Source organism: Stomoxys calcitrans, chromosome 4, assembly GCF_963082655.1.
Source record: "Stomoxys calcitrans chromosome 4, idStoCalc2.1, whole genome shotgun sequence".
Classification (NCBI taxonomy): domain Eukaryota; kingdom Metazoa; phylum Arthropoda; class Insecta; order Diptera; family Muscidae; genus Stomoxys; species Stomoxys calcitrans.
Genome location: NC_081555.1, coordinates 43,145,036 through 43,217,124, shown reverse-complemented (window position 1 = coordinate 43,217,124; position 72,089 = coordinate 43,145,036). Strand labels below are relative to the sequence as shown.

Sequence of the window (72,089 nt, the reverse complement as noted above, 5' to 3'; positions counted from 1 at the left end):
TGCTACCTGTTGGTGGTGCCTAAAAAAAATGTTATCGAGCTTGGCAAAGTTTTGAAGATATCAAAGAAAATCTAAAAGTTTTTTGAGCAAATGCCAGTGGATTTATCATATCGGCTTATCAGGTTTATTGATTTAGGCCAAGGATGAGCAACGCAGTGTTCAAAGTTTTGGAGTTTGAAAAACATAATTCAAAGTTATTACATAAATCATTTTTTTTTATTATTTATTAGATGGCAAGAGGCAGATAGGGAATTTAGAAACGAGTCATTACAAACTCAATAAAACATGTGGGTTACTGTAATTTGTTGTTGTAAATCCAAGTGTATGGAGGCTTTAAGGTGGAAGTGTGAGTTTTAGCGAGTTTTCCATTGAAAACATTAAACCAAAGAAAAAATTTAAAAAAACTCAGCATTTGACATTAGTGATAGGGAACCTTGTAGTTGGAATAACTTTCCCTTAATCACTTGTAATCCAACAGCTACTCACAATTCATCTTACCTCTATTAGAAACTACTGGTGATTATCGCATCCTTAATTAAAAATTGAGGAACAGTAGTATTATGGGTCCATTACTATTTGCTAATATCGCTAATGATAGTTGTCTAGCCAGATTGCAGCAGTTGTTCAACGCTCAATGTTTAGCTTGCAAATGCAAATTTTTTCCATCAACATTCCACTTAGGAACAGGGGCAAACTTCTCACATATCAATGAGTGCAGTCCGATTCAAGTTTAAAGCTCAATGATAGGGGGCCTCCTTTTTATAGCCGAGTCCTTATGGCGTGCGACACCTCTTCGGAGAGAAGTTTTACATGGCATAGTACCTCACAAATGTTGCCAGCATTAGGAGGGGAAAACCACCGCTAAAAAATTTTTTCAGTTGGTCTCGCCAGAATTTGAACCCAGGCGTTCAGCGTCATAGGCGGCTAACCTCTGCGCTACGATGGCCTCCTCAGTGTTAAGCTTAAAGATCCTAAATTCCTACTTAAAAGGTGCATTGAAAACAAGTAAAAGCATGCTAAGTTCGGCCGGGCCGAATTTTATATACCCTCCATCTTTTATACCATGTATCGTATTTTTCAAGTTCTTTGCCCGAGATCTCATTACAGACAAACAAAAGATAACAATTGTTGTGCTTTTGTAGTTATATCGGATTATGGAGGGATTCGGACCATGGGAAGTTTAAGTTAGGTTTAAGTAGCAGTCTGCCATCAGACTCACTTGGACGTTTTGGTCCATTGTGATACCACAGGAACAGAAGAAGGAAGATGCCTACTAGTTCCTACCATTGAACCATCCAGATTGCTTTAAAAAGCCCAACAACTTGCGAATATTCACATCCGGTAAATCAGCTAGGTTTTCGAAGAAATGAGAATCTGATGTGGAACTTCTTTTGACGGCCGATGCCTTCTCTCTTCTTCTTCGAGGTCCTCACAGCTTCAGCAAAAATCAAAACTGACAACCTTCAGTCTGTCAACATGTCTTCTGATTACACAGTGACCTGTCATAACGGACACAATGACTGAGACGTCTGTTCTAGCCAGTGACAGCAAATGGAACCTAATGTGGAACTCCTTCTGACTGCCGGTGGCTTCTCTTTTCTCCTTCGAGGTCCTCACAGCTTCAGCAAAAATCAAAACTGACAACGTTCAGTCTGTCAGCATGTCTTCCGAGTACACAGTGACCTGTCATGACGGACACCATGACTGAGACGTTTGTTATAGCCAGTGACAGCAAATTGAACCTAATGTTGAACTCCTTCTGACTGTCGATGCCTTCTCTCTTCTTCTTCGAGCTCCTCACAGCTTCAGCAAAAATCAAAACTGACAACCTTCAGTCTGTCAGCAGGTCTTCCGATTACACAGTGACCTGTCATGACGGACACCATGACTGAGACGTCTGTTCTAGCCAGTGACAGCAAATGGAACCTAATGTGGAACTCCTTCTGACTGCCGATGCCTTCTCTCTTCTTCTTCGAGGTCCTCACAGCTTCAGGAAAAATCAAAACGAACAACCTTCAGTCTGTCAGCATGTCTTCCGATTACATAGTGACCTGTCATGACGGACACCATGACTGAGACGTCTGTTCTAGCCAGTGACAGCAAAGAGGTAGACCACTTCAAGTCTTAATTAGGCCACATGGTTTTGGAATGCTCACAGCTGCCTCTTTGTGACCATCTATCATTCTTTTTTCTTAGGGCCTGGTCCTAAAAACTTAGCTTACATAACGCTAGAGGCATACCCACAGATTCCAGTAGCTCTGAAACGTGTAGGGTAGTTCGTAGTTTCACAAGCTCGTCCGCTTTACTATTCCCTGGAATATCTCTGTGGCCCAGCATCCAGAACAGATGAATTTTGAACTTTTTAGATATCTCTTTGAGAGATCTGCAACAGTCGAGACGGCGACTGAGAAGATCATTATGCCAATCGTCGTAATGACATTAGGTTAGGTTGAAAAGAGGGTGCTGATATTAATCCGCCCCTTATTACTATGGACATTCGCCTAAGCCAGTAATCGGCTTGTTGTGCGCTCTAAAAACTATACAGTAACCTCTAAAAAGAAAATTTAAAGTTAGGAATTCGATGCTATGGGTTGCCCAAAAAGTAATTGCGGATTTTTTAAAAGAAAGTAAATGCATTTTTAATAAAACTTAGAATGAACTTTAATCAAATATACTTTTTTTACACTTTTTTTCTAAAGCAAGCTAAAAGTAACAGCTGATAACTGACAGAAGAAAGAATACAATTACAGAGTCACAAGCTGTGAAAAAATTTGTCAACGCCGACTATATGAAAAATCCGCAATTACTTTTTGGGCAACCCAATACTAACAAAATCCTTAATACCACTTCCCTAAGTTGGTTCATGTCTGATATTGTGTCTCCACCTAAGTATCGATATCTGTTGGACGCGAAAGCCGGGCAATGATAAAAGAAATGCTCCAACATCTCATCATCTTCCCCGCATGCCCTACACATGCTATCACTTGCCGCACCGATTTTACCTAAATGAGCTCGTAGTCCTATGTGTCCCGTTATGATACCAATAGCCATACTGATCTCCTTCTTGTTTCCTTTCAGCCTCGGGTTCTCGAGATCTGAATCCCCCCCCTAAGATTTTCGCCATCCCACCGACCGTTTCGCTGTTCCACAATGTTGCATGCGCATTCGTCGCCCACTCCATTAACTCGGAATGCTTCGACCCGAAAGGTTTCGGGTTAACCAAGTTTATTGACGGCAGTCCACTGGCCTTCACCGCCAAATCATCTGCCCTTTCGTTTCCCCTTACTCCGTTATGGTTCGGCACCCAAACGATGAGGATTTACTCATCCTCAGAGAAGGCGTTAATCTCCTTCTAACACTGCAAGACTGTTCGTGACCTTACTGTCCTGGTCGTTATTGCCCTTATGGCAATTTTACTCTCGGTAAAGATGTTCACACTCGACGTCCTCGCGTTAGCACTACACCACTTCACGCATTCGGTGATCGCCCGGATCTCCGCCTGCAGGACCGCATTATGGTCAGGCAGTCTAAAACAGATCTCAGTCCCTGGGTTCTCAATGTAAACCCCCAGGACCACTCTATCCTCTACCTTTGATCCATCCGTGTAACATGATCTTCCAGATGGCAATACTAGGGTTCCGTCAATCCTAGACTGTGCCGATGGCAGCAGTGCCTCGCGCTCGACTTCAAGGTTCATCTCAGGTATCCGATGGGAAACCTCTTCCCTTCCTTCCAGGTTTCCTATCGTCGCCTCGATTATACCGCCATGGTATGAGCTGCTCACATCCTCAATTCATTCTCACATCGCCCTAAGTCTCATAGCCTTTGAACTTAACTAGGCCATAACTTAAACACTCTAACAAACTTTTTCCAAAATTTCTTAACATTTCGTTGGAATAGAATTTTGTGTGTAGTAATTTTTCTGGTAACATTTTTCAAACCATGGCAAAATGAAATTAGCATTACACTTGTAGTTGTTGTTTTGAAAAATAACTGGCTGAAACTGTAATCTTTTAAGATTAACATTTCATTGGAATTTGGTCATAGAAGCCCAAAATAAAGATGTCATCGCTTTGACGCTGCCACCAAAGATTGAGTTTTGCTTCAAAGTCTTGTTGTAATTGCTCAACTCAAAGTGACCACTCAATCAAAATTTAAAACCTTTCAGTTTGCTTCCGTTTCCTTAAATTCCATGGAAGGAATGTTTTTCGAAAAATTCCCTTTGAGACATGGAAATATGCGCTCTATTTATTCGCCTTGTTTAAACGAATTTAAGAGTATACTCGCATATTGGCTTACTATCTTTTGCATTGGAAATTTCCATCTAAAAGGATGAATGGGCGATGAGCAGCGTTCCACACGAATGGGAACGTAAACAATTTTACTATGCTTGATAGCTTATGATGATGTGACCCTATGATGATGATGATGATGATATCTCCTACTCACGGAGTCCTTGTGTTTAGGCATTCCCATATTTGGTTGGCCAAATCAGATTTTGAATTAGCTGTTAGTAACTGGGTTTTGGTAACTCTAACCAAAGTTGTGGATATGCGCTGCCATATTTACTTAGTGGTTCTTTTGACTTGATTTCAAGCATGCAGACATTTCGTAGTTGCCAAGAAATGCCATCAAATGTCAACACAACGTTTTTTGTTTTTTCTTACTGCTGCTTTTGATAGCCCTAGCAGTAAACAAATTCACATACAATCCATTTTATAGAGGCGAAAAAAAAAAAACATTCCTTTTCACTTTTTTCTTTCATACCCACCAATGTAGGATAGGGGGTATACTCATTTAGTCATTCCGTTTGCAACACCTCGAAATATGCGTCCAAGACCCCATAAAGTATATACATTCTTGATCGTCGTGACATTTTAAGTCGAACTAGCCATGATCATCCGTCTGTCTGTCCGTCCGTCCGTCTGTCTGTCGAAACACGCTAACTTCCGAAGGAGTAGGGCTAGCCGCTTGAAACTTTGCACAAATACTTCTTATTGGTGTAGGTCCGTTGGGATTGTAAATGGGCCAAGTCGGTCCATGTTTTGATATAGCTGCCATATAAACCAATCTTGGGTCTTGACTTATTGAGCCACTAGAGGGCGCAATTCTTATCCGGTTTGCCTGAAATTTTGCAAGATGTGTTTTGGTATCATTTCCAATAACTGCGCTAAGTATGGTTCAAATCGGCTCATGTTTTGATATAGCTGCTATATAAATCGATCTTGGGTCTTGACTTCTTGAGCCTCTAGAGGGCGCAGTTCCAATACGATTTGACTGGGATTTTGCACGTAGTGTTTTGGTATCACTTCCAACAACTGTGGTAAGTATTATTCAAATCGGTTCATAATCTGGTATAGCTGTCTTATAAACTGATCTTGGGTCTTGACTTCTTGAGCCTCTAGAGGGCGCAATTCTCATCCGATTTGCCTCAAAATTTTCCATGAGGTGTTTTGTTATGTCTTCCAACTACCGTGCTTAGTATGGCGCAAATCGGGATATAACCTGATATAGCTGCCATATAAATCGATTTGGGATTTTGACTTCTTGAGCCCCTAGAGGGCAAAATTTTCATCCGATTAGGCAGAAATTTTGTACAATGGCTTCTCTCATGACCTTCAACATACGTGTCTAATATGGCCAATATGATCAATAGCTTGATACAGCTTCCATAGAAACCTATCTTCCGTTTTTGCTTTCTGAGCCCCTACAAGGCCCAATTCTTATCCGAATGAACTGAAATATCACACAATGACTTCTACAATGTTCGGCATTCATTTACCGTCCGAATCGGACTATAACTTGATAAAGATCCAATAGCATAACCGCGCATAGAACTCGCGACAAATGCTATCCATGGTGGAGCGTATATAAGATTCGGCCCGGCCGAACTTAGCACGCTCTTACTTGTGTTTTTATACCCACTACCGTAGGATAGGGGGTATATTCATTTATCATTCCGTTTGTAGCACATCGAAATATCAATTTCCCACCCTACAAAGTATATATATTTCGGATCGTCGTAAAATTCTAAGACGATTTAACGATGTCTGTGTGTCTGTCCATCTATCCGTCTGTCCGTCACTCTGTGATAATCACTCTACAGGCTTCAAAAATTGATATATTGAGCTAAAATTTGGCACAGATACGTCTTTTTGATGCACGCTGGTTAAGTTCTTGAACGGGCCAAATCGGACCATATTTGGATATAGACCGATTTTCCGAGAAAGGGTCTAAAGCCCATAAATTTTATTTATTTTTGACCCGATTTAGCTGAAATTTGAAACAGTGGGTAGTTTAAGACCTCCTAGCATGGAACCCAAATATGGTTCAGATCGGCCTATATTTAGATATAGCTGTCATATAGACCGATCTCCCGATAAAGGGTCTGAAGCCCATAAAAGCTTTATTTTTTATCCGATTTCGCTGAAATTTGAAACAGTGAGTAGTTTTAGGCCTACCAACTTCTAAATAAAATATAGTTCAGATCGGCCTGTATTTAGATATAGCTGTCATATAGACCGATCTCCAGATAAAGGGTCTGAAGCCCATAAAAGCTTTATTTTTTAACCGATTTCGCTGAAATTTTAAACAGTGAGTTATTTTAAGCCTCCCGACATCTAGCCTAAGTATGGTTCAGATCGGACTATTTTTAGATATAGCTGCCATATAGACCGATCTGCCGATAAAGGGTCTGAAGCTCATGAAATCTTTATTTTTTGCCCAATTTCGCTGAAATTTGAAACAGTGGGTTATTTTAGGCCTACCGACATTTGACCAAAGTATGGTTCAGATCGGCCTATATTTAAATATAGCTGCCATATAGACCGTTCCGACCCGTTCCGGGTCTGAAGCCCATAAAAGCTTTATTTTCGAATTTGGGTGCATAAGTTATCCAATTTTCATCGGATTATAACGAAAGGGGGTTTATATATATACTCGAGGTGGTGGGTATCCAAAGTTCGGCCCGGCCGAACTTTATGTCTTTTTACTTGTTTTTGTTTTTATTGGCCTGTGAATGTTGTTTGGGGTGGCTAGCTGGCTGGCTGGGCTATTGGCGTTTGTGATGTTTCCATTCTGACATGACGTAACCCAATATGAGGGAAATCTAATGCCACCACGTATTGCCATCGAACAAATTCGCTTTCTATGGCAAGCAAAAAGGTAACGTAACATAAATAACATTTAGTCCCATAAACACAGTTAACGTTGTAAAATCACGAATCTCTTCCATGGACAGACGAACGGACGACAGCAAATGTGCATGGAATGAACATAAATCGTCACATACACCAATGCTGCCAACTTTGATTTCTCACTGTGTACAGGCGGCTAGGCTTTGCCTATTTACTATTCAGGACATGTTTGGAGGTTTACTTTTTCATCATTTTCCTCAAATCACGTGTTTAAAGTTAATTTCAGTCTCAGTAGTAGCATACTCTGGTCTCTGTTGTTATTGAGGAAGGCCTATGGGTCACCTACCTTCCTACCAGAGTGTGGCTCTAGGCCATGTGTGGCAATGGTGTTTTGGGTAGTAGTATCAAGTTCTGGGAACTTTTTATGCTAAAAATTCAAGGTTAATTCGTCTCTACTCCACCCCAAGTTGCCATACTTGTGAAACAATGAAACATGATCTATGCCAACATGCATGCCTCTATAGGTGTTGAGACAGGCAGCAAGGTCTGCAGAGGAAGAAGAAGTTGGTAGCAAATAAAAATCCCTGCTTGAAGTAATAAAAATATGTGCCAGCACCTGAAATTGTCTCATATACCTTGAATATTAATGACATCATTTAATATTTATTATACATTGAATGTTTTTTTTTTTTCAATTTGAAATTCTGAACGAAAAAATTTCACTGGCTCGGAAAATAGGCTGTCTTTGGAATTATCCGCAAATATGTCATTTGCTCAACGAAAAAACGAGAAAAAAAAACGAAAGAAAACCAAACACAGAATCTGAGCACATTCAATAAATAATTCGCCATCAACAAATCCTCTTGTTACACACCCTCTCCATACTGCACAAAGTGAAGGAGGGAAGGGCAAAAAAAAAAAATACCAGCGTTGACAACCAAAACCATGTCAGATTGCCAACCACTGAATGTGTCCTTAACGAGGGATCGTCTAAACTATTATTGACAGGTTTGCTTTAAATCGTCACGTTTTTTCTATTTCACCCACTTTCCCCTTTGCTATTTTTTGTTGTTTTTTCCCCCTCTATGCAACCACAGCCAGCCTCTTTTGCTGGCCAAAAAAAACCCTCCAACTCTTGTCACTCACTGACCCGAAATGGCAACCTTTATAAATAATCTCCAAAATTCAAGTCGTTCTTTAGCATTGCTGGCTTTGGTCGTTCCATCGTTCAGATGGAATGGCAGCTAGCATCACTTTGGCACTCTGTTGGCGGCAGTGGTCTTGGTCGTGTACAAGGGATTATGGCCAGCATTTGTAGGTAAGGCAACAACAGTGAATCATCATTCTGAAGAAAAAAAAAAACGGAGCTTGGACAGCAAGCATGTTGGCGGCTGTTTGCCTGCTTGCTTGGTTGCCCGGTTGTGGGTGAAAATGCCCACAAAACTTGGTTTTGTATACATACAGCAAAATTGACAGGCATCAAGTAGCACAACAGCGAAAAAAAAGAAACTCAAAATGAAAAACAGCAGAACACCAGAAAAACTTGTGGCGGATTGACAGAAAGTAGCTGCCATTTAAGAAGTCTCAAGGAAATTAAATGAAAGCAGCACTGCCAAAGAAGGAAGTGATGATAATTTTATATTTTCCATTACCCAGAGTTATTGTTAGCCCCTGCCCCTCTTCTTCTGCCCATCTTTTAAGGTGGTTGGTATGCTAGCCCTGCGGCACTGAACGAACGAACCAACGAATGAAAGTGACAGACTTCTACATCACCAAGAGGCCGAAGAAAACTTGAAACAAATTGAACGCTTGCTCACTCCCCCCCAGCACACCAGCACAGTGTGACACATAGTTTGTGGGCTATGCAGATGCCAAAGTTTGCTAAAGAACAGGTGAATGAAAACTCCATTCTCTGATTTGATTCATTTACAAATTAATAAAAGTTGAAATTTAAATCGAAACTTCTTTTTGCTGTTGTTAAATTTACAGTCAGCAAGATTGTATTAAATTGGCCACAGCTTCCACAGCTGGTACAATTGTGGCAAAATGAGTTGAAAAATTAAACTTGGATTTAAGTTTGGTAATGGTAAACTCTATAAAAATAAACAAGAAAACACCAAACGTTGTATAACCACCAACTCGTTTATACATGCGAGTTCGAATCCTGGCGAGAACATCTGAAAACAAGTAAAAAGGCGTTAAGTTCGGCCGGGCCGAACTTGGGATACCCACCACCTCGGTTATATATGTAAACCACCTTTCGTCAAAATCCGGTGAAAATGCATAACTTTTGCCCCATAGCAGCTATATCGAAATATGTTACGATTTGGACCAAATATCTAAAAATAAACCGATCTGAACCCTAGACGTCACGGATGTCAAAAAGCCTAACATAAGTCACTGTGTCAAATTTCAGTGACATCGGATAATAAATGTGGCTTTTATGGGCCAAAGACCCTAAATCGGCGGATCGGTCTATATGGCAGCTATATCCTAATCTAAACCGATCTGAGCCAAATTGAAGAAGGATGAAGAGTGGCCTAGCGCAACTTTATGTTCCAAATTTCAGCAAAATCGGATAATAAATGTTTCTTTTATGGGCCTAAGACCCTAAATCGGCGGATCGGTCTATATGGGGCTATATCTAGATATAGTCCACCCATCATATATTTCTTAATTTTACCTACATGCCAAATGTCAGATCTCTAGCTCCATCTGCATAGAAAGTACGAAATGGTACCAATATTGGTACCAAAATGTACGAATTGACTAGTTTCAGACCTCTAGCTCCATCTGTAAAGAAAATGTACGATTTGTAAAAAGATTATGGTCACCCAACATATATTTCTTAGTTGTAACTGCATGCCAAATTTCAGACCTCTATCTCCATCTGTAAAGAAAGTACCTAATGGTACCAAATTTGGTACGAAAATGTACGAATTTTGAATAGATCATTTAGTCACCCATCATATATTTCTTAGTTGTACCTACCGGCCAAATTTCAGACCTGTAGCTCTAAATTTAAAGAAAGTACCAAATAGTACCATTTTTGGTACCAAAATGTTCGAATTGTGAAAAAATCATTTAGTTGCCCATCATATATTATTATGTTTTACTTACATTCCAAATTTCAGACCTCTAGTTCCATCTATGAAGAAGGTACCAATTTTGGTACCAAAATGGTCGAATAAATCATTTACTAGTTAAAGACCTTTAGCTCCAACTATAAAGAAAGTACCAATTTTGGTACCCAAATGTTCAAATTGTGAAAAAATCATCCAGTCGCCCATCATATAGTTCTAACTTTTACCTACATGTCAAATTTAAGACCTCTATCTACCAAATAGTACCAACATTGGTACCAAAATTTAAAAATTGTAAAAAATTATAGTCTACCATCATATTTTCTTAGTTGTAACTACATGCCTAATTTCAGATCTCTAGCTCCATCTGTAAAGTAAGTACTAAAAGGTACCAATTTTAGTACCAAAATATACGAATAGATTATTTAATCGCCCTTCATATATTTCCTAACTGTGCCTACATTCCAAATTCCTGACCTTTAGCTCCACCTGTAATGAAAGTACTAAACGGTACCAATTGCGGTACTAAATGTACGTTTACCAGTACTATTTCTCCGTTTTTACTCTTCACTCTCACCTTTTTGCACCATATATCTTTTAAGTAAAATTTCAAAATTCTACCTCTATCCATCCGCCCTGAACAAGGTTCACCCATTTCGTACCGTGTTGGTATTTTTTTAAGTACTTAAATGTAAAAATTTTACAGTCATCCCATTTAGCATGCCATGGTGTACCTAAGTTCAGAAGTCTAGTTCAATCTTTAATCCATGAACTTCCAGATGGCAATACCAGAGTTCTATCAATTCGAACAGTGTCTCGCACTCGACCTCAAGTGTCGTCTCAGGTAACCGATCGGAAATCCTTCCATTGCTTCCAGGTTTCCTAACGTCGCCTCGACTATATCCCGATAGTATGAGCTGCTCCCATCCTCAATCCATTCTCCCATCGCCTTAAGTATCATTACCGCAGTGGCTGCCTCACACTTAATCTGTATGTCAATGGATCGGCTATCACGAATAGTCTTCAGTGCCCTAGTAGGCGTGGTCCTCATCGCTCCGCCCATGCCAAGACAACATATTCTCTGAACTAGTTGTATGGTCTTTATGTTGCACATTTTCTCCACAGCAGTCAACCAAACTACTGAGGCGTAAACAAGTATTGATCTATTCACGCTGCTGTAGAGCCAGTGGACTATCCTCGTCTTCAGGCACCATTTCGAGGATACGGCCCATCTACATACAATAGTATCCAACATCTGTGAACCTTCTCGTCACGCTTCGAAATGTGACACTTCCATTTCAGTTTCCTCTCCAAGATCACACCTATGTATTGGACTTTGTCAGATATCGAAAACGTGTTGCTGAGGAAACGTGGTGTGTCAAATTGGCCCACCTTCATTTTCCTTGTAAACAGAAGGATTTTGGTCTTGTTTGAGCTAACATTGAGGTCCCTAGGTATAGCCCAGTCGTATGGCAAAAGAAGGATCCCTTCGATTTAGAGGTATTATAACTTCATCTGTGTAACAGACGGGTTCAAATCCCTTCTCAGTCAGGATCCGAAATAGGACTGGTGGTAGAATGCCTGACTGTGGTGTGAGTGTTCATTAGAATATGGTTTATCCAGTCTCTAAAAATCCGATTCACCACGTACTGGTCTAAGGAGTGGACCAATGCGTTCGTCCTCAGGACATTCAAGAATTCGTTGGATGCCGTACTCTTTATCATGGTATCCACAATACGTGAAATCACGCTACAGCCTTTAAAAATAGAGATATTGAGCTAAAACTTTGCACAGATTCTTTTTTTTTTTTGTCCAAAAGCAGGTTGAGTTCGAAGATGGGCTATATCGGACTATATCTTGATATAGCCCCATATAGACTGATCCGCCGGATTAGGGTCTTAGGCCCATAAAAGCCACATTTATTTACCGATTTTGCTGGAATTTCGGACAGTGAGTTGTGTTAGGCCCTTCGATATCCTTCTTCAATATGGCTCAGATCGGCCCAGATTTGGATATAGCTGTCATATAGACCGATCTCTGGATTTAAGGTTTTGGGCTCATAAAAGACGCATTTATTGTCCGATTTCTCCGAGATTTGGGACAGTGAGTTTATTTAGGCCCTTGGACATACTTCTTCAATTTTGCTCAGATCGGTCCAGATTTGGATGTAGCTGCCATATACACCGATCTCTCGATTTAAGGTTTTGGGCCCATAAAAGGCGCATTTATTGTCCGATGTCGCCGAAATTTGGTGCAGTGAGTTGTGTTAGGCCCTTGGACATACATCTTTAATTTGGATCAGATCGGTCCAAATTTGGATATAGCTGCCATATAGACCGATCTCTCGATTTAAGATTTTGGGCCCATAAAAGGCGCATTTATTGTCCGATGTCGCCGAGATTTGGGACAGTGATTTGTGCAAGGCCCTTCGACATCCTTCTTCAATTTGGCTCAGATCGGTCTAAATTTGGATATAGCCGCCATATAGACCGATTTCTCGATTTAAGGTTTTGGGGCCATAAATGACGATATAACTGCTATTGGGCATAAAGTATGCATTATTCACCGGATTTTGACAAAAGGTGGTTTCCATATATACCCGAGGTGATGGGTATAAGTTCGGCCCGGACAAACTTAACCCCTTTTTGCTTGTTTACTTACCTTAAAGGAAAAACAAATATTTTTCAACTTCCCCTAAGCCACTGTAGCCTGTCGAGCATACCTCAACGGATGTTTGTGGGCGTGGTAGAGTGTATTTGAGTGGACAAACATGAAATCTCTACAAATAATCGAATCAACCTATTTAATAGCAGGCAGCTGTCAATAACAGCATGAAGAATACTAAATACTGCAAATTAGAAAAAAAAAAAACTGAAAAGCAACAGCAACAGTACTGCGTGCGTTCCCACTGCAATTGTCAGAGTGGGAAAGTCATCAACATAATGGTGGCCATACGCATCGTTAGGATAGTTAATCATTGAAATCAATCACAGAAAAAAAAAACACTTACTGATAAAATGATATCTACGATCAAGGTCTTCTTCAATATTACCCACCCAGCTTAGACTCTAAAGTGCTGAAAGTTCCTCAACAATGACTTCCATTGTTCGGTTCGCATTTTCAGGGAATTCTTGCACAAATCAAAAATGCAAAGTAAAAAAAAATGATTTTTGAGATTACCAATGCCATGAAGAACAAATGGAACGAAAACGACAAAACAAGCGGTTGAATATCGAAATGAATTGGAAAAGTAAGACAAAACAAATAGAAAAAATGAAATTTCTGAATTAAAACCATAAATTCATATCACAACGTGGCGTCATGTCTCTGGTGGTTTCAAATCTGTGCAAATTCTCATATTAATGCCATTTTATGCCATGTTCTTCTCCACAATTCTGGTATCCTGCTTCGTCATAGCATTTTTAGTTTTCCTCTTCTTCCTGTTGATTTTGTTGTGGTTCCGAACGAGTATGTGGATATTGTGTGTAAATGTGGATTTTTTTTTGTATACAATTTGCAATATTTGTATGGCCATAGCTAGGAATTACATATGGGTGTTTCCATATCAAGCGGAGAGCCTTGTAAAAAAACGAGTGGTTTAATGGTTAAGATATAATATCGGTCTACGTAGGAACTATATTCTAATCTAAACCGATGTGGCCCATTTGCAATGCCTAAGGACCTACAATTATAAAATGTAACTGTGCAAATTTTCAAGCTGTAAGCTTTACGCGTTCGATCGCTGTCGTGATTTCCACAGACAGATGGACGTGGCTAGATCCACGCAGAATGTAAAGACAATCAAGAAGGAGTGACTAGATTAGTATACCCCCATCCCATGGTGGATTCGGGCCTGTTCGGCCGGCCCGAATCTTACATACTCTCCACCATGCATCGCATTTGTCAAATTCTTTGCCCGATATCTCTTTATAGGCAAGCAAAAGAAAATGGATAAGAATTGCAATACTATTGGAGCTATATCAAGTTATGGTCTGAATAGGACCATAATTGCATTGAACGTTGGACACCATAGTACACGATATTGTCTAAAATTGCAGTTTCGTTTTATATCAGGGTATGAACCGATTTCCCAGAGCGGTATAGCTGTAAGCACCACACAGGTTGAAACATTGAGGTGCGATCTCTGTGGTGTTCATGGCTGTCACGAGAAGCTTAGCTGCGAGCGCCCGATAGCGTCCACAGTTTGCGTTTAGTGGAATGTTCCATATGGAGTAGCTGCTACGGCAGTCGCGGACAATCAGCGATATCGGGCGAAGAGTCTTAGTGAGAGGCCGGGCGGCAACCGCTCTTAGGCGTGTTATTGGGGTCTTTAAATGTCCAACGGCCAACCGAGTTCCTAGAGAAGCTTGACGAGGATCGCCACCTCCACATAAAAATGTGGCTTCAACAGCAACAACAGTGTGAACCGATTTCGAACATACTTGGCATAGTTGTTGCGAGACAAAACGAAACACTTCATGCAAACTTTCAGCCCAATCGGATAAGAAATACGTCCTCTAGAGGACAAAAATTCGCCCTCTAGAGGACAAAAATTCGCCCTCTAGAGGACAAAAATTCGCCCTCTAGAGGACAAGAATTCGTCCTCTACAGGACAAGAATTCGCCCTCTAGAGGACAAAAATTTGCCCTCTAGAGGACAAAAATTCGCCCTCTAAAGAACAAAAATTCGCCCTCTAGAGGACTAGAATTCGCCCTCTAGAGGACAAGAAGAATCGGTTGATTTAGGTCATACTTGTTATAGTTGTTGGAAGGCAAAACAAATCACCTCATGCAAAATTTCAGACAAATCGTATGAGATTTGCGCCGCCTAGAAGCTCAAAAGGACAAGACCCTCTAGAGGATAAGAATTCACCATCTAGAGGACAATAAGAAGGACCAATTTAGGCCATACTTGGTATAGTTGTTGAAAGGCAACACAAATCGCCTCGTGCAAAATTTCAGACAAATCGGATGAGATTTGAGCCGCCTAGAAGCTTAAAAAGTCAAGGTCCGAAATCTGTTTATATATAAAGCTCGCCAACTGTCGATAAACGCATCATTCGATATTTCGATATTTCTAATAAAATATTTATATCGAAAGTATCGATACAATCGTTAATTTCCCATCACCTGTAGTTCAAACAAAATTGAGAAGTACCATTCAGGAGATCGATTTATATAAGAGAAATATCGATGCAATTTTAATAAAGTAAGTTGGAGGTCATGAGGCACATTTTTGTACAAAATTTTAACCCAACCCGATGAAAATTGCGCCATCTATAGGCACCATGAATCTCATAGGATACATTCACAATCGGGTCGGTTATTATACCCACCACCATAGGATGGGGGTATCATATAACCAGTATATAAGGTTATAGACCGATTTGAACCGTACTTGGCACAGTGGTTAGGAGTCATAACAGAACATCACATGCAAAATTTTAGCCAAATCGAAAAAAAATTGCGGCTTCCAGGGGCTCAAGAAGTCAAATCGAGAGATCGGTTTATATGAGAGCTATATCTAAATCTGAACCGATATGGCCCATTTGCAATCCCCAACGACCTACATCAAAAGTCAATACCTGTGCAAAATTTCAAGCGGTTATCTTTACGCGTTCGACCGCTATCGTGATTTCGACAGACGGAAGGACGGACATGGCTCGAGACGACGAGGTCTTAAACGAATACTTCTAGGTGTTACAAACGAAATGACTAGATTAGTATACCCCCATCCTGTGATGGTGGGTATAAATATGTGGTCATTTGGTAGCACGTGTCATCTACCCTGTGTGAATTGTATTGTACTCTAATTCCTTCCATTTCGAATACCAAATTTGTATACCCTACACCATAGGATGGGGGTATACCAATTTCGTCATTCTGTTTGTAACACCTCGAAATATGCGTCAGAGACCCCATAAAGTATATATGTTCTTGATCGTGATGTCATTTTAAGTCGATTTAGCCATGTCCATCCGTCTGTTCGTCCGTGCGTCTGTCCGTCCGTCCGTTTTTCTGTCGAAAGCACGCTAACCTTAAGAAGTTAAGCTAGCCGCTTAAAATTTTTGGCCGAATACTTTATATTAGTGTAGGTCGGTTGGGATTATAATGGGCCAAATCCGTCATTGTTTTGATACAGCCGCCTTATAAACCGATCTTGGGTCTTGACTTCTTTAGCCGCTAGAGGGCGCAATTCTTGTCCGATTTGGCTGAAATTTTGCACGTGGTGCTTTGGTGTCACTTCCATTATGGTTCAAATCGGTTCATGTTTTGATATAGCTGCCATATAAACCGATCTTGGGTCTTGACTTCTTTAGTCTCTAGAGAGCGTAATTCTCATCCGATTTTAGTGAAATTTTGCACGTGATGCTTTGGTATCACTTCCAACAACTGAGCTATATATGGTTTTAATCGGTTCATGTTTTGATATAGCTGCCATATAAACCGATCTTGGGTCTTGACTTCTTGAGCCTCTAGAGGGCGCAATTCTCATTCGATTTGGTTGAAATTTTGCATGAGGTGTTTTGTTATGACTTCCAATAACTGTGCCAAATATGGTCCATATTCTGATATAGCTGTTATATAAACCAATCTGGGATCTTGACTTCTTAAGCCTCTAGATGGCGCAATTCTCATCCGATTTGGCAGAAATTTTGTACAACGGCTTCTCTCATGACCTTTAACATAATATCTGGTATAGATGTCATATTACCCGATCTTGGGTCTTGACTTTTTGAGCCTCTAGAGGGTGCAATTCCGATTTGCCATATAAACCAATCTGGGATCTTGACTTCTTGAGCCTCTAGAGGGCGCAATTCTCTTCCAATTTAGCAGAAATTTGGTTGGTCAATTTACTCTTGTCCACTTGATACTCGGCCAAATTCGGTTGATCTTGGCTTTCGCATTATTCTGATCTGTTTGCTTTGTGGGGGGTTTTGTGCGGCTTCAGATTCGATTTTGTTTTTGGGTTTCCATAATACGTCCAATCAAAATTTCATAACAGTTCTTATTCAATATTCTTTGTTTGCCCAAAACGAGATACCGCGCATAGAACTCGACAAATTCCATCCATGGTGGAGGGTATATAAGACTCGGTTCGGCCGAACTGAGCACGCTCTTACTTTGTTCTAAATGGTTTACTTGTCTACTTGATACTCTGGCCTGAATTTGGATATCATATTGGGGGCAAATTTTGTTGGTCTGTTTACTCTTGTCCTCTTGATACTCGGCCGAATTCGGTTGATCTTGATTTTCACATTATTCTGATCTGTTTGCTTTGTGGAGGGTTTTGTGCGGCTTCAGATTCGATTTTGTTTTTGGGTTTCCATAATACGTCCCATCAAAATTTCACTTAAAGTGCTTAGATGGGTGTACATCTCTGGGTTCATGCAACTAGGAGGGCAGAGATGGGCACTTATCTAAGCATTTTATGTGAAATTTTGATTGAACGTATTATGTAAACTCAAAAACAAAATCGAATCTGAAGCCGCACAAAACCCTCCTCATCGAAAAAAATGGCTTTGACTGATCCTTCATTCAGGGCATTTTTTTTTTTGCTTTCCATTCAACAAGAGTCTTCCAATGTCAGTTCTGAACAAGTCATGCTATTGACCGAAAAAAAAAATAATTAAGACCCAAACAGGAAACACTTCATCATCAAGAAAATCAATGCAAGCATACACTTCAAAATTGTATGATAGGCTGAGAAAAAAAAAAAACAAATCAGCATAACAACCTATGCAGAATTGAGAGTCGTCCTACTTGATACCGTCAGCCTTTCAATGGAGGACTCCGTACGAAAACCTCAAGAGTATTTGTATTTTTCAAACATGCATGTGTTTGGTTTTTTTTTTTTTTTTTTGTCTTGTTGTTTAGTATGGCCCTGCTCAGCTCAGCTCAGCTCGTTCCAATGTCAGCACTTCTGCAGTGCTAGTTGTATGCTTCAGCTATGGCCGCCCCACTGCCATCAGCTTACTTGCGACATCATGTTCACACTCTCATATTGTTGCAACTTGAGTGTTACGTTGCTGTTGGCTGTTGCAGCAATATGACTACATCCTTGAAGAATGTGTTACTTTTGTTGGCAGTCTTTATAAATCAAACATGAGTTTTGTTAAAAATGAGAAAAAAAGGAAGCATTCAAACATTGATTCACTCATTCGTTTTGTTAAGGAAGGACGGACTAACCAACGGCAAATGGCACGCACCCTCACTGCCTACAAGATGGGGGGAGTGGGTAACAGGCAGTTTGCCCTAAGTCGTTGAGGCCGTTTTGTTAGTTTCTTGCAGCGACTATTTTTCAAGAACAAAATTTATTCTGTTGCCACCATATTGGATTTGAAGTGCACGTTCAAAATATAAATCAATATTACTACTTGTTTCTGGCTTCCTTCCTTTATACGTTGGTGGTTTAGTTTGATTTCTCTCTGCTTTATTTCATTTGGTTTTAGTTTGATGTGTGTGTGCGTGTGTGTGTGTGTGTGTGTGGTTTGGACTTTGGGCTTTAACTTTCGTTTGCGGGCTTGTCTTGTTCATGCTGTTGCTACTCCTGGCCCAGCGTCTCTCACGTTGTCGATGCCAGTTGCTGTTTTTGTTGTATGGAAGGAAACGGAAGCTCTACCCCCCTTAGCCCTCTTCCCTTCACCTTACCACAACACATTCACTAAGGTATGCCATGTTGTGTAACAGCCTTTGTACATTTCAAAGCACATCCGGTTACGTTGCTATTGACACACAAGTGTAAACATATACACACACATACACATGCATGAGCATGCTTGGCTATGAGAGTGAAGTGAGGCCTTTAACACTTTTAGTAATTTATGTTAAGGTCACACATCACATTGTACATCAATATTGGCAAAGCCATCAACAAACAGGTCCATACCTCTCATGGCGATGAGATAAATTCTCGATTCGAGAAAATCTCTAAAATTCAAATAATTTGAAAGAAAAGCGATAAAGGATTTGTTGTTAAGACCAACACACCTCACAACATTACTCCACCTTCGATGTGATTTACGCAGCAGCGATCAATAACAACATCCCAAAGAACAAAAAAAAAAAAACAGACAAATGATTTGTTGCTGCCTTTAGTCGTAGGCTTTGGGGTGCTGCTTATATGCGAAAGTAAAAGTGGAAGTGTTAGAGTTTCTCTTGAAATACTCTCATCAAAAAAAAAAAAAAAAACAGACAGAAAAACACTGTGACACATAGTGAATCCTAGGGGCATTTGTCATGTCACCGGGAATGAAAAAGGACAAAATTTCCCAATATCTCGTTATACACCTGTTGGCAGGCAGCCCCACACAAAGATGTCCAAATGAAAATGCCATGTCTGACATAGTGATGTCCTAATCTATCTCCAGCCTCGTGTTGTCTTGTGGGCGTATGGGACCAAAAGTAATGGCTGCCAAAAATCTTACCCCGGGACATCTCATTAAACTTTAATGTTCCAGCCATTAGATAATAAAATTAAAGATATATGGAAATTACCTGAAGCGAATAAGATTTTCTTTTTTATGGACTTTTGATGAGTGATGGTCATAAATGATGTGAAAAGAAATTTGACCGATTTAATGATACCTAGCACACATGGAGAGGAGCTGTCCATGCACACTAATGCTGATATGTGGAATTTACACAATCACTGTTGTTAAATGTTTGAATCCCTGGACATTAAGGCATTAAGTGCAAAAATTCCTTGCATGGAATTTGTCCCATGTATTATTGGACATTTATCCAATTTTGTCAGCAGGCAATTGTTTGTAAATGACCATTAAGAGAGTTTTATTTGCCGCTGTAATATGACAACATTTGGGAGAGGGATATTTTGTAAATGGCAAGGAATTTTCCATGGTTTGCAATCGGCTAACAAGACGAATTTGACTATGGAAAGATGCCTAAATTATAAACTAAATTTCTGCCAAATCAGGGGTTTCAAGTTGTCAAATCGGCAGATGGTTTAATATGGCAGCTATATCAGGTTATTAGCCGATTTGGACCGTACTTGACACAGCTTTTGGAAGTTGTAAGGAGACACAACGTTCAAAATGTCAACCACTTTGTATGATAATTGCTCACTCTAAGGCGCTCAAGAAGTCAAAACCCGGGATCGGTATATATGGGGCCTATATCTCCTTATGGATCTATCTAAGCGGGATTTGGTTTGGCCAGTGGAGAGTTAAAAATTATGGGTTGCCCAAAAAGTAATTGCGGATTTTTCATATAGTCGGTGTTGACAAATTTTTTTCACAGCTTTCTTCTGTCAGTTATCAGCTGTTACCTTTAGCTTGCTTTAGAAAAAAAGTGTAAAAAGAGTATATTTGATTAAAGTTCATTCTAAGTTTTATTAAAAATGCATTTACTTTCTTTTAAAAAATCCGCAATTACTTTTTGGGCAACCCAATACTTCAGGTAAAAAATTTTATCCAAATCGGACAAAAATTAAGGCATCCTGGGGCTCAAAAAATTAAATCCTGGAATCAGTTTATATGGGGGCTATATCAGTTTTTAAACTGATTAGGATCATACTAAGCAAGGATGTTAAAGGATGTCTTTGTGTCAAATTTTAGCCAAATTGAATTACAATTGAGGAGTCGAGGGGCTTAAGAAATTACAATTATTGTAAGTTAGGTTAGGTCGAAAAGAGGGTGCAGATATTTATCCGCCCCATGCCACTATGGACACACACCTAAGCCAGTAAACGGCTTGCTGTGCGGTCTAAAAACTATTGGGTTGCCCAAAAAGTAATTGCGGATTTTTTTAAAAGAAAGTAAATGTATTTTTAATAAAACTTAGAATGAACTTTAATCAAATATACTTTTTTTACACTTTTTTTCTAAAGCAAGCTAAAAGTAACAGCTGATAACTGACAGAAGAAAGAATGCAATTACAGAGTCACAAGCTCTGAAAAAAATTTGTCAACGCCGACTATATGAAAAATCCGCAATTACTTTTTGGGCAACCAAATATAAAGTAACCTCTTAAATGAAAGTTAGGAATTCCGTACAAAATCCTTAATTGTTTCCAATACCACTCCCCTAAGATGGTTCTTGTCTGATATTGTGTCTCCACCTAAGTGCCGGTATCTGTTGTAAGCGAAAGCCGGGCAATGACAAAGGAAATGCTCCAATGTCTCATCATCTTCCCCTCATGCACTACACATGCTATCACTTGCCGCTCCAATTTTACATAAGTGAGCTCGTAGTCCTATGTGTCCCGTTATGATACCAATAGCTATGCTGACCTCCTTCTTCTTGTTGTTGTAGCAGTGTGTTGTACACTGAGGCGGCAGCCCTTGCCGATGAATGATTCCATCGGGTCAATCCGGTACGTACAAACAGCTGCCATGGGATTGCTCCTTCTTGCTTCCATTCAGTAATAGCCTCGCCTTTTCACCATCTGGATCTTCCCATAGGATTTTTGCTGTCCTACCAACCGTTTCGCTGTTCCACAATGTTGCATGCGCATTCGTCAACCACTCCCTTAACTAGGACTGCGTCGATGCGAAAGGCTTCGGGTTAACCAAGTTTATTGACCGCAGTCCTCTGGCCTTCACCGCCAAATCGTCTGCCCATTCATTTCCCTTTACTCCGTTATGGCCCGGCACCCAAACGGTGTGGTTTTTGCCATACTCAGAGAAGGCGTTAATCTCCTTCTCACACTCGACGTCCGACGCATTAGCACCACATCACTTCACGCATTCCGTGATCGCCCGGATCTCCGCCTGCAGAATCGTATTATGGTCAGGCAGTCTAAAGCAGATCTCAGTCCCAGGGTTCTCAATGTAAACCCCCAGGTCCATGTACGACCGTCTGTCCGTCCGTCCGTCCGTATGTCTGTCGAAAGCGCGCTAACTTTCGAAGGAGTAAACCTAGCCGCTTGAAACTTTGCACGAATACTTCTTCTTTGTGTAGGTCGGTTGGGATTGTAAATGGGCCATATCGGTCCATGTTTTGATATAGCTGCCATATCAACCGATCTTGGATCTTGAATTCTTGAGCCCCTAGAGGGTGTAATTCCTATCCGATTTAGCTGAAGTTTGGCATAATTGGTTTGTTATGACTTCCAACAACTGTGCTGAGTATGGTGACAATCGGTCCATAACCTGATATAGCTCCCATATAAACCGATCTCCCTGCTTTATTTCTTGAGCCTCTAGAGGGCGTAATTCTTATCCGATTTGGCTGAAATTTTGCGCGACGTGTTTTGTTATGATTTCCACCAACTGTTCTAAATATGGTTTAAGTCGGTCCATAACCTGATATAGCTACCATATATACCGATCTGGGGTCTTGACTTCTTGAGCCTCTAGAGGGCGCAATTACTAACCGATTTGGCTGATATTTAGAACGACGTGTTTTGGTATGACTTCCAACAACAGTCGTATAAACCGATCTGGGGTCTTGACTTCTTGAGCTTCTAGAGGGCGCAATTCTCATCGGTTTTGGCTGGAATTTGCCACCACGTGTTTCGGTATGACTTCTAACAACTGTTCTTAGTATGGTGAAAATCGGTCTATAACCTGATATAGCTGTCATATAAACCGGTCTGGGGTCTTGACTTCTTGAGCCTCTAGAGGGCGCAATTACTATCCGATTGGGCTGAAATTTTGCACGACGTGTTTCGCCATGACTTCCAACAACTGTGCCATGTATTGTTCAAATCGATGCATAACCTGATATAGCTGCCATATAAACCGATCTGGGATCTTGACTTCTTGAGCCTCCAGAGGGCGTAAAGAACTCGACAAATGCCATCTATGGAGGGGGCTATATAAGATTCGGCCCGGCCGAGCTTAGCATGCTTTTACTTGTTTAATGTTTAAATTTAAATACAAAGAGGCAATACCACTCATGTGCACATTAGGCAACCGTAAAAAGTAGCTTAAAAATAGCATCAGCAGGCTTGTGTACTCAAAACAGCAGATTTTGTTAGTTGAAATAGCAGTAAGAAATGTCTGCTAACATAGCAGCCCAAAGTTTGCTGAATGTAATGTCTGCTTTCCCGTTTTCAGCAGACAAAGACTGCTGTTTTAGCAAACATTTTTGCTGTTTTAAATAACACAGTTGGTTGAGTATATAAACCTTTGGCCCGATTTTAGTCCTTAAGCCCCCCAAAAGGATTAAAAAGAGACTCTTTGGGGGCTCAATTTGGTATGTGAGAAAGAGTTTTGACGATGTCCATCCATTTCTTTGTCTGTTGGTAACCTCTCATTAAATGCGCTAGAATTTTTAATTCGATTTGCTTTTAAATTGGCTGTTCAGTTGTTCAAAAAGAGTGAAAGCTTCTCGCTTTCATCTTTGCAACATAAAAATTTGTCATAAATTGTCATCCCATATGAATGAAATATTTGATTTTCTATTCCCCTTTCTTTGGCATGTTTTTTGGTTTCTGTTACACCATAAATGATTTGATAAAATAAAATTTTGTCATTTCCCACTAAGATCATTTTTCAGAAAACACACAACTCACATCTTTGGCATTCATGGCAAACGATAAAAATTCATATTTCTCAAAATATCTCCTCACTTTACATTTTCATATGAAGCGAATGCATGAAGATGAGTCATGTCTTGTGTGTGTGTGTGTGTGTGTGTGACCAGACAGTTTTGTTTGCATAGACAAAAGGAGCATTCACCCCTGGAAAAACTCCTTGGTTTTCCCACAACAATTTCCGAAATAAATCATCGCATACCTCAATTTAGTCTAAAAATAAAAGAGAGCTCCCAGAAGACAGTTCCTTCCGACACCTAGGCTAGGCTATCAGAGGCTTCATATACGTATCTGCCACAGTGCACGAAGTATATCGTTGCCATTGCCCGTGGCGACAATTGAGGCAGGCAGCCAAAGTCAAAGCCAAATATGAGGCCAAAGCCAAAACCAAAACCAATATCATCAACTTCCCCATGATTGTCAAGTATGAAAATTGTAGCAAATGCTAGCATTTCGAAAGCATATTATTTACGTTCAACACACAATTTGCCACATGCTCTCCATCTATCTCGTTGTGCTATCTATGGCCGCAGGAAAGGCTGGCCAAACAGCAGGCTGGGTAGGTAAGGCAATGATGATGGCACACACATCACACTTGCAGCGCCAAGAGAAGGGCCTGTGCCGGCGGTGCTATCCTTTGCCGGTGTTGCTAGTGCGAATTGGGTTGTAGGTGCAAACACGTCGGTGTGATTAGTGAGTGGTAAATCACCCAAGACTACGGTATCATAAATCACACAGCCCACACACTGTTGTGTAGCCTCGCACACATACTTGCAAATAAATATTTCATAAGGACATGCATGTGTGCATGTGTGGGAATTTATACAAATGTATGTGTGTACTCTCGACGAGTACAAATGTTTTGCACTTCATTTTATAGCCAGGCTTCTTTTTTTAGTTTTGTGTGTTTTGGTTTTCTGGCGACTGAGAATTCGCCTCGTATGGTGGACTGCAGGGAGTTGAATCACTTGATCAGGGACATCGCTTGGTAATATTCATTTTTGGATATGTTTTCATTTCATTGAAAGAAACCAAATTGCCTTGGCATTTCTCTGCCACACATGTCTCGTCTCGTTTGGGCAAAAACCAAAAAAACAAAAAATGACAAAGGCGATAAATCATCGCTAAATGTTATCGCCTTACTGTTGTTTTGGCCTCTGTGTGCATTTGTGTTGGCATTTTGATTAGTCTGAATGCATGCTACTGAAATAAAAAAATTTTATTTCACACATACACACATACATATGTAAAATTTTTAATTTGGAGAAATGTTCATACAGCTCTCAAAGAAGTTATTACATTTTTATGAAGTTGGCCCAAGTTCCTCGTTTTCTGTGTTACATCAAATGCAAGCTTCATTATGTAAATTTCATAGCAGATTTCTAAGAAAACGTTTTAAGATCCAATCTCCCAAGTGTAGACTTTCCTTTGGCTCTGTATATGTACCGCCCGATTTGTCCATCCATCACTACGAACTGTGTCATATAGGGCAGGATGCGTCAGAGAAACTTACTTATTGGAAAGGTCAATTAAAACAAAAGTACTTCAGTTCATTTTTAATTCTTTTCATACCCACCACCATAGGATGGGGGTATACTAATATAGTCATTCCGTTTGTAACACCTCGAAATATTCGTCTAAGATCTCTCGAAGCTCGGAGTCGATCTAGCCATGTCCGTCCGTCCGTCTGTCAAAATCACGATAGTGGTCGAAAGCGTAAAGCTAGCGGTTTGAAATTTTGCACAGATACTTAATACTGGTGTAGCAAATGTTGCAAATAAATCATATCGGTTCAGATTTTCACACAGCCCCCATATAAACCGATCTCCCGATTTGATTTCTTGAGCCACTGGAAGCCGCAATTTTTGTCCGATTTGGCTTAAATTTGGAACAAAGACTTGAGTTGTGACTTCCAACATCCACGCCAAGTATGATCGGAATCGGTTTATAAACAGATAAAGGCCCCATATAAACCGATCCCTGGATATGATTTCTTGAGCCCCTAGAAGCCTCAAGCTTCATCTGATTTAGCTTAAACTTGGATTTTCAACATACTTGCCAAGTATGATCCGAATCGGGTTATAAACAGATATAGCCCCCATATAGACCGATCCCCGGATTTGACTTCTTGAGCTCTTAGAAGCCACAGTTTTCATCCGATTTGGCTGAAATTGGAACAAGGACTTGAGTCATGAACAAGGACTTGAGTCATGACTTCCCATATCCATGGAAGGTATCATTCGAATCAGTCTATAACAAGTAAAAGCGGGCTAAGTTCGGCCGGGCCGAATCTTATTTACCCTCCACCATGGATCGCATTTGTCGAGTTATTTTCCCGGTGTCTCTTTTTAGGAAAGGATAAAAGAAAAGAGTTGCTATGCTATTCGAGTTATGGTTTGACTCGGATCATAATAGAATGAATGTTGGAGACCTAGTAGAAGTCACTGTGTAAAATTTCAGCCAAATCGAATAAAAATTGCGACCTTTGGGGGTTAAAAAAGTAAAATACGCAGCTCCCCTATAAATGGAGCTGTATCAAGCTATAGACCGATTCAGACCATATTTGACTCGAATGTTAAAGGTCATGGGAAAAGCTGTTGAACAAAATTCCACCCAAATCAGATAAAAATTGCGCACTAAAGAGGCTCAAGAAGTCAAGATCCCAGATCGGTTTATATAGCAGCTATATCAGGTTATGGACCGATTTGAACCATTCTTGGCACAGTTGTTGGATATCATAATAAAACACGTCGTGTAAAATTTCAGACATATTAGATAAGACTTGCGCCCTCTAGACGCTCAAGAAGTCCAGATTCCAGATCGGTTTATAAGGCAGCTATATCAGGTTATCCACCGATTTTACCCATACTTGGCATAGTTGTTGGAAGTAATAACGAAACACATCGTGCAAAATTTCAGTCAATTTGGACGAGAATTGCGCCCTCTAGAGGCTCAAGAAGTCAAGACTCCAGATCGGTTTATATGGCAGCTATATCAGGTTATGGACCGACTTCAACCATACTTAGCACAGTTGTTGGAAGTGATACCAAAACATGACGTGCAAAATTTCAGTCAAATCGGACGAGAATTGTGCCCTCTAGAGGCTCAAGAAGTCAAGACCCAAGATCGGTTTATATGGCAGCTATATCAAAACATGGACCGATTTGAACCATACGTAGCGTTGTTGTTGAAAGTGATACCAAAACACCACGTGCAAAATTTCAGTCAAATTTGACGAGAATTGCGCCCTCTAAAGGCTCAAGAAATCAGGACCCAAGATCGGATTATATGGCAGATATATCAAAACATAGACCGATTTTTCCCATTTACAATCCTAACCGACCTATACGAAATAAAAGTATTTTTGCAAAATTTCAAGCGGCTAGCTTTACTACTTCGAAAGTTAGTGTGCTTTCGACAGACAGACGGACGGACGGATGGACAGACGGACGGACATGGCTAGATCGACTTAAAACGACTCAGACGCATATTTCGTGGTGTTACGAGCAGAATGACGAAATTAGTATACCCCCATCCTAAGGTGGATGTATAAAAGTGCAACATAAGGACCATACAACAAGTTCAGAGAACATGTTGTCTTGACATAGGAGGTGTGATTAGGACCACGCCCAATAGGATACTGGAGACTATTCTGGATATCCCACCTATAGATATACAAATTAAATATGCGGCAGCCACTGCGCCTATAAGACTTAATACGGTGGGAGAATGGATAGTGGATTGGAGCAGCTCATAACGATAGGAAACCTGGAAGCAAGGGAAGAGGTTTCCGATCTAATATCTGAGATGACCCTTGAGGTCGAGTTCGAAGCACTGCTACCATCGGCACAGTCTTGGACTGACGAAACCCTAACATCGCCGTCTGGAAGGTCGTGTTACACGGATGGACCAAAGCTAGAGGGCAGAGTGGACCTGAGGGTCTACATTGAGGACCCAGGGACTGAGATTTTTTAGACAGCCTGACCATACTACGATTCTGCAGGTGGAGATCCGAGCGGTCACGGAATGCGTGACGTAGTGTGGTACTTACGTGAGGACATCGAGTGTGAACATCTTCTTGGACAGTAAAATGGCCATCAGGGCAATAACAACCAGGAGGATAAGGTCACGAACAGTATTGCAGTGTAAGAAGGAGATTAACGCCTTCTCTGAGGATGGCAAAATCCGAATCGTTTGGGTGCCGGGCCCTAACGGAGTAAGAGGGAATGAAAGGGCAGACGATTTGGCGGTGAAAGCCAGAGGACTGCCGTCAATAAACTTGGTTAACCCGAAGCGTTTCGGGTCGATGCAGTCCGAGTTAAGGGCGTGGACGACAAACGAAACGTTCAGTAGGACCGCGAAAATACTATGGGGTGATCCGGATCGTGAGAGGACGAATATATTACTGAAAGAAAGTAAGAAGGAGGTCAATATAGCTTTGGTGTCACAACGGAACACATAGGACTACGAGCTCACTTATGCAAAATCGGTGCGGCAAGTTATAGCATGTGTAGTTTATGTGGGGAAGATGATAAGACGTTGGAGCATTTCCTATGTCATTGCTCAGCTTTCGCGGCTAACAGACACCGTTACTTAGGTGGGTACACAATACCGGACATGAATCAAGTTAGGGGAGTGGTATGGAAACCAATTAAGGATTTTGTAAATAGCATGGAATTGCTAACTTAAAAGTTTCTTTTTATACTCTCCACCATAGGATGGGGCTGTACTAATTTCGTCATTCTGTTTGTAACACCTCGAAATATGCATCTAAGACCCCTAAAGTATATACATTCTTGATCCTCATGTCATTTTAAGTTGATCTAGCCATGTCCGTCCGTCTATCCATCTGTCTGTCGAAGGCACGCTAACTTTCTAAGGAGTAAAGCTAGCCGCTTGAAATTTTGCACAAATACCTTTTATTAGTGTAGGTCGGTTGGGATTGTAAATGGGCCAAATCGGTCCATGGTTTGATATAGCTGCCATATAAACCTATATTGGGTCTTGACTTCTTGAGCCTCTAGAGGGCGCAATTCTTATCTGATTTTACCGAAATTTTGCACGTGGTTTTTTGGTGTCACTTCCAATAACTGCGCTAAGTATGGTTCAAACCGGTTCATGTTTTGATCGCTGATCCGATCTTGGGTCTTGACTTCTTGAGCCTCTAGAGGGCGCAATTCTCATCCGATTTGGCTGAAATTTTGCACGTTATGTTTTGGTATCATTTCCAACAACTGTGCTAAGTATGATTTAAATCGGTTTATAATCTGGTATAGGTGTCATATATACCGATCTTGGGTCTTGACTTCTTAAGCCTCTAGAGGGCGCAATTCTCATCCGATTTGGCTGAAATTTTGCACGTTGTATTTTGGTATCACTTCCAATAACTGTGCTAAGTATGGCGAAAATCGGTTCATAATCTGGTATAGCTGCCATATAAACCGATCATGGGTCTTGACTTCTTGAGCCAATAGAGCGAGAAATTTTCATCCGATTTTGCTGAAATTTAGCATGAGGTGTTTTGATATGACTTTCAATAACTGTGCTAAGTATGGCGCAAATCGGTTCATAACCTGATATAGCTGCCATATACACTGATTTGAGATCTTTACTTCTTGAGCCTCTAGAGGGCGCAATTCTCATCCGATTTGGCTGAAATTTTGCACGTAGTGTTTTGGTATCACTTCCAACAACTGTGCTAAGTATAATTTAAATCGGTTCAAAATCTGGTATAGCTGTCATATAAACCGATCTTGGGTCTTGATTTCTTGAGCCAATAGAGCGAGAAATTCTCATCCGATTCGGCTGAAATTTTCCATGAGGTGTTTTGTTATGACTTCCAACAACTGTGCTAAGTATGGAACAAATCGATTCATAACCTGATATAGCTTCCATATAAACCGATTTGGGATCTTGACTTCTTGAGCCTCTAGAGGGCGCAATTCTCATCCGATTTGTCTGAAATTTTGCACATTGTATTCTGGTATCACTTCCAACAAGTAAGTATGATTTAAATCGGTTCATAATCAGGTATAGCTGTCATATAAACCGATCTTGGTTCTTGACTTCTTGAGCCTCTAGAGGGCGCAATTCTTATCCGATTTGACTGAAATTTTGCATGTAGTGTTTAGGTATCACTTCCAACAACTGTGCTAAGTATGATTTAAATCGGTTCATAATCTGGTATAGCTGTCATATAAACCGATCTTGGGTCTTGACTTCTTGAGCCAATAGAGCGAGAAATTCTCATCCGATTTGGCTGAAATTTTGCATGAGGTGTTTTGTTATGACTTCCAATAACTGTATTAAATAAGGTTCAAATCGCTTCATAGCCTTATATAGCTGCCATATAAACCGATTTGGGATTTTGACTTCTTGAGCCTCTAGAGGGCGCAATTCTCATCCGATTTCGCAAAAATTTTGTACAACGGCTTCTCTCCTGACTTTCAACATACCGTATCGAATATGGTCTGAATCGATCAATAGCTTGATACAGCTCCCATATAAACCTATCTCCCGATTTTGCTTTTTGAGACCCTACAAGTCGCTATTCTTATCCGAATGAACTGAAATATTACACAATGACTTCTACAATGTTCAGCATTCAGTTATGGTCCGAATCGGACTTTAACATGACATAACTCCAATAGCATAACAGTTCTTATTCAATATTCTTTGTTTGCCTAAAAAGAGATACCGTGCATAGAACTCGACAAATGCGATCCATGGTGGAGGGTATATAAGATTCGGCCCTGTCGAACTTGGCACGCTTTTACTTGTTTTCCGTTTGTCTCTCTTAAAGTGAACTTCACCTGCATTCTACACCAAGAGACAAGTTGTAAACTTAGGATAACAAATTTTCAAAGGGCTGAGATGCATAGGGTATTTCATTTATTAACCCTAATTGAATTCAGCATATTTTTCGAAAATGAAAATTTTTGCATTTTTTTTTAAACCTCCCACATGCCGTAAATTACCTCTTTTTGTGTTTGTTTTGAAGCCCTCTTCATCCGTTGCATACTAAAATGATTTAAAATCTGTAAAAACACAATTCTACTTTGTATAAAAATAAATATTTCGCCAAAAAGTGTATGAACATCGCAGTGGGCTATAAAAACATACGCTGTGCGTCATGTCATTATCATTTTCATCCTGCCATAATTCCCTCAAACGAAATGCATAATAAATGCTAATTTGTATAAAATATCATTCCCTTAAAATCCCCACATTTGCATAAACGTAAATAACATCTCAACGAATTCAAGGCAAAAGCCATTCCCAAAAATCGCTAAAACAGCACTCACGCACAAATTCGGAAAATTTATATTGCCAGGACTTTGAATTGTTGCGGTTAAATATTTTGCTTATACGCGTACATGTATTTTGTATTTGCAGTAGAATGTGTTTGGAGGGGGCGGGGAGGGGTAACAAGTGGATTTTCCTCACCTCGATAAACATAAAAATGTTGTTTTACATTTATTAAATCTTTTGCCGAGATGATGAAATATACCAATTTTGAGTGAAATGTCGAGCCAAGAGAAAGTCAGCAAAGTTTAAAACACCAAAAATGAGTTAGTAACGAGTAGGGAGAGTGTGAGCGAGGGCGATGGCGAGAGGGAGGGGCAGCGGGCAAAAAAAGGGATGATGAATAAGAAAATTTTGCAATTTCAGCATACATGTATATGTTTGTCTGCCTGTCTGTCTGTCTGCCAGTCATATAGCTACCCTGCCTGCCTGTCAGTCCATAAGCCCTTCGGTTGCTTCAGCTGTTCAGTTGAGCTTCAAAATATTTTTATGGTTTTCATTTCATGCGGAAATTTACAGCATGAGATGCGTAAAGCAGCTGTTGTTGTTGTTGTTGTTACCTATAGCCAAAATCCTTAGCCAAAAAGATTGGCTAAGGATATGAATAAAAATCATACACAAGTCAAGGCATAAACCCACACACACACACACACACTTTGAGTCAGAATCACACCCACTCTCATTATAGAGTAGCTGGTTTTCGCTAAATTAGTCCTTGAGAGGCACACCTATGCTCTTAAGCACATGAACTCCCATAGTGGCTGAACTGACTGACGCCTAGTTGTATTCTTTTTGTGACAGGTGTTGTCGTTCGAGTGACAGCACAAAGGAATTCCAATCAATATTTTGGCTTGATTTGGTTTTCATCTTAAACATGGTGCCACCTTGAGCCGCGAGAACAGAATTTTTAAATAAAAAACTAGAAGACATAAAGGTGACCTCCCATTGATAGCTATTAGAGAATGGTGCTACGATTGCATAGATCGTGAGGCAGAATGCTATGGTTGCCCAAAAAGTAATTGCGGATTTTTTAAAAGAAAGTAAATGCATTTTTAATAAAGCTTAGAATGAACTTTAATCAAATATATAATTGCCATTTTGTTCGATAACCTTTTGCCATCTTCCTGGCAAATTTAGTATTCCACGCTCATAGAACTTCTGGCCTTTATCTGAAAAAAACTGAACCAAGTGCGATTTTATAGCCTCATCATTGCCGAAAGTTTTACCATTTAGGGAGTTCTGCAAAGATCGAAATAAATGGTAGTCTGATGGTGCAAGGTCAGGGCTATATGGTGGATGCATTGCAAAAGTTCCCAGCCAAGCTCACTCAGTTTTTGGCGAGTGACCAAAGATGTGTGCGGTCTAGCGTTGTCCTGGTGGAATATGACACCTTTACGATTGACCAATTCTGGTCGCTTCTCAGTGATGGCTGTATTCAATTTGTCCAATTGTTGACAGTAAACATCCGAATTAATCGTTTGGTTCCTTGGAAGCAGCTCAAAATATACCACACCCTTCCAATCCCACCAAACAGACAGCATAACCTTCTTTTGGTGGATATCAGCATTTGAAGTGGTTTGAACTGGTTCACCATGCTTGGACCATGATCGTTTTCGACTAACGTTGTTGTAAACAATCCATTTTTCATCTCCAGTTATGATTCGTTTTGAAAACGGATCGAATTCATTGCGTTTAAGGTGCATATCACAAGCGTTGATTCGGTTTGTTAAATGAATTTCTTTTTCACCAGTCCCAGACTTTTTATGTGATAATGAACGGTTGACTTTGGTATATTTAACTTCTCTCCTATCTCACGCTCAGTTACAGTCCAATTCGATTAATGCTTTGATTTCACAACAAAACACCTCATGCAAAATTTTAGCGAAATCGGACAATAATTGCGCCCTATAGAGGCTTAAGAAGTCAAGACCCCAGATCGGTTTATATGGCAGCTTTATCAGGTTATGCACCGATTTAAACCATACTTGGCACAGTTGTTGCAAGTCATAACGAAACACGTCATGCAAAATTTCAGCCCAATCGGATAAAAATTGCGCCCTCTAGAGGCGCAAGAAGTCAAGACCCCAGATCGGTTTATATGACGGCTATATCAGGTTATGAACCGATTTGAACTATATTTGCCACAGCTGTTGGAAGTCATAACGAAACACGTCTTGCAAAATTTCGGCCAAATCGGATAAGAATTGCGCCTACTAGAGGTTAAAGAAGTCAAGACCCCAGATCGGTTTATATGACAGCTATATCAGGTTATGGACCGATTTCAACCATATTTGACACAGTTGTTGGAAATCATAACAAAACACCTCATGCAAAACTACAGCCAAATCGTATAAGAATTGCGCCCTCTAGAGGCTCAAGAAGTCAAGACCCCGGATCGGTTTATATGGCAGCTATATCAGGTTATAGACCGATTTGAACTATATTTGCCACAGTTATTGGAAGTCATAACGAAACACGTCATGAAAAATATCAGCCAAATCGGACAATAATTGCGCCCTCTAGAGGCTCAAGAAGTCAAGACCCCATGTCATTTTATAAGGCAGCTCTATCAGGTTATGGACCGATTTCAACCATACTTAGCACAGTTGTTGGAAGTCGTAACAAAACACGTCATGCAAAATTTCGGACAAATTTTCTTCTCATAGGTTAGGTTAGTTTTAAGTGGCAGTCTGCCATCAGACTCATTTAGACGTTTTCGTCCATTGTGATACCACAGGAACAGAAGAAAGAAGATGCCTTCTATTGGGTTGCCCAAAAAGTAATTGCGGATTTTTTAAACGAAAGTAAATGCATTTTTAATAAAACTTAGAATGAATTTTAATCAAATATTCTTTTTTTACACTTTTTTCCTAAAGCAAGCTAAAAGTAACAGCTGATAACTGACAGAAGAAAGAATGCAATTACAGAGTCACAAGCTGTGAAAAAATTTGTTAACGCCGACTATATGAAAAATCCGCAATTACTTTTTGGGCAACCCATAGTTCCTACCGTTGAACCATCCAGATCGCTTTATAAAGCCCAATAACTTGCGTATGTTCACATCCGCTAAATCAGACAGATTCTCAAAGAAATGAGAACCTAAAGTGGAACTCCTTCTAACTACTAGTGCGGGGCACATACACAGAAGGTGATCTATAGTATCTTCTTCCTCGATGTCCCTACAGCTTCTGCAAAAGTCGTTGCTGGCAACCTTCAGTCTGTCAGCATGTTTTCCGATTAGGCAGTGACCTGTCATGACGGACACAATGACTGAGAAGTCTGTTCTAGTCAATGAGAGCAACGCCATGAACCTCTTTAAGTCTAGATGAAGCCACATAGTTTTGTAATGCTCACAGCCCCCTCTTTGTGAACATCTATCTTTCGTAGCCCTTTCGGGCCTAATCCTGAAAACTTAGCTTACATGTCGCTAGAGGCAAACCCACAGATTGTCGCTGGAGTGTTTGAGGTAGTTCCTCGTCTCGCAAGCTCGTCTGCTTTAGAATTGCCTGGAATATATCTGTGGCCCAGCACCCAGTACAGGTGAATTTTGAACTGTTCAGCCATCTCGTTGAGAGATCTGCCACAGTCTAGGGCGGTTTTTGTGTTCAGAAATACGTTCTCCAGGGATTTAATGGCTGAGAAGATATTTATGCCAATCTTCGTTATGGTATTATGTCTCAGCCATTCCACCACTTCCTTAATTGCAAGGATCATTGCTTGATACACACTGCGTTGGTCGGGTAACCTCTTCGATATGACCAGTTGTAGATTTTTAGAGTACTCCCCAAAGCCCAGCTGGTTGTTTAGTTTGGAACCATTTGTATAAAAGTCTATGTAACTTCTGTTACCAGGGATCTCATTGTTCCAATCGGTTCTATCAGGAATAGTGCTACAGGATTTTTTATCAAAAAGCCGCTCAATTAGGGTGTAATCCACACTGCCTGGAACATCGGATATTGTATCAAGGATAGCACAGTGTCCGTAGCCGCCACGTGGCCAATGAGAAGCTCCCTAAACCTCACGGCAGTGGTCGCTGTCATTTGAGTAGCCATTGTGGCCAGATGCATAAGATGTAGCATTAGATTCAGTGCATCAGATGGCGTCCTCCTCAGTGCGGCTGTGAAACACAAACAAGTCAAACTTTTGTGAGAAGTTTGCCCCTGTTCCTTAGTGGAATGTTCGTAGGCAACATTTGCAAAAATTTGCATTTGCATCCTCAGTGCGGCTGTGAGGCACAAACAAGCCATCCTTTGGATCCGGTTAAGTATTGAGCAGTGGATGGATTTTTGAATCACTGTCCACCAGACCACAACACCATATAGCATAATAGGTCTGGCAACTACAGTATATACCCAATGCGTGACACGCTTTAGACCCCACTTTTGCCAATGCCTCTCTTGCAGGTCCTATACGGGCAAGAGTGGCCTTTCTTGCCCTTTCCAAAATGTTGGATTTGAAGTTCCATTTTACTGTCCAGCAAAACAGCCAGGGTATATCTCATAGCTACTATCCGCTTAGATAAATCTACAGCTTGTTTTGTTCATTTTGATTTTTTGTTAGAGATCTTTGTTTTGCTAATTTTCCATGGGAATTTACGAATGCTAAGTTTTGATTAGAGTTCATTTGCCTTTTTTTCCCAGCGAAATAATAATAGATGACCTTTATTACCCATTTATGTTTTGGTATTTGTTTTTCCTAACTTAACAAATTTGATCTAAAAATAAGTTATTTTTAAAAAATATTTCAATTGCATTCCTCCGGAACCCCTCATAGAAGCAGCAGCTAATCTGCCAATGTAGGGATAGGCAACCTGCTGTGTTTCCCATTTTACTTTGGTATTTTCAATAACAAAAAACCCGATTCAAATGGAATGGAAAAGAAAGAAAAAACACCGAAAATTCCCATAACAGCAGCAACATCAAATCGGGCAGCCCACAAACACAGTTTTTTTGTAGGGTCAGGAGAATTGGGGTTCGCCTTACCATTTTTTGTGTATTTTGTTTCATTTTATCAACAACAAATAAATCTTTAGAAATTGTGGTAGAAAATAGTAGAGTATAGCATGCCAGTATGAGCATATATTTGCTGTGCATATGAGTGGCAAAACAAAAGTGAGAATGAAAAGTTGGCAAACACAAAAATTGAATACTCCCAATGCAGAAGTGTGCCAGAGTATCTATGAATATTTGTGAGTTTTCCAGCAGACCAATAATAATATTGACCAAAATCCTTAAATAGCAGTATGGCCATTATTGGACATATATGAGCTCTAATGTTGATTTTCTCATTCGCAGAAAATTATTGAACAACAATGAAAATCCATTTATTGCCAGTATTCATGGCATATCACAACATGACATAAACTTTATAAGTGTCAAACACCTTTTTCCAAATCTCCGAAATACAGCGAATTTCTTTTACTACTTCCAATTGTTGTCATTCAACATTTTTCTCCCGGTGTATTAACAGTCCATTTGCCATGAATGACATTTGGTTGTGTTGTTCAGCATGCTCGCCCATGTTGTCCTTCGTTCTACGGCACATTTGTCGTTGACATATCGCAAACAGCAAACAGGTATTGAAATTGGATAAGTTTCACAGTTTGCACACCCGATAATATTGGATAACTCATTGACGTTGATATTCTTTTCAATTTTCAATGTGATATCGTTTCCAACAAAAGAATACCTCTGTTTGTTTAGTAGTTCATGCAGTGGTGACATAGGAAAGAGCACAAAGGACAAACATGTTGAATTAACATACAAACATACCAAACAGCATTCAGGTTTATCCTTTCAAATATTAGACTACGCAGTGTGCTCAAAGAATGAGCAAAGTGTATGAAAGACAATTTTTACTATTTTTTCTTGAGGTTCATATGGAATGAAAGAGAAAATCTTTGCTTTAGTTTTTTTCTAAAGTATTCGACGAATAAAACGATAAGGAAACAAGTAAGAGCGTGCTAAGTTCGGCCGGGGTGTATCTTATGTACCCTCCACCATGGATCGCATTTGTCGAATTCTTTGCGCGGTATCTCTTTTTAGGCAAACAAAGAATATTGAATAAGAACTGTTATGTTATAGGAGCTATATCAAGTAATAGTCCGATTCGGACCATAAATAAATGCTAAGCATTGTACAATAGAAGTCATTGTGTAATATTTCAGTTCATTCGGATAAGAATTGCGACTTGTAGGGGCTCAAGAAGCAAACTCGGGAGATAGGTTCATATGGGAGGTGTATCTAGCTTTTGAACGATTCAGACCATATTAGACACGTATGTTGAAGGTTATGAGAGAAGTCGTTTTACAAAATTTCTGCCAAATCGGATGAGAATTGCGCCCTCTAGAGGCTGAAGAAGTCAAGATCCCAGATCGGTTTATATGGCAGCTATATCAGATTATATACCGATTTGCGCCATACTTAAAACAATTGTTGAATGTGATATCACAACACTATGAGCGCAATTTCAGTCAAATCGGATGAGAATTGCGCCCTCTAGAGGCTCAAGAAGTCAAGATCCAAGATCGGCTTATATGACAGCTATACCAGATTATGAACCGATTTGCGCCATACTTAAACCAATTGTTAAATGTGATATCAAAATACTATGTGCAAAATTTCAATCAAATCGGACGAGAATTGCGCTCTCTAGAGGCTCAAGAAGTCAAGACCCATGATCGGTTTATATGGCAGCTATATCAAAAACATTTACCGATTTGAGCCATACTTAGCACGGTCATTGGAAGTCGTAACAAAACACATCATGCGAAATTTCAGCCAAATCGGATGAGAATTTCTCGCTCTATTGGCTCAAGAAGTCAAGACCCAAGATCGGCTTTTATGACAGCTATGCCAGATTATGAACCGATTTGAATCATACTTAACGTAGTTGTTGAAAGTGATACCAATACACTACGAGCAAAATTTCAATCAAATCGGAGGAGAATTGCGCCCTCTAGAGGCTCAAGAAGTCAAGACCCATGATCGGTTTATATGGCAGCTATGCCAAACACTACGAGCCAAATTTCGTGTAAAATCGGATGAGAATTTCGCGCCCTATTTGTTCAAGAAGTCAAGATCCAAGATCGGCTTATATGACAGCTATGCCATATTATGAACCAATTTGAATCATACTCAACGCAGTTTTTGGAAGTGATACCAAAACACTACGTGCAAAACTTCAATCAAATCGGACGAGAATTACGCCCTCTATCTGCATATCAAGGTATTGAAAGAAGTCTCTGATTTCGAGCCATATGAAGTTGATACTGGTGATATGAGGTGACTCAAAAAGTTTCTTCGGCTTAGAGGGAGATGCAAAAAGTTTTATGGAAGTTTAGCGAAGGCTACCAAACTCTGCTGGATCCGGATGGCCAGGCAGCGCTAAAAGCTTTGGAATCGTATCATGTCAGGTCGAGACTGGTTAGGAGTTTCTTCGAACCATGGATTTGACTATTAGTCTCTGGTGCGTTCCAGGTCATCAGTGAGTGCCAGGCAAATCAGATAGCCAACGTGCTGCCTGAAATGGATCACTGATAAGCACCGGTCGTACTGCTGCTTCAATGTACTCTACCCTGTTCTAGCTTCTGGGTAAGGTGGACGCTTTCTACAATAATCGCGCAGCACTACCAAAACATTATGATCCTGGGGCTTAGAAATCATGACCTCAATTTGCTGGCAGTAGTCCTGAGGGGTCTTTGGAAGTTGGACTTTTGCCGGGTCTTTGTTGACGAGGAGCAGTTGGAGCCGGTCGATTACCTTTAGTACCTCGAACTGCTGATGGGAATTCTGACTGGTCATTTAAACGTCAGGTCCTTATTAGGCGGACTTCTGAAAAATCTACCCTTAATAGCTTGGAGCTGAATCTAGAGTCCCTCTTGGCTCTTAGCTTTCTCATAATTCTACAACTACAAAGCCTGAAAAGACTGACTGGGCGAAGCTCTCTCTGTCCGCCTGGCTGTTATACCCTCCACTACAGAATGGGGCTTTAAAAATCTAGTCATTCCATTTGTAACACCTCAATATATTGATATTGGACCCTATAAAATATATATTCTTGATCGTCTCAACATTTCGATTCCAAGCAGCCTTGTCGGTATGTCTGTCCGTCCGTCTGTGGAAATACCGATAGCGGTAGAAGGGATAAAGCTCAAGCTACTTGCACACATATTTCTTATTGATGTAGCACGTTGGGGATTATAAATGGGTCATATCGGTTTAGATTTGGATATGGCTCCCATATAAACCGATCCTTCTGTTACGAATTCCAACCGCTATGGTCTAAATCGGTTAAGAATCTGAGCCCCTGGAAGCCCATAAAAGCCACATTTATTATCCGATTTTGCTGAAATTTGGGACAGTGGGTTTTGTTAGGTCCTTGGACATCCTTCTTCAATTTGGCCCTGATCGGTCCAAATTTGGATATAGCTTCCATATAGACCGATCTCTCGATTTAAGGTCTTGGGCACATAAAAAGCGCATTTATTATCCGATTTTGCCGAAATTTAAAACTGTGATTTGTGTTAGGCCCTTTGACATCCTTCTTCAATTTGGCCCAGTTCGGTCCAGATTTGGATATAGCTGTCATATAGACCGACATCCGTGTCATATACTGTTCAAATCGGTTTATTTTTATACCCTCCACCGTAGGATGGGGGTATAGTAATTTCGTCATTCTGTTTGTAGCACCTCGAAATATGCGTCTAAGACCCCATATATTTTTGATCGTCGTGGCAGTTTAAGTCGAACTAGCCATGTCCGTCCGTCCGTCTGTCTGTCGAAAGCACACTAACTTTGAAGGAGTAGAGCTAGCCGCTTGAAATTTTCCACAAATACTTCTTATTAGTGTAGGTCAGTTGGAATTGTAAATGGGCCAAATCGGTCCATGTTTTGATATAGCTGCTATACAAACCGATCTTGAGTCTTGACTTCTTGAGCAAAGGCTCAAGAAGTCGAGAAGTCAAGAGGGCGCAATTCTTATCCGATTTGACTGAAATTTTGCACGTTTTATTTTGATATCTCTTCCAACAACTGTGCTAAGTATAGTTCACATCGGTCCATGTTTTGATATAGCTGCCATATAAACCGATCTTGGGTCTTGACTTCTTGAGCCTCTAGAGAGCGCAATTCTCGTCCGATTTGACTGAAATTTTGCACATAGTGTTGTAATATCACTTTCAACAGCTGTGCTTAGTATGGTTAACATCGGTCTATAACCTGATATAGCTGCCATATAAACCGGTCTTGGGTCTTGGTTTCTTGAGTCTCTAGAGAGGCCAATTCTCGTCCGATTGGACTGAAATTTTGCACATAGTGTTTTGATATCACTTCCAACAACTCTGCTTAGTATGGTTCACATCGGTCCATAACCTGATATAGCTACCATATAAACCGATCTTGGGTCTTGACTTCTTGAGCCTCTAGAGGGCGCAGTTCCTATCCAATTGAACTGAAATTTTGCACATAGTGCTTTGATGTCACTTTCAACAACTGTGCTAAGTATGGTTAACATCGGTCCATAACCTGCTATAGCTGCCATATAACCGGATCTTTGTTCTTGACTTCTTGAGCCTCTAGAAAGCGCAATTCTTATCCGATTTGACTGAAATTTCGCTCATAGTGTTGTGATATCATTTCCAACAATTGTGCTAAGTATGGTTCACAGCGGTCTATAACGTGATATAGCTGCCATATAAACCGATCCTGGGTCTTGACTTCTTGAGCCTCCAGAGGGCGCAATTCTAATCCGATTTGAATGAAATTGCGCCCATAGTGTTTAGATATTACTTCCAACAGCTGTGCTAAGTATGGCTAATATCGGTCCACAACCTGCTATAGCTGCCATATAACCCGATCTTGGGTCTTGACTTCTTGAGCCTTTAGAGAGCGCAATTTTCATCCGATTTGACTGAAATTTTCCACATGGTGTTCTGATATCACTTCTAACAACTGTACTTAGTATGGTTCACATCGGTCTATAACCTGATATAGCTGTCATATAAACCGATCTTGGGTCTTGACTTCTTGAGCCTCTAGAGGGCGCAATTTTTATCCGATTTGACTGAAATTTTGCACATAGTATTGTGATATCACTTTCAACAGCTGTGCTAAGTATGGTTCACATCGGTCCATAACCTGGTATAGCTGCCATATAACCCGATCTGGGGTCTTGATTTCTTGAGCCTCTAGAGAGCACAATTCTCGTCCGATTGGACTGAAATTTTGCACAACGTGTTTTGATATCTCTTCCAACAACTGTGTAATCGGTCTAGAATCTGATATAGCTCCCATATAACCCGATCTTGGGTCTTAACTTCTTGAGCCCCTAGAAAGCGCAATTCTCATCCGATTTGGCACAAATTTTGTACCACGGCTCCTCCCATGTCCTTCAACATGCGTGTGCAATATGGTCAGAATCGATCTAGATACAGCAGATCGAGCTTGATACAGTTCCCACATAAACCGATCTCCCGATTTCACTTCTTGAGCCCCGAATCGGGCTATAACTTGATATAGCTGCTCCTACGTCCTTATTCATTATACTTTGTTTGCCTAAAAACAGATACTGCGCAAAGAACTTGACAGATGCGACCATGGTTGAGGGTATATAGGATTCTGCCCGGTCGAACTTGGCACGATCTTACTTGTTAGATACAGCTACTTAAAAGACCAATATTTTGTTATACGCAATTGAACAATGACTTGTACTTAAAAGTAGTTGCTCCAAATCGGAACATATTTCGATAAACCTGCTATGGGGCATAAGATATGCATTTTCACCGGATTTTAACGAAAGGTGGTTTACATATATGCCCGAGATGGTGGCTATTCAAAGTTCGGCCCGGCCGAACTTAACGCTTTTTTACTTGTTTCCAACTAATCCAAATAAAAACTGAGTTTATAAGTGAATATTCATAGCAGAACTCATGGGTTCGGTCGGGCCAAACTTTGCAGATTTCCGTCCACAGGTATAGTAAAAACCTTAGTTTTCCTCTATACGACCTCCCTCCATTCCCAATTTTAACAAAACTATTACTGCCATAGCTAACTGGCATTTGGAGTTGCATTAAAATCAATTAATTTCTTAATAAATGTGATTTCGTTCGAACATTCGAACAATGCAAGACAATGGCAACATAACATATCTGAACACCAGGTGCTGTGGAAATCAAATATTTTTCTCAACCCTATGCAATGTAGAACAAGAGAAAGCTTTTATATAAATTTTATAATGTTATGGTCAATATGTGTGTGTGTGTGTGTGTGTTGATGTTTGCATGCAGCACACACTGACTTGCTGACTTGCAAAATCATACAACTCCAATCTAAACTGCATAGCCAAAACCCCACATACGATATTAAGGCAAATAATGTCAGTTGTGGCATTTTGTTGTTTACCCATAACAAATTCAATTGCATTGAAACACATATAGCAGCTCTCTTGTAAACGCCCGGAATACGGATGTATGCCCAATGGAGGATGTGACCATGATCGAACATTCCCACATCCCGGTGCTGTTTCGGTGCTGTAATATCTGAAAGTGTTATCATGGCCGTGAGGGAGTTGACTATTCTATTTTGGTCCCCCGTTGCATTTGTGCTGGCGGTTGGTATTTTTTATCAGTGATGCTGCTCACTCCCCCTGTTGCATTTCATAGCCATGGTGGTGAGTGGGTATTTTATATGCAACGCCTCAAGCCTATGGTCTGCATGTGCCCATTTCATTGGGTTGCCTTATCGCCTTTTCCCTAGATCGGCTGACACTTTTGGCGTTTAATATTTTGATTTATGTGAGAATAAACATTTATGTATTGTTGAAAGTGGGTGGATGCAAAGAGGAGAAAATCGATTGACAACCATCATGGTGATGATGTTGATGGCAGAAAACTATGCTCACATCAATGAAATTCTATTAATAGTTATATGGGAATATTAATAGAAATATAGGCCTATATGTCATCATACGATTAAAATTGGACGTTGCTATGAGAAAAAAGAGGCCACATAGCTTTGTCAGGACCATGTTATTATACAGTTTTTGTATTGCGTTCAAAGGGGAGGAAATGCACTGTTTAAGGACTCATAGTTTTGGACATACTGCCAAACAAATTTGCTCAGAGTCCTCAGATGTCTAACTGTGGTATCCAAAGACGACCTTCATATAACAAAGTTAGCCATTAAAGCTGGAAACAGATCTAAACGTAAGCGTTACTTACTTTACTTTTAATGGCTATGACAGAATATTTGTTCCACTAGCCGAACGTAAAATAGCGTTCCAAGCGCCTAGATCTTCTGCGCTCATTCTAAAATCTCTGACACCAAGTTTCGAGGTGTCTCCCACCACTTGATCTTTCCATCGGGCTTTTGGTCTTCCCGGCTGGCGTATACCAGCGTGTTTGCCTTCAAAATACTTCTTTGCTGGAGCTTCTTCATCCAATCTGACAACATGACCTAGCCAACGCAGCCGTTGTATTTTCATGCGTGTAACTATGCTATCGTCGTCATACAGCTGATACAGCTTGTGGTTCATACGTCGCCTATATTCTCCATTAACGCAAACTGGTCCATATATTTTACGAAGAATCTTTCTCTCAAATACTCCAAGCACTGCCTCATCTGCTTTCACAAGTACCCATGCTTCAGAACCATATGACCGCACGGGTAGTATCAGTGTCTTGTAAAGTGTAGTCTTCGTCCGTCGAGAGGTGGCCTTGTTTCTAAACTGCTTACTTAGTCCAAAGTAGCATCTGTTTGCCAGTATTATTCTTCGCTTAATCTCAAAACTGGTGTCATTCGTTTCGATTACGGCGGTGCCGAGGTAGATAAAGTTACTGACTGTCTCAAAGTTGTGGTTCCTAACTTTCTCCATTTTCTTTATCTGCTCGGTTGTGCAAGGCTTTTTGGGAGTTGAAACCATCCATTTCGTCTTATCTCCATTTACTGCCAGACTCATTTTCGCTGACTCTCTTTCGATTCTTTCTAACGCAGCAGTTACTACTTCCGGTGACCGACCTTTGATATCGATGTCGTCGGCATAGGCGAGTAGCATGTGTTCTCTTGTGATTAATCTGTCATATCTATTCACATCTGCATCTCGTATAATCTTCTCCTTCAGGATATTAAGAGATCACACGATAGGCTGTCTCCTTGTCTGAAACCTCGTTTGGTATTAAATGGTTCGGAGAGATTATTTCCTATTCTTACTGAGGAACGCGTATCAGCAAGTGTCGTCCTGCAGAGTCTTATTAATTTTGCAGGGATACCAAACTCAGACATGGCTTGAAATACTTTTGAACGTAAAGGAGTATCGAAGGCCGCTTTGTAGTCAACAAAGAGATGGTAGGTGTTAATTTGTCCTTCTCGGGTCTTTTCCATTAGCGTCCAATTATCTCACTGACTTTAGGTTTCAATCTTTCACACAGTACGCTCGAGAGTATCTTGTATGTGATGGGGAGGAGACTTATTCCTCTGTAGTTGGCACATTCCGTCTTGTCTCCTTTCTTGTGTACGGGACATAGTATGCTGAGGTTCCAATCATCGGGTATGAGTTCTTCTAGCCAGATTGCGCAGATAAGCTGATGCATACGCCTTATCAGCGTGTCGCCTCCGGTCTTAAATAGTTCAGCGGGTAACCCGTCGGCTCCTGCCGCCGCGTTGTTCTTTAGTCGGGTTACTGCTACTTGGACCTCATTCTGACTAGGAGGTAAACATTCTATACCATCATCAGGGATTGGTTCTGCGGTATCCTCTACGCCGTAAGCGTTAAGGCGTTGAATTTGAATTGAGTGTTTTTTTTTTGATTAGTTAGAGTTTAAATAAAAGTCATTTCTGTATTGTATCTTGAATATCTTACTTTACTTTAATTACCTATGACAGAACATTAGCTGAACATAGAAAAGATTTTCAAGCGCCTCTTGAATTTTCCACCTATCTATCTATCCATCTTTGGTCATCCTGGTTTGGGTGTACCACCGTGATCGCCTCCAAAATACTTCTTCTCTGAAATTTCTTCCTTCCTTCTGACAGGATGATCTAACCAACACGAATGTTGTATGTTGATACATCTAACTAAATAACGTCGTCATATAGCTCATACAGTTCGCGGATGCCGATACTCTTCATCAACGCAAACTGGTCTACTAATTTTTCGAATAATATTTCTCTCAAACACTCCAAGCACTACTTCGTCTGCTTTTACCAGTACCCATGCCTCGGAACCATAATAACAACACGGGTGGTGTCAGTGTCTTGTGATATAATGTAATCTTCGATTGTCCAGAGGTAGCCTTGAATATCATGTTAACTTTAGAGAACTAAACATATTTTGTAGTCCTCTAATGCTTAAAGGTGTGATCTTGGAAAGGAAACTGATTTGAAAGTGTCACATTCCGGAGCGTACTGAGAAGGCTCACAGATGTTGGGCACTATGCAGACGGGCCGTAGGTTCGAAATGGGGCCTGAATCCGAGGATAGTCTACTGGCTCTACAGGAGCGTGATAAGACCAATACTTACTTACGCCCCAGTAGTTTGGTGGACTGCTATGGGGAAAAAGTGCAACATAAGGACCATACAACAGGTTCAGAGAAAAATTTTTTTCAGTCCATCAACATGCAGGGGATGACCCCTATGAATGCAGTGCATTGCATTGGCCAGAGGAAATTGGGAATTGGAGAAGGAGAAAAGGATGTAGGGCTTATTGACATTTGTCTTAAATCTTTGGATGTCAACGAGGGTGGGAAAACATTAGCCGAAAGTCGATTCCACATACGAACGGTTCGGGCGAAATAAGAATTCTCTCTATAATGCATTATTTGTTCCGCTGGCCAATCAATTACAAACGGTTGTGAGTTCCTGGAATGTCTAGTATCCCTGACATACATCCTTGCATCAGGAAAAAGAAGACAAATATCAGACGAACACACACCATGAAAGTACCGATAGAACAGCGCCAAACAACCCACATTGCGGCGATGATAGAGGGAGGCAATAGAGTTGGATACCCCACTGTCCCCATTCAACGACATCGCTCTCCTCTGTACACGGTCCAGTAGCTCCAGGGATGATTTTGAAGCTCCAGCCCATACATGTGAGTTGTACTCCATTTTCGGCCTTATGTAAGTGGTGTAGATGTTAAGAAGATCTGAAGGAGTGAAGTAATTATTACACCGTTCAAGCAAGCCTAAGCTTCTTTCGACACTTCGAATACATGTTTAGCCCAACGGACATCACTTTGTATTTTCACGTCAAGAGAGCTTCTGATTGCTCAACATCTACACCGTTGATAGACAAAGATGATGGTAATGGGTCAGCGAATCGTTTGTGTGACAACAAGCAGCACTGAGTCTTCCGTGCATTAAAATCTACTCGATTTATTCGACCCCACTCAGAAATGGGCAGCAAATCCTGGCAGAGTGTATCGTCCATAATCCGCCTCTTGTCCTCAATCTCTCGAAGACTTGGTCTAAGGTCGAATGAGTACGAATGACAGAGATTCAATGTCTGACCCAACAGATCCTTAATGAAAATTAGAAAAAGAGATGGAGAAAGAACAGAGCCCTGGGGTACACCAGCGGTCAATTTATGCTCATTGGATGAGAACCCATCTATAACGACTCGAATAGTGAGATCTCTGAGAAAGCTCAAAATAAATCGAACGAAGCCATTAGCGACACTAAATGTTGTCTTGGCATACGGCGAGTGATGATATCCGACCCATTGACATACAGCTAAAGTGTGAGGCAGCCACTGCGGCTGTAAGACTTAAGTCGATGGGAGAATAGATTAAGGATGGGAGCAGCTCATACCATGGCGGTATAATCGAGGGGACGATAGGAAACCTGGAAGGAAGGGAAGAGATTTCCGATCGGATACCAGAGATGAATCTTGAAGTCGAGTGCGAGGCACTGCTGCCATCGGCACAGTCTAGGATTGACGGAACCCTAGTATTGCCATCTGGAAGATCATGTTAGACGGATGGATCAAAGCTAGAGGACAGAGTGGGTGTGGGGGTTTACTTTGAGAACCCAGGGACTGAGAACTGTTTTAAACTGTCTGACCATAATGCGGTCCTGCAGGCGACGATCCGGGCGATAACGGAGTGGTGCTAACGCGTCGGACTTCGAGTGTTAAATTGTCATAAGGGCAATAACAACCAGGACGGTGAGGTCACGAACAGTCTTGCAGTGTAAGAAGGAGATTAACGCCTTCTCTGAGGATGACAAAATCCGCATCGGGGCATCCGGTGCCAGGCCATAACGGAGTATGGGGAAAGGAAAGGGCAGACGAAATAAGTAAATTGAATACAGAAATGGAAATTTCCACTACGAATTTGGACGCTGGCAACTCAACTCAAGTTGAGTTGCATTCCATAATTGACCCATTAATATTTTTACATTGATCCAGGTTTTTTTTTTTCCTGGAAAGAAAAGACAATCTACGTTCCTTTTAATAGAATAAAAATCAATTTAATGTAAGCTGCGTTCATGAAAATCTGAGAGTTCCTAATAACGAATAGAAGAACATTGGGAAACAATGCAAAATTTAACCTATGTGACATTAAGTTTTCGTATTTGTGATGATATCTGTCTTAACCTAACAACCTGGGTGGCTTCATGGTTGAATCATCATTTGAAGTTGCATCATCATCGGAGGCATCAATAATGATGGAACTAGCATCTTCAGGTGTTGTTGGCTGCGGTGTGGCTTCAGTTTCAGAAGAATCGGTTCTTTCTTCAATAATTACAGTTGTATTTTCCATATCCCAATCTATTTCGGGACTAAGTTTCCCTTCCTCTACTGTGGATGTCGTACTGGGTGCCTTCATTGTTGAATCTTGAAGTGGTATCTTCATAGGCTACAACAGTAGTAGTGGGACTTTCAACTTCTAGTGTTATAAGCTGTATTGGGGTTTCGTTGTCAGGAGTAGGAATTATATCTTCGCTAAATATATATAGATCTGCACTTGCACTCTACGTATCCCCCTGTTCATTAGAACTAAGTGCCACTACCTCTGATGTTATGCTAGGTTGCACTATAATTGAAACTTGATTCAAAGTGGTATTATCATTGGATGAGTCAGTTGTGGTGAGACTTGCTCCTTCTAATGTTGTTGGCAGCAGAGTAGCTTCATTTTCAAAGGAAACGCTTGTATGGTCACTGGTATCACTAATGGTTACATCTAGTTCTGCAGTTGTATTATCTATATTCATTTGTATGGCGGTAATAAGTGTCTCCTCCTCTTCTCCCAATATTGTACTGAGTCGCATTGTTGAATCTTGATTCAAAGTTTCAGCATCATTGGTTAATTTGGTAGTGGTGGGATTTACTTCAAATGCTGTTGGCGGCAGTGTGCTTTCACTTTCGGAGGAATGGCTTGTCTTCTCTGGAATTCCTACTAACTATATCGAGATCTGCAGTTGTACTATCCGTATCTTGTGCTTCGGGAGTATATGTCTTTTCCTCTAACTCCAATGTTGTAGATGGTAGTTCCCTTATTAATTTTTCGCTTGAAGTGTCAGCATTAACAAACGCTTCAACAGTTGTGGCACTTTCTAGTTTTATTGGCTGCAGGGTGGTTTTATTTTCAGAAGAATTGCTTAAGCCTTCTCAGGCTTCACCAGGAACTACCTCGATATCTGCAGTTGCGTTATGCGTATCCTCTTGTGCTTTCGAACTAACTTTCTTTTCCGCTATCTCCGATGTTGTAAATGGCGATGAAATATTTGAATGTTCATTCGAAGTGGCAGTATCATCAATTGCGTCTCTAGTAATAGGGTTTGCATATCCTGCTGTCATTGGCTCCAATGTAGTTTCGTTTGTAAAAAGATCGGTTGTGTCGTCTCTGGTGCAGTCTTGATACGAAGTGGCAGTATTATCAGTCGCCTCAGTAGTGGTCGGACTTGCATTTTCCGGTGCCATTGGCTGCAGAGTAGTTTCTTTTTCAGGAGAATCACTTGTGTCTTCGCTAGGATCTCTTGTAAAAACATCAGGATCTGCAGTTGTACTATTCGTATACTTCTGAGCGTCAGATCTAAGTGAGTCTTCCTCCGATATTGCGCTGGGTGGCATCTTTGTTGGATATTGATTGGCAGTGACTGCATCATCGAGAACGTCATTGGTGGTGGAATCTATACCATCTGATGTTGTTAGCTTCAGTGTAGTTTCATGTTCCGAAAAATTGCTTGTGACAGCTTCTAGACTTCCAATTGCATTCTCCGTATTCTCCTGTGTAACTTTGTCTTCATCTAATTCGGATATTGCGCTTTGTGGCAGCATTGTTGAATTTTGATTCGCAGTGGCATCATCATCATCGGCCGCGTCATTTGGGATGCCATTAACTTCTTCTGATGTAGTTGACTTTACTGAGGTTTTATTTTCAGGAGAATCGTTTGTATTTTCTCTGGGATCACTAGTAGTTACAGCTACTCTTGCAGTTTGTTTATCTATATCCACCTCTGTATTTGCACTAAATGTCGATTCCTCCAATGTCGAACTGCGAATCACCATAGCTGAATCTTGACTCGAATTGGCAGTATCAACGGGTACGTTGCTTGCAATTGCAAATATTGTGAACTGGATTATAGTTTCTACTTCCGGAGAATAGCTTGAGTTTTTGCTGGGATTAATAGGGCCTGTAGTTACACCACCTGTATCCTGCTGTACGTCAGGACTAAGTGTGTTTTCCTCTACTCTTGATGTATAACTGGGGTCAGTATTGCCTCGATCGATGCTTTCTAGTTTTGTTGCCTGCAGTGTGGTTCCTGAAATTACACCACCTGTATCCTCCTGTACGCCAGGACTAAGTGTGCTTTCCTCTTCTCTTGATGTATAACTGGGGTCAGTATTGCCTCGATTGATGCTTTCTAGTTTTGTTGCCTGCAGTGTGGTTCCTTTTTCGGGGGAAGCGATTGTATCTTCACTACCATTTCTCATAACAGTATATGGATTTAAAGTTGTACTATTCGTATTGTGCTGTGCTACGGCACTAAGGTACTCTTCCTCTACCTTTAGTGACGAACTAGCTGGCTTCACTTCTAAATGTTGGTTCGAGGCGGTAGTATCAGCGTGCACTTCGGTAGTAATGGAACTTGCTACTTCTTTTGTTATATGAAGCAGTGTGGTTTCTTTTCCTGAAGAAGGGCTTATGTCTTTGCCGTGATCAGTAGAAACTACAACTAGACCTGAAGTTTTACCATCCCTATCCCCTTTAGAGTCAGTTCTTAGTGTTTCTTCCTCTATCTTCGTTTTCGTAGTGGTTGGCACCATTGATGATTCATGACTCAAATTGACAGAATCATCGAGCTCAATAGTTAAGGCGGGAATTACACCTTCTGATGTTATTGGCTGCACTGTGGTTTCATTTTCCGCAGAATCGCTTTCATTTTCGCTGGGATCAAGGGAACTTGCACCTACATCTACAGTAGTTTTATCTGTATCAAAGTGTTCGTTGGAACTAACCGTTTCTTCCTCTGCCACTGTAGTCATACTGGGTGGCACTATTGTTGAATCTTGTTTCGAAGTGGTGGCATCATCGGGCTCGTCGTTAATGGTGGGGCTTTCACCTTCTGTGGTTCTAACCTGAAGTGTGGTTTTATTTTCAGGATACTCATTTGTCCCTTCGCTGGGATCACTGGTAACTACATCGAGATCTGCAGTTGTACTATCCGTATCTTTCTTTACCTCAACGCTAAGGATATTTTCCTCTACTTCAGTTGTTCCGCTGGTCAGCATCATTCTTGTGTCTTGATTCGAAATGGTGGCATTATCTATTACATCAGTGGTGGAGGGATTTTCATCTTCTGCTGTTCTTGGCTGCAATGTGATTCCATTTTCAGCAGAATCGTAAGGGTCTTCGCTGGGATCAATTGTAACTTCAACTAGATGTGACTCTTCCTCTACCTCCGATGTTGTACTTGGTGCTATTATAGTTGAGTAATGATTCAAAGTGGCAGTATCAACTGGAAAGCCAGCAGTGATTGAACTTGAAGCTTCTAATGTTCTTGGCTGCAATGTAGCTTCATTTTCAAGAAAACCGGTTGTGACTTCGCTGGAATCACCAGCAACTTCATCTGGATATTGAGTTGTTCTATTCGTATCTTCTTGTGGGTTGAAACTTAGTGTCTCTTCTTCTACCTCCAATGTTGCAAAGGCTGGCACCATTGTTAATTCTTCCTTCGAAGAGACAGCATTACCAATCGCCTCAATGTTTTTGTCACCTAGTGTTATCGGTTGCAGTTTGGTTTCATTTACAGAAGAATCGCTTTTGTATTCGTTGGGTCCATTAGTAACTACATCGAAATCTATATCATATTTCGCATCCTCCTGTACGTCTCGACTAAGTGTCACCTCCTCTAACTCCAATGTTGTGTTGGGCGCCATTATTGTTGGGCCTTGATTCAAAATAATAAGATAATTAATTGCGTCAGTAGTGTTGACATTTGCATATCCTGCTGTTCTTGGCTGCAGGGTGGCTTCATCTTCTGTAGAATCGCTTGTATTTTCCCTGGTAACACTCGTTACCACAACTAGGACTGCTGTTACATTAGCAATTTCCTTCTTTTTATCTGAACCAAAAGTTTCTTCTTCTGCATTCGATTTCGTAGAGGCTATCATTTCTGGTGAATCTTGATTCGAATTGGCAGTAATATCGGTCACATCAATGGGAGGAAAACTTGGACTTTCTAATGTTCTTGGCTGCATTGTAGCTTCATTATAAGAAACAGTTGTGGCTTCGCTTGAGTCACTAGTAACTGCATCTGGACTTTGAGTTGTACTATCTGTATCCTCCTGTACATGGGAACTTATCTCTGATGTTGTAACAAGTAGCATCATTTTTAATTCTTTCTTCGAAGAGGCGGCATCATTAATTGCCTCAATAGTTGTACCACCTTCCACTCTTATTGGCTGCAGTGTAGTTCCATTTACAGAAGAATTGCTTGTGTCTTCGCTAAGTTCATCAGTAACTACATCGAAATATGTATCTTTATATATATCCTTCTGTGCATCTGGACTAAATGTCACTTTCTCTTCCTCCGATGTTGTGCTGGATGCCTTTATTGTTGAATCTTGATTCGAAATGATAGTATAATTAATTGCGTCAGTAGTGTTGGAATTTGCATCTCCTGCTGTTCTTAGCTGCAGGGTGGCTTCATATTCTGTAGAATCGCTTGTATTTTCCCTGGTAACACTAGTTACTAGAATCAGTACTGCTGTTCCATTAGTAACTTCCTTCTTTTTATCTGAACTAAAAGTTTCTTCTTCTGCATACGATTTCGTAGAGGGTATCATTTCTGTTGAATCTTGAGTCGAATTGGAAGTAATATAGGGCACATCAATAGTAGTAGAACTTGGACTTTTTAATGTTTTTGGCTGCAATGTAGCTTCGTTTTCAGGAGAAACAGTTGTGGCTTCACTTGAGTCACTAGTAACTCCATCTTGACCTTGAGTTGTACTATCTGTATCCTCCTGTACGTGGGAACTTAGGGTTTCTTCATCTATCTCTGATGTTGTAATAGATGGCACCATTTTTAATTCCTTCTTCGTAGAGGCAGCATCATTAATTGCCTCAATAATTGTACCACCTTCCACTCTTATTGGCTGCAGTGTAGTTCCATTTACAGAAGAATTGCTTGTGTCTTCGCTAAGTTCATCAGTAACTATATCGAAATCTGTATCCTTACCCATATCCTCCTGTTTATTTGAACCAAATGTCACTTCCTCTACCTCTAATATTGTGCTGGGCGCCATCATAGTTGAGTTTTGAGTCGAAGTGGTGATATAAATCATTGCGCCAGTTGTGTTGACATTTGCATCTCCTGTTGTTCTTGGTTTCAGTGTGGTTTCATCTTCTGTAGAATCACTTGTATCTTGCCTGGGATCACTAATAACTACAACTAGAACTGCTGTTACATTATCAATATCCTCCTCTATATCTGAACTAAGTGTTTTTTCTTCCGAATTCGATTTCGTAGTGGATAGCACCTTTAGTGAATCTTGATTCGAATTCGAATTGGTAGCATAATCGTGCACGTTAGTAGTAGTAGATCTTGAAATTTCTAATATTATTGGCTGCAATGTAGCTTCATTTGCAGGAGAAAGAGTTTTGGTTTCGCTTGAGTCTCTTGTAACTGCATCTTGACCTTGAGTTGTACTATATGCATCCTTCTGTACGTGGGGACTAAGCGCTTCTTTCTCTACCTCCGATGTTGCAATGGGTGTTTCTTCTTCTGTATTCGATTTCGAAGAGGGTAGCATTACTGGCGAATCTTGATTCGAAGTGGCAGTAATATCGGGCACATCAATAGTAGTATAACTTGAACTTTCTAATGTTCTTGACTGCAATGTAGCTTCGTTTTCAGGAGAAACAGTTGTGGCTTCGCTTGAGTCACTAGTAACTGCATTTCGACCTTGAGTTGTACTATCTGTATCCTCCTGTACGTGGGAACTTAGAGTTTCTTCATCAATCTCTGATGTTGTAACAGGTGGCACCATTTTTAAATCTTTCTTCGAAGAGGCAGCATCATCAATAGCCTCAATAGTTCTATTTACAGAAGAATTGATTGAGTCTTCGCTAAGTTTATCAGTAACTACATCGAAATATGTATCCTTATCGATTTCCTCCTGTACGTCTCGACTAAATGGCCCTTCCTTTACCTCCGATATTGTGCTGGGCGCTATTATTGTTGAGTCTGGATTCAAAATAATAAAATAATTAATTGCGTCAGTAGTGTTGGAATTTGCATCACCTGCTGTTCTTAGCTGCAGGGTGGCTTCATCTTCTGCATAATGAACTATTGTTGTTATATTAGCAATTTCCTTCTTTTTATCTGAAGAAACTCTTAGTTTCTCTTCTGCATTCGATTTCGAAGAGGCAGCGTCATCAATAGCTGTACTATCTGGCTGCAGCGTAGTTTCATTTACAGAAGAATCGCTTGTTTCTTCGCTGGCTTCACTAGTAACTACATCAAGACTTGCAGTTGTATTAACCATATACTCCTCCTGTGCGTCCGTACTAAGTTTCCGCTCCTTTACCTCCGATATTGTAATGGATAACACCATAGCTGAATCCTCATTCTGAGCAGAAGCACCATCGATCGCGTCAGTAGTGGAGAGACTTTCATCTTCTGCTGTTCTTGGCTGTTGTGGAGAATCACTTATGTCTTCTCGGTGATCACTGTTAACTACCTCTAGACCTGAAATTGCATTATGCATACTCTGGCGTGTGCCGGGACTAATCGTAATCGTTGCCATCATTGTTGAGTCTTGATACGAATTGGCAGTATCATCGGTCACATCAGCAGTATCACCGGGTCTTGTATCTTCTGTTGTTATTGACTGCAGTGGGGATTCGTTTTCAGGAGAATCGATTGTGCCTTTGCTGGGATCATAAGTAGCAGTATACAGCCAACGTGCAGCTGCTATATATGTTTCCCCCTGTGCTTTGGGACTTGGCGTACTTTCCTCTATCTGCAATATAGTACTGGGTGGCTCCATTGTTGAATCGTAATTCGAAATGACAGTATCGTCGCTTGGGTCTGTAGCCATGCCACTTTCACCTGCTGATTTTATTAGCTGTAATGTGGTTCTATATTTAAGGGAATCGTTTGTATCTTCGTTAAAATCACTTTTTACTATATTTGGAGATCTAGCTGAGTTATCCGTGTCCTTTTTTGCTTCCGAACCAAGCGTCTTTTCCTCTCTATCCGATGTTCTACTGGGTGACACCATTGTTGAATCTTGATTCGAAGTGGCAGTATTATAAGATGCATCAGTAGTGTTGGACTTTGGAATTTCTGGTGCTGTAGGTTGTGATATGGTTTTATTTTCAGTATAATCACTTATGTTATCCTCAGAGTCACTAGTAAATACAACTGAGCCTGTTGCATTATCCTTATCCTCGAGTGTATGTGGGCTAAATGTTTCTTCTTCTGATGTTGTACTGGCTGGCGCTATTGTTGAATCTTGATTCGTAGTGAAATCATCATCTGATACCACTGTGGTGGTTGAACTTGCACCTTCTGATGATCTTGGCGGCAATTTTATTGTTTTATTTTTAGGAGAATTATTGGTTTCTTCGCTGGGATCTCCAGTATGTATATCGTGACTACCGGTTGCATTATCTATGTCCTCCTGTGTATCTAAGCTATGTCTCGTTGCCTCTACCTCAAACGTCGTTGCGGGTGGCACCATTGTTGAATCTTGGTTCAAGGTAACTGAATCATCGGGGACGTTAGTTGATGTTGCATCTGCATCTTCCAATGTCATTGGCTGTATTGTTACTTCATTTGCAGAAGAATATCTTGTTTCTTCGATGGAATCATTTGTAATTTCTTCTTGAGATTCAGTTGTGTTTTCCGTATCCTCCTGTGTATCTGAACCAGGTGACTCTTCTTCTACCTTTGGCTTCGTACTGGGTAGCACTATTGTTGAATCTTGATTCGGAGCATCAAGTGTATCTGAGAAAATTGTCTTTGCCTCTCCCTCGAACATCATTGTGAGTGACACCATTGTTGAATCTTGATTCAAGGTAACAGTAGTTGATGTTAAATCTGCATCTTCCGATATTATTGGCTGCAGTGTGGTTTTATTTGCAGAAGAATATCTTGTTTCTTCATTGGGATTATTTGTAACCTCATCTGGAGCTGCAGTTGTATTATTCGTATTCTCATGTGTATCCAAACTAGGTGTATCTTCCTCTACCTTCGACTGGGTAGCGGTAGTACTGAATAGCACCATTGTTGAATCTTGACTCGGAGATGCAGCATCGTCGGGCGTGTGGGTATTAGTGTGTCTCCCAGTCATTAAGTGTAGAACTCCATTTGCATTATTCACTTCCTCCTGCGTATCTGAGAAAAGTGTCTTTGCCTCTCCCTCGGACATCATTGTCAGTGGTCCCATTGTTGAATCTTGATTCAAGGTAACAGTATCATCGAGCGCATTAGTTGATGTTGCACCTTCAACTTCTGATGTTATTGACTGCAATGTGATGTCATATTCGGAAGAATTGCTTGTTTTTTTGCTGGAGTCATTAGTAACTTCATCTTGAGCTTCTGTTCTATTGTTCATATTCTCCTGTGCATCTGAACTAGGTGTCTCTTCCTCTGCCTTCGACTGGGTAGCGGTAGTACTGGATAGCACAATTCTTGAATCTTGACTCAGAGATGCAGCAAGGTCGGACGTGTCGGTATTAGTGGAACTTTCAGCCATTATGTTTAGAACTCGATTTGCATTATTCAGTTCCTCCTGTGTGTCTAAGTAAAGTCTCGTTGCCTCTACCTCGAACGTCATTGTGAGTGGCCCCATTGTTGAATCTCGATTCAATGTAGCTGTATTATCGGGCGCATAAGTTGAGGTGGGACTTGAACCTTCTGCTGTTATTGACTGCAATGTGATTTTATCTTCGGAAGAATTGCTTGTTTTTTCGCTGGGATCATTAGTAACTTCATCTTGAGCTTCAATTGTATTATTCATATTCTCCTGCGTATCTGAACTAGGGATCTCCTCCTCTACCTTCGACTTCGTACTGATTGGCACCATTGTTGAAACTTGATTCGAAGATGCAGCATCGTCGGGCATATCGGTATTAGTGGGACTTTCAGTCATTATGTTTAGAACTCCATTTGCATTATTCATTTCCTGCTGTGTGTCAAAGCTAAAAGTCTTTGCCTCTATCTCGAACCTCATTGTGAGTGGCTCCATTGTTGAATCTTGATTCAGGGTACCAGTATCAACGTGCTTATAAGTGGATGTGATATCAGCTTCTCCTAATGTACTAGGCCCCGGTGTGATTTCGTTTGCAGAAACATATCTTGCTCCTTCGCTGGAATCATTTATAACTTTATCTTGAGCTGCAGTTGTATTATCCATATTCTCCTGTGTATCTAAACTAAGTGTCTCTTCCTCGACCTCTGATTTTGTACTGGCTGCCGGCTTTGTTGACTCTTGATTCGGAGAGACTTCATCGTTAGTCTCGTCGGTATTGGTGGGACTTGCACCTTCTTCTGTTAGTGGCTGCAGTGTTGTTTGACTGTCAAGGGAATGGCTTACATCTTCGCTGACATCACCAGTAATTTTATATAGACTTCCAGTTGCTGAGCTAAATAACTCTTCCTCTTTCTCTAATGTCGTTGGGAGCCGCAACAGTGTTGAATCTTGTTTTAAAGTTGCAATATCATCGGGCGTGTTAATGTATGTGGAACTCTCACCTTCTGGTTTCGTTGGATGCAATGTGGTTTCATTTTCAGAAGAAAAGCTTTTGTTTTTGCTGGGATCCCTAATAACTTCTTCCCGACTTGAAGATGTAGTACCCATGCCTTCCTGCATATTTAAAGTAAATGTCGCTACCTCAACTTTCGATATCGTAATTGGTGGCTCCATTGTTTGATCCTGATTCGAAGTGGTTGCGTTATGGGTCTCGTCAGTGTTTGTTGAACTGTTTTCTTCTGGTGTTGTTCTCTGCTGTGCTGGAGAATCCCTTGTGTGCTTGCTTGGGTCATATGTTACTACATCTGTATCTGCTGTTGGATTATCCTTATCGCCCAGTGTATCTGCACTAAGTGGCCATTTGTCTACTTCCAATGTCATACTGGGTGGCACTACAGTTGAATCTTGATTCAAAGTGTCATTAGGAATAGGCGCGTAAGTACCTGTGGGAAGAGCATCTTCTGATGTTGGTAGCATTGTATTTTCATTGTCAGTATAATTGCTTGTGTATTCACTTCGATCAGTTTCTACTGCATCCGAACCTACAGTTGTATTATTTGTATCCTCCTGTGAGTCGGGATTAGGTGTCACTGCTTCTATCTCCAGTTTTGTGCCTCGGGATTCTATGTTTGAATTATCATTCGAAGTGGTAGCATCATTGTTCGCTCCAAAAGTAGTGGGAATCACAGCTTCTGATGTTGTTGGCTGGAGTGTGCTCTCAGTATCAGAAGAATCGTTTTTATCTTCGGTGAAATCACCAGTTAATATATCTAGACCCACAGATGTATTATCCATATCAACCTGTTTGTGGAGAATAAGTGTCTTTTGCTGTACCTTCAATGTCTTGCTTAGTCGCACTTTTGTAGGATCTTGTTTTAAAGTGGCAACATCATCGATTACTTCGGTAGTTCTGGGTCTTTCATCTACGGATGTTGTTGGCTGAATTGTAGATGCATTTTCAGGAGAATCCCTTGTGCCTCCACTGGTATCATCTGCAGTTGTAAAATCCATATCCTTCTGCAAAGCTGATATGTATGTAACTTTCTCTGCCTCGGATATTGTACCGGTTGGCACTTTTATTGAATCTTCTTTCATTTCGCTTGGTGGTTTTGGCTGCAGTGTGATTTCATTTTTAGAAGAATTCCTTCCGTCTTCGCTAGAAACAATTGTTACAACTTCTAGACCTCCAGTTTTATTATCAATATGAAGTTGGGTATCTGAATTTGGTGTCTTTTCCTCCGAACTTGTTGATTGTTCCATTGTTAAATCTTGATACCAAGTGGCAATATCAGAGGGCGCGTTAGTTGTAGTAGAATCTGCAACTTGTGTTGTTATTGTTGGTTTCAATTCACTTTCAAAAGAATCACTTGCATCTTCGCTGGAATCAATAGTTACTACATCTAGACTTGCTGTTGTAATATCCGTATACTCTTCTACATCGTATTTAAGTATCTTTTCCTCTTCCTTTGATGTCGTATTGGGTGGTTTTTTTATTGAATCTTGATTCGAAGTGGCATTATTATTGGATGGCTCAGTATTGGGTGTACTGTCGACTTCCAGTGTTGCTGGCAGCAGTGTGGTCCCTTTTACAGAATAATCGCTGGTGTATACGCTGGGATTAACTGTCATTACAGTTAAAACTGCAATTGAATTATCCGTATCCTCCACTACCTTCAAATTCGTACTTAGCCCTTTTGTTGAGTATTGATTGGATGTTGAAGCTTCAATGTTCACTTCAGAAGTTATGGGACTTGCACCATCTGTTGTTAATAACTGCAGTGTAGTTTCATATTCTGAAGAATAACTTCTGTCTTGGTTCGTATCACTTCTACCTAAGTGTGGACCTTTTGCTGGAGTATTCATATCATCATGACCTTTGTTTCGATGGGATGTTTGTGTTTGAACTTTATTGGCTATATTATAAGGTTTATGATCCAAGGTACTGTCGACTTCTAATGCTGCTGGCAGAAGTGTTGCAGGATAAGCGCTTGTATCTTCACTAGGATCACTAGTAATTACAGTTAAACCTGCAATGGAATTAATCGCATCCTTCTCTACTCTCAAATTCGTACTTGGTGGCCCTATTGATGACTCTTGATTAGAAGTGGCAGCTTCATTGTTCACTTCAGAAGTGATGAGCCTTGCATCTGCAGATGTTAATGTGGTTTCATTTTCTGAAGAATAGTATCTGTCCTTGCTGGTATCTTTTGTAGCTACGTCTGGATCTGTTACTGGAGTATCCGAAACGTCATCATCGCCTTTGAATCGATTAGATGTTTGTGTTTGAACTTCATTGTCTATATTGTAAGGTTTATGATCCAATGTACTGTCGACTTCTAGTGTTGCCGGCAGAAGAGTGGTTCCTTTTACAGGATAAACGCTAGTATCTTCTTTAGGGTCACTGGTAATTACAGTTAAACCTGCAATGGAATGAATCGCATCCTCCTCTACCTTCAAACTCGTACTTGGTGGCCTTATTGTTGACTCTTGATTAGAAGTGACAGTTTCAATGGTCACTTCAGAAGTGATGAGTCTTTCATCTTCTGGGTCTTGTAATGTGGTTTCACTTTCTGAAGAATAGTTTCTGTCTTTGCTGGTATCTATTGTAGCTACGTCTGGAGTATTCGTACCATCATCATCCCCTTTATTTCGATTAGATGTTTGTGTTTGAACTTTAGTGGCTGTATTGTAAGGTTGATCCAAGTTTTTTGACACTGTATTTTCGTTTAAATAAATTGAGTATAACAATGTGGTTGTTTCGTAATTGAAAATTGTTTTATTCGCAGGAGTAGCATTGCTATGTTGTTGTCTAGTTGCCTCATAATTCAGTTGTATTGTATTTTTCTCGGTTGTGAATGACTGACCTTTGCTAATTATTTCTGGAGTGATACTGAAATTACTATAATCCTCAGGTGTTTCTTTGTGGAAATCCTCTTCTTTTTTAGGAATGGCTATGGTCGTGGTTCGAGTTTGATTCGTACAAGGATGACGCACACTGATAATCAATTCATTGGGGTTCGCACCCTGACGTATTCGTATATAGGGCTTGCCGTAAATTGTTAAAGCTGTTGTTAGGGCTATAAGCAAACTTATCACTATGAACAATTTGTGCATTGTTTTGTTACTGAATATAAATATGGACCAAAGAGTCCTTAAACTTTTGCTGGTTTTTTGACTTGATTTTTGTTATTGCTCTTCTGAGGAATGCTTCAATTCGTTTGCATTTGAAACACATTTCAAATACTAAACATGTATGCTTATTTGAAGTGGTATTTATTAGTTGCCACAATGGAAAAGTGTCTATTGTTGTGTGTGTTTGTCATGAGTTTGCAATTTGAATACTTTGAAACTTCGGTATGGCTTAAAGGCTTTAACCAACTTGCGAATAAGTGTGGAAGAATGGCGGGTGTTTCTTCAAGTTTTGAAAACTATTGATGATTACATAATTTAATGTAGTACAACGGTCAACCATTTGTTTGAAACAATGAAATATTGCCAAAACATTTGGAGAAATTCGAGATTTGATGACATATTCCTCAGGTTTCCTGGCAGTAAGTTGATGACCCGACATTGCAGAGTGGCCTTCATTGAAGTTTGCTTATTATTCCTATGACGTTCATACATGTTTCATTTGCAGTATTCTTTTATTGAATTTTGTTTTCAGAAAAATTTTCATTCTTATGAACATACGATTCAATGAAAAATATGTTCTTATTGTTGTACGAATTACATATTTGCATACCTGCAGTATTGCTGTTCAATTCTTGGTATAGGCTATGATGGAATTCCGGCAGCACTAATAGTGTGGTAAGGTTTAAGTACTTGAAACATTTTCTCCCTAATGAAACGAACCGTATTGCTCACACATTGGTTATACAATTCTTGGAATAAAAGAAATTCTCTTTCAATGAATCAAAATCATGAATAGTAATATCAGTTCTAGGAAAATATAAACCTAAGCTTTTAGCCTATTACAAAATTTGAGAAGAATTGAGAAAAAAGAAACAAGTAATGAAGATAAAATTTTTGTGCTAAGGGCCTTACAGTACAATAAGGGCTACAAACTACAAGCGGACAGACAGACAGATGGTCGCAGCTAATTTGAATCAGTAACTCGACACGTATGACAAAAAATGGGTCAGGCTCTTCTACTTCTTATCGTTGCAAACGAAAGCACAAAGTAATGATACCCTGTACCACATTACTGGAATCATTTGATTTATATTTACAATTAATCTTCGTCTTTTGCTTATCATCCAACATGTCCATTCTTTCGTTTATTAAGGGGATTGCAGTCCACTTAAAGTGAATTATTAAAACCATTGACTTTAATTGAAAATCTCTTTCTTATGAACAAAGTCAAGTCATCTTTAAAATGCCATAAAGAGATTTTATGTGTATCAATTTGCAGTCAGAACTTGACTTGACAATTTAAAATGAATCTACATTAATAAATCAAAGGGTGCTTTGTAAACCACAATGCATTCTATAATTCTAACATAACACTTTCGATATCGGTTTTGGAAGCAACTTTAAAGCGGTTGTGAAGATTATGTGGAATTTTTTTTTTTTTTTTGAAAATTTTGCCCATGAACATGCCCCTAAGCAACAGAGGCCAACTTTTCTCATATCACTGAGTGCTATCCGAGTTTAAGCTCATTGATAAGGGACCTTCTTTTAATAGCCGAGTCTGAACGGCGTGCCGCAGAGCGACACCCCTTTGGTGAGAAGCTTTTACATGGCAAAGTACCTCACAAATGTTGTCAGTATTAGCAGGGTATAACCAAAGCTGAAAATTGTTTTCTGATGTTCTTGCCAGGACTCGAACACAGGTGTTCAGTGTCATAGGAGGACATACTAACCTCAGCGCGGCCTCTGTAGGTCAAGCTTATGCTAGCTATATCCAAACATAGACCGATCTTAACCATACTCGGTACGAAGTCCTAACACAACTCGCTTCATCAAATTTATGAGAAATCGGACAATAATTGGTCCTATTATGGGCCCAAGATCTTAAATCAAGGGATCGGTCTGTATGGCAGCTATATCCAAATCTGGACCGATCTAGGCTAAATTAAACAAGGACGTCAAGGGATCTAGCATCATTTAGTAATAGCCTCATCTTCTCACCATCTGGATAGGATTTTCGCCGTTCTACCAACCGTTTGGCTGTTCCACAGGGTTACATGCGCAAAAGTTAAAACTAAATACTTCATGCAAAATTTCAGCCAAATCGGATAATAATTGGGCCTTCTGGCGGCTTAATAAGTCAAGATCCGAGATCGGTTTATATGGGAGCTATATCAGGTTATGAAACGATTTGGCACAGTTGTTAGAAGTAAAAAATAAACACATGTTGCAAAGTTTCAGCCAAAGTTTATGGAAAAGAATTGTGCCCTCTAGAAGCGCAAGAAGTCAAATCGGGAAATCGGTTTATTTGGCAGCTATATGAAAAAATATGGAGCGATTTCGCCCATTTACAACGTCAATTGACCTACAAATGCAAATTTTGCCCATGAACATTCCACTAAGGAACGGGGGCAAACTTCTTACATATCAATGAGTGCAGTCCGATTCCAGTTTAAGCTCAATGACAAGGGGCCTCCCTTTTATAGCCGAGTCCGAACGGCGTGCCGCAGTGCGACACCTCTTTGGAGAGAAGTTTTATATGGCATAGTACCTCACAAATGTTGCCAGCATTAGGATGGGAAAACCACCACTGAACATTTTTTCTGATGGTCTAATGGAAAGGATTCGAACCCAGGCGTTCAGTGTCATTGGCGGACATACTAACCTCAGCGCGGCCTCTGTAGGGCAAGCTTATGCTAGCTTTATCCAAACATAGACCGATCTTAACCATACTCGGTACGAAGGCCTAACACAACTCGCTATACCAAATTTCTGAGAAATCGGACAATAATTGCTCCTATTATGGGCCCAAGATCTTAAATCAAGGGATCGGTCTGTATGGCAGCTATATCCAAATCTGGACCGATCTAGGCCAAATTAAACAAGGACGTCAAGGGGCTTAACATCATTCAGTAATAGCATCGTCTTCTCACGATCTGGATCTCTCAATAGGATTTTCGCCGTTCTACCAACCGTTTGGCTGTTCCACAGGGTTACATGCGCATTCGTCGCCCACTCCGACAGACTGCATCGACCCCAAAGGGTCCGGTGTTAAGCAAGTTTATTGACGACAGTTCCCTGGTCTTCACTGCCAAATCGTCTGCCCTTTCATTTTCCCATACTCCGTTATGGCCCGGCACCCAAACGATGCGCATTTTGCCAACCTCAGAGAAGGCGTTAATCTACTTCTTACACTGCAAGACTGTTCGTGACCTTACCATCCTGGTTGTTATGGCAAATTTACTGTCGGTAAAGATGTTCACACTCAACGTCCTTGCGTTAGCACCATACCACCTCACGCATTCCGGGATCTCCGCCTGTAGGATCGTATTATGGTCAGGCAGTCTAAAACAGATCTCAAACCCTGAATTCTCAATGCAGATCCCCAGGCCCACTCAATCCTCTAGCTTTGATCCATCCGTGTAACATGATGTTCCAGATGGCAATACTAGGGTTCCGTCAATCCAAGACTGTGCCGATGGGAGCAGTGCCTCGCACTCGACTTCAAGGTTCATCTCTAGTATTCGATCGGAAACGTCTTCCCTTCCTTCCAGGGTTCCTGTATTTGCGTGAGTCCCGTCGTATCCTGTGGAAAATGGGTTTACATTAAAAGCCTCCACATGTCCTCCGTTGTCTCTGCTCTAACTCCCACGTCGTCTACTAAAGTTTCAGTTTGGACATGTACTTTCGCCTGCAGTTCAGTTTGAGTTCAGTTTGGATATGGGTTTTGTGCACACTTTCAAGCGGTTAGCTCTACGTGTTCGACCGCTATGGTGATTTTGTAGGACTGACGGACATGGCTAGATCGACTCAGAACGTCGAGACGGTCAAGGATATATATACTTTATGGAGTCTCAGACGAATATTTTGAGATGTTACAAACGGAATGACTAGATTAGTATACCCGCATCCTATGATGGAAAAGCCCAATAACTTGCGAATGTTCACATCATCTAATTCAGAGAGGTTCTCGAACCTAAAATAGAAGTCCTTCTGACTGCTAGGACGGGACAGGCACACGAAAGGTGTTCTACAGTCTGTTCTTCTTCGATGTCCTCACAGCATCTGCAAAACTCGTTGCTGGCAACCTTCAGTCTTTCAGCATGTTTTCCTATCAGACAGTGACCTGGCACGACGAGACGTCTGACTGAGACGTCTATTCTAGCCAATGACGGAAAAGCGGTAGACCTCATCAAGTCTAGATTAGGCCACATAGCAGTGCTCACAGCCCCCTCTTTGTGACCATCTATCATTCGTTGTTGTTCGGGCCTGGTACTGAAAACTTTGCTTACGTATCGCTAGTGGCATACCCACAGATTCTAGTATCCCTGGAATGTGTAGGGTAGTTCCTAGACTCGCAAGCTCGCCCGCTTTACAATTCCCTGGGATATCTCTGTGGCCCAGCACTCAGAACAGGTGAATTTTTAACTGTTCAGCCATCTCGTTGAGAGACCTGTGACAGTCGAGGGCGGTTTTTGTGTTCAGAAATACGTTCTCCAGGGATTTTAGTGCTGCCTGGCTGTCTGAGAAGATATTTATGCTAGTTGTCGTTAAAACATTATATCGTAGCTATTCCACCACTTCCTTAATTGCAAGGATCTCCGCTTGATACAAAATGCAGTGGTCGGGTAATCTTTTTGATATGACCAGTTCTAGTCTTTAGACTACACCCCAAAGCCCAACTGGTCGTCTAGTTTGGAACCATCCGTATAGAAGTCTATGTAACTTCTATAACCAGGGTTATCCTAGTTCCAATCGTTTCTATCAGGAATAGTGGCACAGTAGTTTTTTTCAAAAAGCGGCTCACCGGCAGTGCGTAATCCACACTGCCTTGAACATCAGACATTGTATTAAGAATAACACAGTGTCCGTAGCCGCCCCTTGACCAATAAGAAAGCTCCCATAACCTCACGGCAGTGGGCGCAGAACTTTGTCTAGCCACAATGTCCAGGGGCATAAGATGTAGCATTAAATTCAGTGCATCAGATGGTGTCGTCCTCAGTGCGGCTGTGATGCACAAACAAGCCATCCTTTGGATCCGTTTAAGTATTGAACAGTAGGTGGACTTTTGAATGGCCGTCCACCAGACCACAACACCATATAGCATTATAGGTCTGACAACTGCAGTATATGCCCAAAGCATGACACGCGGTCTAAACCCCCAACTTGACAGACAAGACTTGATCAACATAGAATATTAAGACAATCAAGAATTTATGTACTGTATGGGGTCGTAGATAAATTTTTCCAGGTGTTACCAACATTACACCTATGATGGTGGGTATAAAACGATGCCTCTTGAATCTGTTTTCAAACTTCTATTTAATTCCTTGAAATACCTGCTGTTTTGTTCAATATTTTTCGAAATCAACACATTTGACACATTAATGGAACAGTTGTATTGAGAGTGCTTTGGCAACGCGTGTCCTAGTGATCGCGCATTCATGACAACCTTTGGCAAACCGCTATGCAAGGCCGTGGTTTTCGTTGGTTATTGTTTTTGTTATAAAATATTGCAAAAAACTTTCCACATATTACTGTACGTATGTTTCTGATTATTTTATTTGATATTTCTATCTTTTTAGGTAAGTTTACAACTCGGTTATTGAACAGAAGCTTCTATTGCGGTAAGTTTAAGTAACAGATTTACTTGGTCTGAGGGGACATTGTAACTTAAAAAGACGTTGTTAGGAAGGCATGCTTATTTGAAAGTTCTATAATCCTTTTCATTCTATCGAGTCGAAATCATTGCTTACACATCTATTATATAAAAATTAAATTGTTGCGCTTTGTTTGTCTGTTTCGTATAGACTGAAAAACGGCTGAACCGAAATTTTCGCAAATGGTAGAGTTTGAGCCCCCGGTGAAAATAGAGTAGTACTTTTTTGATATCCCATCCTCCCCCTTACCACAATTTTCAAAAACGGCAGATCCCGAAGATGAGTGCACCGATTTAAGTAAAATTATGTATGCCGCCTTATGGTAAGCCAGAAATACAAAATTGTTATACAATTTTGGGGTCAAATAATTTGGGGGGACGCCCCACCCAAAAACCCATCGAAACGGGCATGTTTGCCGATTGCGATAATATGGGTATCAAATGAAAGGGATTTAAGAGTAGAGTACGAACTTGGCATAAAGATTTCATCCTTAGAGTCAGGTGGGTCCCCCACCCCCAAAAACACCTCTCAATAGGATACTCTTACCGCTTTGGGCAATATGGGTATCAAATGGAAGTTATTTATAAGTAGACTATAAATCTGACATACAAATTTATACCTTGGTGTCTGAGGGGCCTCCCCACCCCCACAAAACCCACAGCACGACATATTTACTGATTGGGACAATGTGGGTGTCAAATGAAAGGTGTGTGGAAGTTGAGCACACATCTGTTATAAGAATTTGGTCCAAGGTGTCTACGGGGCCTCCCCAACCCAACAAAACGGGCATGAATGTCCAACGTCACAAAATGGGTATCAAATGAAAAGTCTTTGGGAGTTGACTGCGATTCTGGTATTTGATGCGATTTGAGGCAGAGTATGGGACCGGCCCATCTACTAAATACCCTTCTATAGGACGTATAGTTCTATCGGGATAATATGGGTATTAAAAGAAAGATCTATGATAGTAGAGTTCGAATCTAATGTTGATATAACGATTCAAGTATCAGGGTCACGTCCTGCCGTTCAGCAGAACATGTAGATAGCGACAATAAAGGACTCAATATTGTCTTTTGGATCTTGGCGTCGGGGGGAAAGACCCTGTCCTCCCGAAACTGTCATATAGGATGACCGAAAATATATTGTACTCAAATGAAAGGATGTTTCAGAGGGCAATTTCCCTCCCCTCCCCCCATCCTCATACCCCAAAAAAAGCAATTAAATAAATTTTTTGAAGGGCGATCAGAATAGAATAGGACAGCAATATAAGGTCTTTGGTAGTAGAGTACACTTTTCAATCTCGAATTGGGATAGACACAGCAGGATTTGCGGATCTTTAAAAATGTGATATCCCAAGTGGTAGCTTTAAAATATGATTTTGATTGTGGATAACCAATATGAGGCTCAAATGAAAGGCATTTGAGACAATAGCACCATTCTAAAACATGGGCGTCCACCTCACCCCCAAATATACCTCCATACCGGACTTATTTATAGACCATAGCAATATAAGGCTAAAATGAAAGAAATTTGGGAGTAGGGGACCAATATGATATCCACATTGGAGCGAATGGCCGTACCAGTACTCCCCAAACAAGACATTTTTCCTGACTGTGCCAGTATAGGGCTCAAATAAAATAGGAGTGTGAAAGATTTAAGGTTTTGGGCCTGTAAAAAGTGCATTTATTGTCCGATTTTGCCGAAATTTGAGACAGTGAGCTACTTAGGTCTCTACGACGTCTTTCTTCAATTTGGCAGAAATCTGTCCTGATTTGGATATAGCTGCCATATAGACCGATCCTCCGATTTAGGGTCTTAGGCCCATTAAAGCCACATTTATTATTCGATTTTGCTGAAATTTGAGACAGTGAGTTGTCTTAGGCCCTACGACATTCTCCGTTAATATGGCCTCGATCGGTTTAAATTTGGATATAGCTGCCATATAGACCGATCCTCCGATTTAGGGTCTTAGGCCCATAAAAGCCTCATTTATTATCCGATTTTGCTGAAATTTGGGACAGTGAGTTATGTTAGGCTTTTCGACGCCCTTCGTCAATTTGACCGTGATGGGTCCAGATTTGGATATTGCTGCCATATAGACCGATCCTCCGATTTAGGGTCTTAGGCCCATAAAAGCCTTATTTATTATCTGATTTTTCTGAAATTTGGGATAGTGAGTTATATTAGGCCCTTCGACATACTTCTTCAATTTGGTCCAGATCGGTCCAGATTTGGATATAGCTGCCATATGGACCAATCTCTCGATTCAGGGTCTTACGCCCATAAAAGCCACATTTATTATCCGATTTTGCTTAAATTTGGGACAGTGAGTTGTGTTAGGCCCTTCGACATGTTTTTTCAATTTAGCCCAGATCGGTCCAGATTTGGATATAGCTGCCATATAGACCGATCCGCCGATTTAGGGTCCTAGGCCCATAAAAGCCACATTTGATATCCGATTTTGCCAAAATTTGGAACAGTGAGTTGAGTTAAGCCCTTCGACATTCTTTTCCAATTTGGCCCAGATCAGTTCAGTTTTGGATATAGCTGCCATATAGACCGATCCTCCGATTTAGGGTCCTAGGCCCATAAAAGCCACATTTATTATCCGATTTTGCTGAAATTTGGGACAGTAAGTTGTGTTAGGTCCTAAGATATCTTCCTTCAATTTGGCCCAGATCGGTTCAGATTTGGATATAGCTGCAATATAGACCGATCTCTCGATTTAAGGTTTTGGGCAATAAAAGGTGCATTTATTGTCCGATTTTGCCGAAATTTGAGACAGTGAGCTTCTTTGGTCTCTACGACGTCCTTCTTCAATTTGGCACATATCTGTCCAGATTTGGATATAGCTGCCATATAGACCGATCCTCCGATTTAGGGTCTTAGGCCCATAAAAGCCACATTTATGATCAGATTTTGCTGAAATTTGGGACAGTGAGTTGCGTTAGGCCCTCCGACATCTTTTGTCAATTGGGCTTTGATCGGTCCAGATTTGGATAAGCTGCCATATAGACCGATCCTACGATTTAGGGACTAAGGCCAATAAAAGCCACATTTATTATCCGATTTTGCTGAAATTTGGGACAGTGAGTTGTCTTAGGCCCATCGACATCTTTCATTAATTTGACCCAGATCGGTCCGGATTTGGATATAGCTGCCACATAGACCGATCTCTAGGTTTTAGGTTTTGGGGCCATAAAAGCCACATTTATCATCCGATTTTGCTGAAATTTGGGAGAGTGAGTTGTCTTAGGCCCATCGACATCTTTCATTAATTTGACCCAGATCGGTCCAGATTTGGATATAGCTGCCATATATACCGATCTCTAGGTTTTAGGTTTTGGGGCCATAAAATGAGCAGCTATTGTCCGATTTTGCCGAATTAATTTGGGCCAGATCTATCTAGATTTGGATATAGTTGTCATATAGACCGATCCTCCGATTTAGGGTTTTACGCCCATTAAAGCCACATTTATTATCCGATTTTGCTGAAATTTGGGACAGTAAGTTGTGTTAGGCAGATCTGTCAAGAATTGGATATAGCTGCCATATAGACCTATCCTCCGATTTAGGGTCTTAGGCCTGTAAAAGCCACATTTTTTAGGTGATTTTGCTGAAATTTGGGACAGTGATTTGTCTTAGGCCCTTCGACACCCTTCCTTAATTTGGCCCAGATCGGTCCAGAATTGGATATAGCTGCCATATAGAGAGATCCTCCGATTTAGGGTCCTAGGCCCATAAAAGCCACATTTATTATCCGATTTCGCTGAAATTTGGGAAGTGAGTTGTCTTAGGCCCTTTGCCCGTGCTTCTGCAATATGGCCCAGATTGGTCCAGATTTGGATATAGCTGCCATATAGACTGATCTCTCACTTTTTAAGTTTTGGGGCCTAAAAAGGGGCTACTAAATAGACCGATATTTTGTTATACACAATTGAACAATGACTTGTTCAAGAGGTGAATAATCCAAGTAATTAATATCAGTTAGATTGAGAAACATTTGTGTTATTTTTCTTCCATTTAATGTTAACTTGAAGCCTTTCAATTTTGGCCCCATTTCTTCTATAGGCTAACTTAGCGTTTATGCTTAGAGGGAAAAGCGAAAAAGCATTAACCCAATTGCAGCATACTAACTGCCATCCAATTTGTAATTAATGATTGGATTTAACATTGAAATACTTGAGTTTTTTCTTTTCTTTTGCTCCATTACCCCTTTTGCCATCTTATAAAGGGGCCTTTTTTTCTTAGAATGAAAAACAGGCTATTGGCTGACTACAATTGATTATCCCACCATTAAAGCAAATAATTTGCGGTTGTATATGTATATGTGTGTTTGTATGCTCTTCCTCATCCATATCCTGGCCTCGTCTATAAAGCGGCCAGCAATTATCCGAGAAGAGCACCGAGAAATTGCGATTGCCATCAACAATAAGAACGAGTACCAGTATTGAGCAAATATAAATTAGTGTTTAATTTGTCTGCACTCAAGTGTAGGACTCAAGGGTCCTGTAATTGAAGAAGTGAAGATGAGCATCAGGCAGGAATTAAGGCAAACAATGCTCCTGAGGCGTGTGTATCTATAGCTAGGGGGAGACTACAAATTTCACAATCCAAGAGCCCATAATGCCCCTTTATATATGGATGGACTCGAGTAAAACTGCAAACAAACCAATAACTTATGCCATATTTATTGACGCAAACAAAGCCAGCAAGGGAGCAAAAGCCGTGTAAAAGAGTGAATGCGTGGGAGTGGGAGCGGGAGGTGACATTTTGTTCATTAAATTCGAGTAGGAATCTTCAGTTTAATAAAAAACCAATAACGAATGACAAAAAGCGAATCAAGTTTCGACAGCCAAGATGCGAAAGTTCGTTTGTTGAGCACACAAAAGCAGCTCGAGTGTTTCAATGGACTGGGAAACGGATGACAAAAGTTTTTCCAAAAACAAAAACAACATCAACAACAAAACGACCGCGCACCATACAAATGACGCCCAAACCGTAGTCATTCAACAAAATTTAAGTGCCAAGAATCCAGTACAACCAGCATCACGCAAATGAGAATGGATGTGTTTTTTTTTTTTTTGCTATTGAAAAGGATGATTGTTGAAATACCAGCAGCAGTAGCCACACACACACACACACACACACGTACACGATATTCCTTTCAGCTTACAAACGAATATCTTTTTACTGAGAAAATGGAAAAACAGAACTCCATTTTGAAAAACAAAGCGCATCAAAGAGTGAGAGGTATTTTTGTGTTTTTTTTTCCACCGAATAAATGCCAGTCACAGAAATTGTATTTCACTCAGCTCATCCATTAAATTGTGGCCTGAATGATGCATGCGGTGCTGCTGGCGGTTAAAAATTTTCCACAAAAGGCACCGTCCGTCGTCCGACCATCACAACTGGAGGACGAGAGATAAAATTATGCAATGGCAACAAAAACTAGATATCCTTGTTTAGTTTTTGCTGAATATGTCAATTATTTATGCAAATGTTTGAATAGTAATGAAAAGTTCTGAATGGGACACACGCAGACAAATGAATGGCTTGAAAATTTTCCCATGTTAAAGAATTTCTAATGCAAATGCAATGCTTTGTGTGTTTTTGCTGTATTTAATGATCTACATAAATGTTCATTCATTCGTTCAGAGTGATATGTGATAGAAAAACAATTCTGAGAGAAAAACTGTCTAGGTGATTATTGTCAAGGTGAAAAAAGCTCGGAAAAAGTTGCAATTTTGCCACTACGAGGAAGATAAGCATATGTCCGAGACCTCAACACATGACAGCCTCCTCGCTTTAAAAGACTTGGAGCATAACAAGAAAAAGGCATTAAGTTAGGGCGGGCCGAACTTTGGATACCCAACACCTTGTGAACCATAAACGACACGGATGGCGAAGAGCCTAACATAAGTCACTGTGTCAAAATTTCAGTCAAATCGGATTATAAATGCGCCTATTATGGGGCCAAAACTTTAAATCGAAATATCGGTCTATATGGCAGCTATATTCAAATCTTTACCGATCTCGGGCAAATTCCAGAAGTATGTCGAAGGGCCTAAGACA

At 40.6% G+C, this 72,089-nt stretch overlaps 1 protein-coding gene across 1 annotated transcript; it reads right to left on the bottom strand.

The window, feature by feature from the left end:
- Window positions 1-18,240: 18,240 nt before the first annotated feature.
- On the bottom strand, window positions 18,241-60,339 carry LOC106080754 (mucin-12-like). Its single transcript, XM_059367104.1, has 6 exons — window positions 48,652-60,339; window positions 48,420-48,588; window positions 48,033-48,358; window positions 47,625-47,878; window positions 42,379-42,559; window positions 18,241-18,309 (listed from the first exon to the last, which is right to left on the bottom strand). The coding sequence occupies exons 1-6, from the start codon at window positions 60,337-60,339 to the stop codon at window positions 18,241-18,243; spliced, it is 12,687 nt and encodes a 4,228-aa protein (XP_059223087.1).
- Window positions 60,340-72,089: the final 11,750 nt, after the last annotated feature.

Bases quoted from the DNA above. Each gene is read 5' to 3' on its own strand.
- LOC106080754 (XM_059367104.1), bottom strand. From the start codon at position 60,339: ATGCACAAATTGTTCATAGTGATAAGTTTGCTTATAGCCCTAACAACA. The intron at 48,589-48,651 runs GTAGTTCCTGGT...ACCACCCTGCAG, and splicing joins ACGCAACTGCAGATATCGAG to CCAATAAAACTAGAAAGTGC. The intron at 48,359-48,419 runs GTAGGAATTCCA...TGCCGCCAACAG, and splicing joins TGCAGATCTCGATATAGTTA to CATTTGAAGTAAATCCCACC.